Source organism: Entelurus aequoreus, linkage group LG07 (assembly GCF_033978785.1).
Source record: "Entelurus aequoreus isolate RoL-2023_Sb linkage group LG07, RoL_Eaeq_v1.1, whole genome shotgun sequence".
NCBI lineage: Eukaryota > Metazoa > Chordata > Actinopteri > Syngnathiformes > Syngnathidae > Entelurus > Entelurus aequoreus.
In genome coordinates this window covers 39,841,971-39,905,677 of record NC_084737.1, presented here as the reverse complement: position 1 = coordinate 39,905,677, position 63,707 = coordinate 39,841,971, and the positions used below count along the sequence as shown (strand labels likewise).

The 63,707-nt window shown below is 39.4% G+C and overlaps 3 protein-coding genes across 6 annotated transcripts; 1 reads left to right on the top strand and 2 right to left on the bottom strand.

The window, feature by feature from the left end:
* Positions 1-13,736: 13,736 nt before the first annotated feature.
* Positions 13,737-21,580, bottom strand: LOC133653851 (cytosolic sulfotransferase 3-like). Of its 4 annotated transcripts, none has more exons than XM_062053605.1 (8): positions 21,366-21,562; positions 21,033-21,189; positions 20,826-20,954; positions 18,527-18,627; positions 14,575-14,701; positions 14,405-14,502; positions 14,148-14,322; positions 13,737-14,068 (listed from the first exon to the last, which is right to left on the bottom strand). In XM_062053605.1, exons 2-8 carry the CDS (start codon positions 21,187-21,189, stop codon positions 13,941-13,943), a joined length of 915 nt encoding a protein of 304 aa, XP_061909589.1. In that variant the 5' UTR covers positions 21,366-21,562; the 3' UTR covers positions 13,737-13,940. The 4 variants fall into 4 exon arrangements, with proteins under 4 accessions (XP_061909589.1, XP_061909590.1, XP_061909588.1 ...); XM_062053606.1 differs by having other exon boundaries at positions 21,051-21,189; positions 21,366-21,524; XM_062053604.1 differs by having other exon boundaries at positions 14,405-14,701; positions 21,051-21,208; positions 21,366-21,580.
* A 14,123-nt stretch (positions 21,581-35,703) lies between these two features.
* wdr46 (WD repeat domain 46) lies at positions 35,704-58,724 on the top strand. Its single transcript, XM_062053596.1, has 14 exons — positions 35,704-35,856; positions 36,098-36,247; positions 42,531-42,614; positions 42,690-42,802; positions 42,880-42,967; positions 43,119-43,180; positions 47,045-47,149; positions 47,239-47,389; positions 52,846-53,081; positions 54,471-54,624; positions 54,902-55,052; positions 56,166-56,356; positions 56,435-56,548; positions 56,647-58,724. The coding sequence occupies exons 1-14, from the start codon at positions 35,800-35,802 to the stop codon at positions 56,764-56,766; spliced, it is 1,776 nt and encodes a 591-aa protein (XP_061909580.1). The 5' UTR covers positions 35,704-35,799; the 3' UTR covers positions 56,767-58,724.
* On the bottom strand, positions 54,818-61,207 carry b3galt4 (UDP-Gal:betaGlcNAc beta 1,3-galactosyltransferase, polypeptide 4). The gene is made up of 2 exons (XM_062053597.1): positions 59,663-61,207; positions 54,818-59,605 (listed from the first exon to the last, which is right to left on the bottom strand). The coding sequence occupies exon 1, from the start codon at positions 61,069-61,071 to the stop codon at positions 59,965-59,967; it is 1,107 nt and encodes a 368-aa protein (XP_061909581.1). The 5' UTR covers positions 61,072-61,207; the 3' UTR covers positions 54,818-59,605; positions 59,663-59,964.
* Between the last annotated feature and the right edge of the window lie 2,500 nt (positions 61,208-63,707).

Genomic DNA, 63,707 nt, shown 5'->3' with positions numbered 1-63,707 from the left:
TCAACACACACAATCACTCAGCCCAAAAGACCGTTCACCTAACCCAAGGTTCATAAAGCTTATATATTTTTAAAAAGTTACGTACGTGACGCGCACATACGGTCAAGCTATCAAATGTTTAGCAGCCAAGGCTGCATACTCACGGTACCTGATATTCAGCTGGGAATGACTAAAACAGTAAATAAACTCAAGACATATATTTACTCTATTAGCCACAACACAACCAGGCTCATATTTAATATGACACAAATTAATCCTGCATAAAAACACATACGTCTTTGTTATGCTAACTCCTAGCTCCTATGCTAGCTCCTAGCTCCATAGAACATGCCAATACAATTCAAACACCTGATCAACACACACAATCACTCAGCCCAAAAGACCGTTCACCTAACCCAAGGTTCATAAAGCTTATATATTTTAAAAAAGTTACGTACATACGCAAAAAAAAGTTGCGCACATACGGTCAAGCGATCAAATGTTTAGAAGCCAAAGCTGCATACTCACAGTAGCACGTCTGCGTCTTTGTCATCCAAATCAAAGTAATCCTGGTAAGAGTCTGTGTTGTCCCAGTTCTCTACAGGCGTCTGTGTATCGAAGTCAAAAGTCCTCCTGGTTAGAGTCTCTGTTATCCGAGTTCTTCCATCTTGACTGCATCTTTCGGGAATGTAAACAAAGAAGCGCCGGCTGTGTACTGTTGTTGCTGACTACGTTCGAAAAATACGTCCATTTCGCACCGACAACTTTCTTCTTTGCTTGCTCAGCTTCCTTCTCCATAATGCAATGAACATGATTGCAACAGATTCACGAACACAGATGTCCAGAATACTGTGGAATTATGAAATGAAAACAGAGCTTTTTTGTATTGGCTTCAATGTGGAAGGCATACCCGTGTTCCCCGGGCTACGTCACGCGCATACGTCATCCTCAGAGGCGTTTCGAACCGGAAGTTTAGCGGCAAATTTAAAATGTCACTTTATAAGTTAACCCGGCCGTATTGGCATGTGTTATAATGTTAAGATTTCATCATTGATATATAAACTATCAGACTGCGTGGTCGGTAGTAGTGGGTTTCAGTAGGCCTTTAATTCACAGTTTATCATATTTTATCTTTTCAGACCCCTGGTGTTACTCAACTTTAATTTTTAAATCCACCCAGTCCATCCATCCATTGTCTACCGCTTTTACTTTTCGGGGTCACGGGGGTGCTGGAGCCTATCTCCGCTGCGTTTGGGCGGAAGGCGGGGTACACCCTGGACAAGATGCCACCTCATTGCAGGGCCAACAGATAGACAGATAACATTCACACTAACATTCACACACTAGGGACAATCAACCTATCCCCAGGTGCATGTCTTTGGATGTCCACCCAGTCCATTCAGCTTAAAAAAGTCACACACTTGAAAAATTCTGACATTGTATAAACACACACCAAAGATGTCCTGATTCATAACTCTCATGAATCCAGAAATTGCTCATTGCAGTCCTGACAACGCCTTGTACAGGGAAAACGATACTTCCTTACAAAGTCATAGAATATGTAATAGAGAATGTATTGCTGTCTGTGTCATTGTAAAACATGTGCTATCTTACTACAAACTGTAGAATATGCTTGTGTTTTGGGGCTTTTTTTTAATAAATGTCCCTGCCTATGTTGAAGACAGTTACAATTATTTCACATTTGTAAAATGTATTTTAAAATGATAAAGGCACTTAAAACTAATTAAGTACTGTAGTACAAAATGTAAACTAGGGATGGGGCTGATCCAATCCAGCAGAGATTTCAAATCTAACGTGCCAACATTTCCAAAATATACATAAATATACAAATAAAAATAAAAAATAAAAACATTTTGGCTCAACCAGCCAGTATACTTCATTTGTATTGAACAGATAAAGCAACCCTTTGTATTTCATTTGGAAAGAGTTAGTGTTATAGAAGTGTCAAGTAAAGAGAAGAAATCTGCTTTGAAATGAGTAAATATTGACATTTTGACAGCCTATTTGAAACCCTTATAGTGGAATATTGTTAAAATTAGATTTTTTTTCTGTTAACATACTTTAAGGTGCCTTTGGGGACATACATGTATAATACATCTGTACATAATACTCCCTGTAATGGTTAATAATATTAAAGCAAACTGAGCTCTGGTATTGAAATATTATCAGTATTGGTCAAATCCAAAATCAGGTAATCAGATCAGAAGTGAACAAATGTGAATCAGTGCATATAAAGTATACTTTTTTGTGGGGTTTTTTTAATCTGTGACATACATTTTGACTACCGGTATATGAATAGATAATGTAGTTTAGTACATATTTGTAATGTCTATATTTCCTGTGTTGTGTATCTTTTTCATCCTTGTAGAGAAAGAAGTTGGTGAACGTCTTCATGCTTGGACCCTCACTGAGGAAGAGCAGGCATTTATTCGGACCCTGATTCCTGGACACATCCTTGCCTTTACAACAGGAAGCCGCAAAGTTCCTGCGATCGGATTTCTTCCTAGTCCTAAACACATTCCAATTGCTCACACATGCTCCAATGAGCTCCAGATTTTTGTAAACCGTAAGAATCTGGCAGATGATGAATTTGACTACGATTGTCTGGTAGCTCTCATGAACGGGGCCATTTTCAGTGCATTATGGCCAGTGTAGCCTGAAGGTATTAACAGAACAGCATTTGTTAAATGTACAACACTACTGTTTGACATTACAATTTTCTTGTCCACTGCCTTTATTAGCATGAGTTCAAGAGTTACAGACACGTCTGAATATTTTAATGCATCCAGGACATTTCATGCATCCAGATTGTGTTTAAGGATGTTTCGTCTCTCATCCGAGCAGACTTCTGCAGTTCATGCTCAAGACTAGATAGGACAGCTTTCTCAGCCTACCTAGTCTTGAGCACAAACTGCCTACGCCTGCTCTTATGAGAGACAAAACGTCTTTAAACACAATCTGAACAATACAGTTGAGATTCATTAAACAGACTGAAGTTATGGTAAGACATTTACAATTCATTCATCACAGGGGCTAGCTCTGCTGGTAAAGCCTTGGCCACGAGGGCCTCACGGTATAAGAAACAGTGCGTAACAATCACATCTGGATTTTTTTACCTCACTCTGCTTACAAAGTCTTTGGTGCGCCCGACCATGGCTGCAGCTCCATCAGTGCAGACACTCGTGCAGTTTTCCCACTTAAGTCCTCCTTGTTCAAGATATTCCGATGTGACCCGAAAAATGTCCTCTCCTGTTGTCTTTTCTGGCAATGCCTTGGCAAAATAGGAAGATTTATCTGATAGTGTCTCCATCCGAGAGGGTTTACAGTAATAACCATTTCTTGCAACTCCTGTTGGTTAAGTGGGCAAAATAAGTAAGGCACATGATATGTTGAGAGTGAGTGCACTGTTCTTTCCTGAGTTGCAGCCTCAGGATAGTTTAATAACAGAAGATGTCTGTCTAGTGTGACAATTTGAAGTTTCCTTCAGAAGAGATTGCATGTTAAAGGCAGCTCTAAACTGGCCTAATGTGTGATTGATCCTGGGAATGTACACAAAATGAAGACAAAATAAATTTGATTCATTGTCAACATCCAAGATTCCAATTGACTCCAACTCATAGAAAATAGGTGCAAACACATCACGACAGTTTCTGTTCAAGTCCCTTTTGATTTGTTCGGTTTGCTGATTATGTACAGAACTTCCTGTCAACACAGAAGTTTCACCTCTGCACGTTCTTATGTCCTCCCAAATCTGTACATTTTCCCCTCCATGATCAGTTCTGATATGAATTGGCCAGCCAAGCTCAATCATTGCTGTACTAAAGAGATCCCATATATAGTTAAGACAAGGCACGGTGTATACTCGTCAATGTATTGTCATACTCCTGGTTGCGGCACCATCAACCTTTTTCATAGTCTATGGGACGACGCCTTTGCACCAACATGTGTCTGGCACGCAAATGTCCATTAAGCATGAACCTTCACTTCATGGGGATGGTCTGCTTTTATCGCTTGTATGGTTGCATCTTATCAGAAATGGTGCAGAATTCTGTGCGTCTTAAGTTGTATTCCCGCGTCAGCTTATATAATGTGGGTCTGGATAATCGCAGGACTGAAGTCACTTCAGAAAGCGTTGTTCCCAGCAGCAACAAATCTTCAATGTCCTCTTTGAATAATAGACGTTGGACTCCTTTTCACCAATCACATGCAGTCACTGGTGACGTTGGACTCCTTTTCACCAATCACATGCAGTCACTGGTGACGTTGGACTCCTTTTCACCAATCACATGCAGTCACTGGTGACGTTGGACTCCTTTTCACCAATCACATGCAGTCACTGGTGACGTTAGACTCCTTTTCACCAATCACATGCAGTCACTGGTGACGTTTGACTCTTTCATCCAATCAAACAGAGCCAGGCGGTTACATGACCGTCACACGTGGACCCCGACAAGTTGAAAAACTTATTGGGGTGTTACCATTCAGTGGTCAATTGTACGGAATATGTACTGTATTGTGCAATCTACTAATAAAAGTTTCAATCAATCAATCAAAAGTGTGAAGGAAAAAAGACACTTTTTTTATTTCAACTGTACTTCCCGTCAAAAGCCTAAAGACTGACCGCACAGTTCCTGTCTTCACAGTAAAAGTGCTGCTCCATCGCGCTACAAAATACGAGTCTCCGAAAGCCAGCGCAAACAAGCTAGCAAGCTACGGAGTTTGCCGCCAAAGTATTTCTTGTAAAGTGTATAAAAAGGAATATGGAAGCTGGACAAATAAGATCCCAAAAATCAACCACTTTCATGTGGTATTAGACAGAAAGGAGGAACTTTTTTTCTCCTCCATTTGAAAACGTGGACGTTATCAGCACTACTATCTGATTTCAATCAATGCAAGTCATCAAAATCAGGTAATACACCAACTTACATTCTTGTCTTCATGAAAGAAAGGAATCTATATGCTAAACATGCATGTGTATTCATTAAAACACCTTTAACATGTGAACAAAAACGGCAAAATAAATAAACATAAATTATATACTGTATATATAAATGTATGTATATATATGTATAGATAGGCTCCAGAGCCCCCTGCGACCCCGAAGGGAATAAGCGGTAGAAAATGGATGGATATATATATATATATATATATATATATATATATATATATATATATATATATATATATATATATATGATATGTGTGTGTGTGTATGTATATGTATACATGAGGTAGATCACCTCGACTTGGTCATTTATTAAGTAATTGATTAACGTTGAAAAACTTATTGGGGTGTTACTATTTAGTGGTCAATTGTACGGAATATGTACTGTTCTGTGCAATCTACTAATAAAAGTTTCAATCAATCAATCAATCAAATAATGCCTACTGAGCCTATGATGCTGTTAAGTTATTGTGGCTAAATTAGCCTTAATTTTTTTATGTTAATGTATTATTATTTAATGTATATTACTGTTTTAGTTGCTTAAGAGATATTCCTGGCTCTGAATTTGCTCATTGCTATTTGTATGTTTTTGTGCATTATTTGTTGCCGTCATCATTAAACGAACAGGTTACTCATCAGTTACTCAGTACTTGAGTAGTTTTTTCACAACATACTTTTTACTTTTACTCAAGTAAATATTTGGCTGACTACTCCTTACTTTTACTTGAGTAATACATCTCTAAAGTAACATTACTCTTACTTGAGTGCAATTTCTGGCTACTCTACCCACCTCTGGCCGTACTACAAAATAGGGAGAAAAAAAAAAAAAAAGACATCCTGAATAAACTAAACCAATTGACCTGATCTTATTTTCCAATTCACGTCCTATGTTGACCACTGTGAAAGCCTCTGATGTCACTTTATACAGCTAGGTAGTAAATAATTACAGTACATGTAATTGGGATTTTATAATCGGATAACCAAAAATTAAGGACCTATAATCAGTTAAGATTGTATTAAAATAATTGCAATTAGTTCATAGTAATGGATTACTGGTTACATAGTAAAGTGAAGTGAATTATATTTAAATAGCGCTTTTCTCTAGTGACTCAAAGCGCTTTACATTGTGAAACCCAATATCTAAGTAAACCAGTGTGGGTGGCACTGGGAGCAGGTGGGTAAAGTGTCTTGCCCAAGGACACAACGGCAGTGACTAGGATGGCAGAAGCGGGGGTCGAACCTGGAACCCTCAAGTTGCTGGCACGGCCACTCTACCAACCGAGCTACATTATATAGGTAATTCTTAAATAGTGGAATATTTTTACAAGTTACATTTGAATAGTTGTTTCTGAGGCAATGTAAAAGTTGGGCCAATAAGTTACATTACTTTATTAGTGTGTAACAATTAGTAATTGCATTGGAAAACATTAACCTTTCCAACACTGAATATTAATTCATTTTTAATGTATTAAAAGCACTTTATAAAGTGTGATTTGATTGGAATAAACAGACATCGAACTAACATGGGACACACTGAGAGTGACAAGGGAGATCTTATATGCAATTGTAAATGAGTCACTCAACCAACTGATTAAAATCAGCTCAGTGGCCTTGTGGTTAGAGTGTCCGTCCTGAGACTGGGAGGTTGTGAGTCATACCAAAGACTTCAAAAAATGGGACCCATTGCCTCCCTGCTCGGCACTCAGCATCATGGGTTGGAATTAGGGGTTAAATCACCAAATGATTCCCGAGCGCGGCGCACGCTGCTGCTCACTGCTCCCTCACCTCCCAGGGGGTGAACATGGGGATGCAGAGGACAAATTTCACCACACCCAGTGTGGAACTTTAACTTTAACTTTAACTTTAAGGACATGTCAAAATGGACTGCAGCAAACATTAACTAGGTATAAAATATAACTTATGAATAGGCTCCCCCGCCAGCAGTGGCAGCAGTCGCACCCCCCAGTCTTCTTCAGGCCATCCGCACACCGCCGCCGTGGCCTCAAAAATTTCTATATAGGCCTGGAGGTCCTCTGTCTCCCCCATACGCTGAACGGAGACGGCCGCTGATGTTGGCGATGCCGCTCCGACCCGGTCCGCCATCGACTCTAGAATCTGGCTCTGCTGGGCCACCTGGTGTTGGACCGCCTCCAGCTGCTGATGACTGGCCGTCGTCAATTCCGCGAGCATCCGCGCCAATGCTGTCAGGGGGTCGGATGCCTCCATCATTGGCACTTCAGGTACGTTGGGTACCAGTTGTGAACGTCTCTGCACGTGGTGGGTTCTCCTGACTCCGACAGATCTTCTGGAGCCCGTTAGACAGGTTGAATCAAGTCTTTTATTGACATAAACAGGTCAGAATTGCTTTCCAGCAGTCTCTGTCTCATACGTGTGTGTCGCTCTCTCTCTGGCTCCAACTCCAACTCTCGTGTCTGGGCCCGGCTGCTGCTAATAAAGGCGACAGGGGATTAGATAACCAGCCCCAGCTGGGCAATCCACTCACCTGTCGCTGGCTTCGAGGCCGGCCATACACAACCCATTCCTGCAGGAGGCACGCCGACCACGCCCTCCTCCACACGGACTATTCGATAGAGTTCTGCGCACTTGTTTCCTAGTGTGACTGGAACGCCACAAGCTTGATTCAAGCTGAGAAACATTTATAAATGAGTGAAAGTTACAGCAGTGTTGCCATGAGGAGTTTTCTTCTGTGCCTGGCTGGCTACCTCGTTTCTATTGGGCACACACAAACATTCGTCCCCAAAAAAAGTTTTTGAAGATGTCGTAGATTACTGTGGTGGATCCCAAAAAGCGCAGTGGACAAGAGCGGTGAGTGTGACAAGTCTTTTATTATCCACAGTGTGAATGATTCAAAAAATAAAAACTACATTTCCAATAGAACATAAAGGCACCAGGAGAAAAGGCTCAGGCACAAAATCACAAAACACGATGAGCAGGCAAACAGGCGGGCTGCCGGGATGGGCAGGAAGGCGCAGGTTGGGATTGGTCAATACCAAGCCGGGGACGTGAAACGTGCATGCAGCATCAAACAATAACCAGCAATAAAACAAACAACTGAGCGGAATAAATAGGAAGGGTTGATTAGAATCAGCTGTGGATGTCTCGCAGCTCTGCCTCCAGCTTGGGCAGAAATACTACAAAAACATAAGCGGTCACTACATTAGGGACAAAAGGAAAAAAACTCAAAACAATGAAACTGACCCAACCTGTGTCACAGCGGGTGTGACAAAAATATGTCTCTCTCTGACAAAATAAATTAAACTGATGTGTACGCAGCGGGATAAAAAAAATGTAATGAACTCAAGTTAACTTAAAGGCCTACTGAAACCCACTACTACCGACCACGCAGTCTGATAGTTTATATATCAATGATGAAATCTTAACATTGAAACACATGCCAATACGGCCGGGTTAACTTATAAAGTGCAATTTTAAAATTCCCGCCACACTTCCGGTTGAAAAACTCCTTTGGATATGATTTATGCGCGTGACGTCACAAAATCCACGGAAGTGGTTGTACCCCATCGGACCCGATACAAAAACCTCTTGTTTTCTTCGACAAAATTCCACAGTATTCTGGACATCTGTGTTGGTGAATCTTTTGCAATTTGTTTAATGAACAATGGAGGCTGCAAAGAAGAACGTTGTAGGTGGGATCGATCGGTGTATTAGCGGCTAAGTACAATACTTACAGCAACACAACAAGGACTACTTACTTAGCAGACGCCTAGCCGATGCTTGCCGCCAAACCCACGGATGAAGTCCTTCATCGCGCCGTCGATCGCTGGAACGCAGGTGAGCACGGCTGTTGATGGGAAGATGAGGGCTGGCTGGCGTAGGTGGAGCGCTAATGTTTTTATCATAGTTCTGTGAGGTCCGGTTGCTAAGTTGCTAAATTAGCCTTAGCGTCGTTAGCAACAGCATTGTTAAGCCTTACCAGGCTGAGAATTTTTAACCGTGTAGTTACATGTACATGGTTTAATAGTATTGTTGATCTTCTGTCTATCCTTCCAGTCAGGGGTTTATTTCTTTTGTTTCTATCTTCATTTGAGAACGATGCTATCACGTTAGCTCAGTAGCTAAGTGTGTCACAGATGTATTGTCGTGGAGATAAAAGTCACTTTAAATGTCCATTTCGCGTGCTCGACTCTCATTTTCAAGAGGATATAGTATCCGAGGTGGTTTAAAATACAAATCCGTTATCCACAATAGAAAAAGGAGAGAGTGTGGAATCCAATGAGCCAGCTTGTACCTAAGTTACGGTCAGAGCGAAAAAAGATACGTCCATCACTGCCTCTCTAGTCCTTCGCTGTAACGTTCCTCATCTACGTATCTTTCATCCTCGCTCAAATTAATGGGGTAATCGTCGCTTTGTCGCTCCGAATCTCTCTCGCTCCATTGTAAACAAAGGAAAATTGTGAGGAATAATACCTCCTGTGACGTCACGCTACTTCCGGTACAGGCAAGGCTTTTTTTATCAGCGAGCAAAAGTTGCGAACTTTATCGTCGATTTTCTCTACTAAATCCTTTCAGCAAAAATATGGCATTATCGCGAAATGATCAAGTATGACACATAGAATGGATCTGCTATTCCCGTTTAAATAAAAAAAATTCATTTCAGTAGGCCTCTAATGTATTCTGCAGTCACGAAGCGTCCATCGGCAATAACAGTCCCCAACAACCCGGACCAATTATAGGGTCACACCGTTATTTATATTTCTGTTTGATTTCAATTTTTGTTTTTGTTTCCATGACTATAGGTTAACAACAACAATCAATTAATCATCAATCAAAGTTTACTTATAATAGCCCTTAATCACAAATGTCTCAAAGGGCTGCACAGGCCACAACGACATCCTTAGCTCAAATCCCACATCAGGGCAAGGAAAAACTCAACCCAATGGGAACAAAGAGAAACCTTGGAAGGGACCGCAGATGTGCAATGGATGCCAAGTGGATGCAGTTAATAATGTGAGACTGCAGTTCATAGTGGGCCCAGCAGGGGATCCTCTTGTATGTAGACAAGTCAGCAGCGCAGAGACGTCTCCAACTGATGTATTGAGCAGTGGTCCATCCGGGATCCCGACTTGGAACAGTTAGCGCTTCTTCCTTTGGAAACTGATCTGTGGCCACCTGATAACCTCTTCATGCAGGAGAGGGGGGCACAGCAGAAAAGGGAGACGACAGATCAACTGGTCTAAAAAGAGGCCTGTTTAAAGGCTAGTGTGTATAAATTAGTTTTAAGATGGGACTTAAGTGCTTCTACTGAGGTAGCATCTCTAACTGTTACCGGGAGGGCATTCCAGAGTACTGGAGCCCGAATAGAAAACGCTCTATAGCCCGCAGACTTTTTGGGGGCTCTGGGAATCACTAATAAGCTGGATTTCCTTAAACTGGGATTTCTGGTCGGGACATATGGTATAATACAATCAGCAAGATAGGATGGAGCTAGCCGCTTTAATATTTTATACGTAAGTATTAAAACCTTAAAGTCACATCTTTAGTGCACAGGAAGCCAGTGCAGGTGAGCCAGTATAGGCGTAATAAGATCAAACTTTCTTGTCCTTGTCAAAAGTCTAGCAGCCACATTTTGTACCAACTGTAATCTTTTAATGCTAGACATAGGGAGACCCGGAAATAATACGTTACAGTAATCGAGAGGGGACGTAACGAATGCATGAATAATGATCTCAGCGTCGGTGGTGGACAAAATGGGACGAATTTTAGCGATATTACGCAGATGAAAGAAGGCTATTTTAGTAACACTCTTAATGTGTGATTCAAACAATAGAGTTGGGTCGAAGATAATACACAGATTCTTTACCGAGTTGCTTTGTGTAATTGTTTGGTTGTCAAATGTTAAGTGTTGCAGGACCCATAATCAGCATTTCCGTTTTCTTAGCGTTAAAGAAGCAAAAAGTTGCTGGACATCCATTGTTGGATTTCATGTAGACACGCCTCCAGATGACTACAATCTGGCGTGTTGGTCAGCTTTAGGGGCATGTAGAGTTGGGTGTCATCAGCATAACAGTGAAATCTAACGCCATATTTGCGGATAATGTCACCTTGCGGCAGCATATAGATGCTGAAGAGTTCAGGGCCAAGAACCGAACCCTGTAGAACTCGGCACGTTACCTTAACATATTCCGAGGTCACGTTGTTATGGAAGACGCACTGCATCCTGTCAGTAAGATAGGACAACAACAGCATGGTGTCATTTCCACTTCTTCTTCCAGTAACAGCAGCACAGTGGATTACACTCCGGGAGCAGTCGCCTTTTTACGTTGTATCATCTACAAATGCCATGGTGTTCATGTCATCATGAAAGACATGAACATTGAGTGCAAAAACAAAAGAGACTGCTACTCGGCTATTATCCACCGACCGCCGTGCTGCTGAAAAGGAAAAGGAAAAGGCAAAGGCGGAAATGACGCCCACTGCGAAAATGATGTTCTCCATGCTTCCAGTCGTCGGCTAAACACAACAGTGACACCAAGTGGAATAAAAATATATTCTGCATTGCCAAACATGTATTTACCTATTTTCTTATTCATTCTTAATTAGTTTATATATGTTTGTATCTTATTTTGTGTTTTTTTAAACAAAGCTTTTCTTGTGGAAGACCTGATACGGCCCAGCCTCACCCAGATTCTGCTTCCCAAGGCCCACAGGTAAATTGATTTTGAGACCCCTGCTTTAGAGCAAGTGTCTTTTTGCAGGACCTTCATATACTGGTGCAGCGCTCTGATTTTCTCTCTAAAATTCTTCTTATCAAGATGTCATTCTGGGGTTGACATTGATTTAGCTTTGGTGGATAGCGACACTTATAACTTGTTTATTTCAACAAATCCGTACTTTATGCGAGACAGAGCTCAAGTTAGAGGTGTCAATGGTATAGTTCGTTGTATTATTTGATGTGTGGATCGATACTGAAATATCAATACCACTGATACCAGTTCTTTATGCTCTGATATCGATTCTCAAATCAAAATATAAATACTTTTGATACTTTAGTTCAGGAGTTTCCAAAGTGCGACTCGGGGACCATTTGTGGCCAGCAGCTGGAACTCTAAAAGCCCACATCATGTTGTCGGGTGGAAAAAAACAACAGTAAAAATGTAAGAAAAAAGAGAGCAAAAAGATGTAATGTAATGTAAAAATGGCTGAACATTTTATACAAAATGTTTACAAAATTAATACTAAAAGTATGCAAGTGACATTTTCATTAATTTTTTGTTTTGTAAAAATATAAAATGCTACGAACAGACATTATATATCAAAACTTAGTGTCAGCATTGTGTTATAAGTGACAAATTGTATTAATATTAGTTGTTTAAATCAAAATGTCAGCCTTTTCTCTACATTGGGTCTTTTCGCTTGTTTTTTACATGTTTGCTGTTGATTTTTTTTGTTAGTTTTTTGTTGTGGGCCAACAAAACTCGAGCTTTGGTTCGCAAATGACCCCTTGGCCGGACTTTGGACACCCCTGTAATAACTGATGATAGTACACTTTGTCACCTATAAGACAAAGCTGACACTAAGTTTTGTCTTAATTATATGTAATCTGGTTATTGGTAATAAATGTCTGTTTTCAGAATTAAATTTTCTTTTTTTTTTACAAATCATCATAATGGCCCCCATATACGTTGATAACACATTCAGTGCAGAATAAAGCCATCATTTGTTTCGATTTTATTTTGTTTGAAGATGATCCCTCATGAGCAGCAACACTTGAGATACTTTTTCAAAATGTTACCGGACATATTAGGTATATTTGTACAAAGTATTGGATTGGTATCGCCGATACCAGTCCAAATATTACTCGTATCGAAAATAAAAATACAAATCAGTGGTATTGCACATCACTAGTTTTGGGATTTTTTGGGGCTCTTGGTAACAGTGGTTGCACAACAGCCACACAAACAACAACATAATATGAGAATACATGAAGTTGTATTTAACAAGAAGAAAGAAGAGACCAGGAAGGTGCTTGTTGCAACCAGAAAACATGCCCACCAACAGGGGATGGGGTGACAGTAACTTGTGGAGTTTGATAGGGGTTTCATGTCTGGGCAGATATGCCAGTTGAAGACAAAGTTCTCAAATGGCATAAACGTTTCAGAACAAGGCAGATTTTAAACATTAATAAAGACTCTAGACCAGCGGTCTCAAACTTTTATCCATCTTAAAGTTACTTTGACAAACAGAAAATAGAGGTGAACTATTTGGGTTGTATTTACATGACTGGCAACATTTCAATTGTACTTTATTGACAAAACAGATCTCCACTCAAACTGTATGGTTATTGTCTTCATGCCTATTTGCACTAATGTATCATTAAATAAAGATATAATGTAGTAATCGAACAGCAATTAGGTTGCACATATGATTGGCAACACTAAATTGGCCCTAGTGTGTGAATGGGAGTGTGAATGTTGTTTGTCTATCTGTGTTGGCCCTGTGATGAGGTGGCGACTTGTCCAGGGTGTACCCCGCCTTCCGCCCGAATGCAGCTGAGATAGGCTGCAGCACCCACCGCGACCCCAAAAAAAAGGACAAGCAGTAGAAAATGGATGGATGGATGGATATCAGCTGCTGCAGGTGTGTGCTTTTCATAATTAAATCATTTTCAAAAATAAAAGTCCGAAGTCGTATACTTACTAAATTATTTTTATTTTCTCGACATTACACACACAACATGAACAGTTGTCACAAGTAAACTGATATTTTCTTTTAGGCAGAATACATAATCATGACGAAACAGACATGCTGTTTTGTAAAACTGCATTATTATTTTATTTGTAATCGTTGAATGATTATACCAGCGGCAATTAATGCTTTATACATATAGATGCACTTGTTTTACATACATTAATTTGTATGTGATTTAGTAATCTATTAAAAATTAATAATAATTAATACTGTTGACAAGAAAGGTTATTCAGTAACTTTTTTCTCATGGTAATACTAAATCAGTCTAAATAGCAGAAATATCCATTTCAGTGCGAAACTCCAGTGTGAGATCTGTCATTTTTTTCTTGTAATCTTCGTCAAAGTGTTCATTCTGATTCACAGTGAAATGGTTCTTCCAGTCACCAACTTTTCCTGCATGCAGTCACAAAAGAATCAGCAAATTGGATTTATTTCAATTTCTAACTGCAAATGTATTTTTTGATACGATTACCTTTTCGCATGAAGTGTGAAATTTTGAAATCCATAATTGAAATCGTGGAGTGGTTGGCCATTTTGTTCTTTTTCATATTATCAAATTGCACCGTGCCAATGATGCTTTTCTTGTGCTCGTCTGAAGGAGACAAACCAACAAAGCTGCAGAGTTTGTCTAGTTCACGTCCAGTGTCCTGCAAAAACATTGGTCAAAAAATAAATCAGCTGTTGCTGTGGAAACACAAGCAATGGCAGTTGCAAAAACAACTGCAGTACCTCGATCAGATCTTCATAGAACATGTAATGGAGCTTTGAGTAAGTCTGCTTCTTCTTCCACCAGCCGTTTACATGATCATACCAGGATCCAAACACCACTGACCACAAGCAAACAAATGCATTATAAGACTGTGGAAGAGATGTATAATTGTATTTCATAATGTACCTACTCTTTCCTTGCATAAATCTCTGGAGGAAGCTGCTCCATTCTCCGGGTTCTGGTTCCGCCATGTTCATGCGGTCAAAGTGGAAATATGACACGACACTGTCTTTGGCATTGCGAGCCAAATAAACAATCTACATCAGAAAAAGAAATATTTGTATCCATATATACTTTTTTATACATAGATGTTACAATGTGTATGCATGCGTAGCATTTCTCTGGGAAATGTGCATTTTTTATATAGAGCCCTATTCTCCAATGTGCTCACATGAAAAAAGCTGCGCAATTGCACATATTGCGGCTGTGCGGCATTCTCCCCCTTAACTTAAGTCTGTCAATGCACGCTTTCATCCAAAATGTCATTGACAGGCGTTCCCTGTCAAATCCGGCCTTCCGCGTATTCTCCCATCGACCTATGTACTTTTGTTCTTACGAATAAGTCCAGCGCCCATGGATACTGAACCATTATATTGCACTTGGATGCAGTGCACACCGCACATAATACAAATTATAAGACTTTCAGAGGTATTAAATCTATTCAGATCGCCCTAATTGAGACACCTGAAAACATTCATTGAGATTAGATTAGAAGTACCATATTGCCACTTTGAACTAACAATCAAAAATCTATATGCACATCTTTCTTTCAGGAGTGCGACCACACGCTTATATCAGCCGTGTATGGACATCCTGGTATTAACGGACGTTCAATGCATACAACTTTATCTGGACTGTGATCATTGAAGTATGTGAATATTTAATAGAAAATACATATATAATGTAGCATCTATCAGTTGATTCCATTTATTTTTTTTGCCAGTTAATCATGTCAAACTGTCAGCTGCCACTCTTGACACACAAAAACACACGAGGAGACACAGACACAGTTGTCCATGCATGCCCCTTTGACGGGACACATCTTCACTGACATTTGTACTAAACAGAACTCTCAACATACCATACCATACCAACTTCAAGACAAATAACATTGCGGTGGTTACAATAAGTTAATAACGTTCCATCTACAGCAGGGGTGTCAAACTCATTGTAGCTCAGGAGCCGCATGGAGGAAAATCTATTCCCAAGTGGGCCGTAATGGTAAAATCATGGCATGATAACTTTAAAATAAAGACAACTCCAGGTTGTTTTCTTTGTTTTACTTTGGCCAAAAATAGAACAAGCACATTCTGAAAACGTACAAATCACAAATAATCCTCTGGACAAAACTCTTCAAGTTTTTTGAAAATTCTGAGGAAATTGGTGCAGCTTCAAAAACACAATGAGTTTAGACTTCGTCTCAGTGTATCTACAAAGCCAGGATTAAACTTTAAGTCAGTCTTTCCGGGAATGAACAAAAAACACAACATGTAAACTCTCTGAGGTATCAAATACCTCATTTGTCATGTCCACGTAACAATCAGTGCTAACTCAACAAACCATAAGAAACGGAGGTAAAAAGTATTCAAAAGGGTTAAGTTCACTTTTCTCGTGTTTGACAGGGACATTTTGGGGGAAATAGGGTGCCAAATAACGATGTATTTAAAAAAGAAGGAAAAAAAACGGCAGGTTTTAAGTTTGATGTGGGTCGAGGAGGATGAGCCACAGTCACCCTTTACTGTGTACTTCCTGCTTGGCCCCAGTATAAACTGTTTGCTTGCCTAACAGAATTGCTATTGTGACATCCAGTGGACACATTTAGAACAGGAGTTTATTTTCGTTAAAAAAAAAAAAACAGCTAATTTTTATACTTGGCAAACTCATCACGCGGGCCGGATAAACCTGTTCGCGGGCCTGATCCAGCCAGCGGGCCTTACGTTTGACACCCCTGATCTATGGCATTATATTGAGCCTAGAAGAAGACCCTATTGCAGTGTGCATGCATGCACTGCATACACACACTACATCACCATGATGACTCACAAACACACGACAAGAACCGCCTGTATTGATACAGCCTTTTTAAATTATAAAGTGTTATCTTTTTCACAAATTTCGAGGACATTCACAAATGTTAGTGTAACTCCATGTTGCATGCGTTTCACACAGCCAAGGGAAAAAGGAATCATGGCATAGTCCGCCTCAATATTAATGAGCCCACATTAATTTAAGACTTAAGCACTCAGGTCTAACTTACTTGAGTAAGTCCTTAAGCTAGATGGGAGAAGACAAATAAGACAAACGTGCATACCGTATATTACCAAATAGTAGCCCGGGCGTTTATTTTACAAAATGGGGTCAGACCCCGGGCGGCTATTAGGACATGGGCGGTTATTTGCACAAGGCTTTTATTTATTTTTGCACCAGCCTGCACCAGGCCATTATTTGGTTACAATGGTTACTGTCCAGTATTTTTTTTTCGTACAAACAATTTTAAATGTAAAAGCTATTGTAAACATACAAACAAAAAAACAAGACTATCAAAAGACAAGAGATCAACAAGGCCTCAACAGGGCAGTACTGCAACAATTGTCAAATAGACTACCAATACTAAAAATAAATACACTTTTTAAATAAAGCAGCCTACCGGGAAAAATAAAATTATGGTACCAAGTACTCAAGTATTAAAAAACACACCATCAAAACAGAACAATAATACTGTCACTTAAATAAAATAAAGGCTACAGTACTCCAAGTTTTAAATAAAGCAGCATACAGGAAAAATACAATTATGGTACCAAGTACTCTATAAAACCATCAAAACAATAATACTGCAGCAAACGCAACCCCAAATGTAACTCAACCCCACTCATCATCCTCCTCCTCCTCCTCTCCCTCACCCCCCTCATCATCATCCTCCTTTTCAATTACAAGTTCATTGAGGAACTGCTGTTCCTCATCACTCTCCTCCTCTTCCTGAACCACAGCAGCAGCCTGCTGTCTAGCCCTCAACAGCATCTCTCTGCCTGCCTGACATGGCTGTCCCTTCTTGAAGCAGTAAATGAGCTGGTCCTCACTCCCATCAGCCCACACACCTTGTAGGATACCAGAAAGCAACATTCAGCTATGGCTACTGTTTGCAACACGGACACACACACACACACACACACGCACACGCACACACACACACACACACACACACACACACACACGATTAAGCCAGCCACTTGTTGCACCAAACACCACCCCGGTGTCTCTCGTGTCACTCGCGGTGACATACAACTCCTTTGCCTTAATGCGGATCATTTTGCGGGACACACGGTGGTTCAGTCCACGAACGTGATGTATCCACTGACACAAATTAGCATCAAGCTCGTCGCTCACTTTCTTCCTACCTCCATCCGGGGGGGGGGGGGGGGGGGGGGGGCGTTTTCCATCGATTGCCGACTGAGATAGTAGTTCTCCCTTTTTTTGTTTCCATTCTCGTACACGTTTTGGGCCAACGTTAAACTGCCTGGCCGCTGCCAAACCAGAATTCTGCTCCGCATACTTCACAATCGCTAGCTTGAACTTTAAGTCAAACTTTCTCTTCTTCCCCCTTAAAGTATTCCCGTCCATCAGTTGTGGTGTAGCGGTATCCTGTTCATTCAACTCACTGCTACTGTTGCTTGCCATGTTGAAACTTTTCCTCGTGGGTTTGTTGTGTGTTACGCTATATGCGGTGACCCATTGCAATATGTTGATTACCCAGAATCCCCACGTGACGTCTGCTGTTACCGTAATGACCAGAATTATTGCACCCTTGCTTTTCCTTTTAGCTTATAAATTGGGTTTAATGAAAATGAAATCAATATGATTTTAATCTAAATTATGCAAATAACAGCCCATGGGCGGCTATTTGGACATAGGCGTTTATTAGGAAGAGGCTGTTAATTCACAAAATGGGCTCAGACCCCGGGCGACTATTAGGACAAGGGCGTCTATTTGCACAAGGGCGTCTATTTGGTAATATACGGTAACTTAAAACGCGTAAAAAAAACACGGGAGAATATTGCTCAAAGTAAACAACAGGTATACGCTACCCTGCAGTTTTGCTCCCAAAAAGACTTCGGCACAAACTGGACTGGAAAATGAGTTTTGATGAGTCGAGGAGAAGTGACAAGCTTGTCTACCAGCTCTGTACCTGTGTGAGGATGCGTAGGAGAAGGTAAATCATGTAAACCTTCAAAATGGGATAACACAAAAAAGACAAATTAAGTAGTCAAAGATCACTGTAGACAAAAAGATCATGTGATAATAATACCCTTATTTTCTGTACCACTTATAATTTAGGTAACACATCGAGCTGGATTCCATCCCAGGGGACTTCAAGCAAGACGAAGGGTACACTTTGGACTGGTCATTAGTTAATCACAGGGCACACATTAGACAAACATTCACACACACATTCACACAGAATGTGTGGACAATTATGTTCAGGTTTTTAGACTGTAGGAAAAGGCTGACATACCCAGAGAAAACAAACTCAACTACACAAGGCCAAGTACCTAAAGATTTCAAGATAGCAAGAGTAACTCCCCTCTTTAAAAAAGGAAGCAAATTAGAACTTGGCAACTACCGACCTGTTTCTATTCTCAGTTCCATTTCGAAAGTAATGGAAAAAATAGTTTATGAACAGGTCGATAGTTACCTTGCCACTAATAAACTCATGTACAAATTCCAATCCGGCTTCAGAACTAACCACTCCACTGACAAATGCTTTCTCTATCTGACCGACCACATCAAACATGAGGTGAACGCGGGCAAATACTGCGGCATGGTCATGCTGGACCTTCAGAAGGCCTTTGACACCGTTAACCACGCTATACTGTTGGATAAGTTTAGAGCAATCGGATTTGATAAAACCTCAGCGAGCTGGATGCAATCTTACTTGGAGAGGAGGAAACAAGTGGTAGAGGTGAACCACCGTGTGTCCCCCACCCCACTCTCAGTAAGTTGTGAGTCCCCCAAGGCAGTATATTAGGGCCTTTACTGTTCCTAATATACATAAACGACATGTCATCGGCATGCGACTGTGAATTGTTCTTGTTTGCGGATGACTCGGCCCTGCTGGTATCCAGCAAGGACAAGTCAGGGACTTCACTATAAAAGTGGGTGACATTGTTATCACCAGGAAAGAGGAGGTCACCTACCTAGGTTCCATTCTAGAGGCTAATCTTTCTTTTGTGATAAAATGGCCTCCAAGGTAATCAAAAAGGTCAACCAACGAACGAGATTTCTCTATAGAATCTCCTCTCTGGTCAACAAAAGCACCATGAAGATTCTAGCGGGAACTCTCATTCAACCCTTTTTCGATTATGCATGCACCTCCTGGTACCCTAGCACCTCCAAAAACCTAAAATCTAGACTCCAAACATCCCAGAACCAGCTAGTCAGATTACTTCTAGACCTCCACCCCAGATCACACCTCACTCCTACCCACTTCTCCAAAGTGGGCTGGCTCAGGGTGGAGGACAGAGTAAAACAACTTGCACTGAGCCCAGTCTATAAAATATGCTACACCTCGCTGATACCGACGTACATGTCCAACTACTTCCTTAACGTAAATGACCGCCATAACCACAACACCAGGGGGAGCTCCACTAACCACGTTAAACACAGATTCCGATCTAACAGAGGTCTTAACTCATTTTCTTTCTATGCCACATCAATATGGAATGCACTCCCAACAGGTATAAAAGAAAGGGCATCTCTATAATCCTTCAAAACCGCACTAAAAGAACACCTCCAGGCACTTTCAACACTAAACTAACACCCTCCCTTCCACATCCTACCTCCACGGATTGTAAATAATCAAATGTAATTAATCAAATGTATATACTTATTCTTATGCTTTCTGATCTCTCTCTCTATGTCCACTACTTGCTGTACAGATCCTACCAAGTCAGTCCTACACTGTTCCAATGTCCATTTCTCTGATGATGCAATTGTTGATGACTGAAGTGTTGATATCAACCAAACCAAACCTAACCCCCCCCCCCCACGCCCCCCCCCCCTCCACATCCCACACCCCGGATTGTAAATACCGTATTGTAAATAATTCAATGTACATACTCTGATGATTATCTTGTGTGATGACTGTATTATGATGATAGTATACAGTATACTGTATCTGTATCATGAATTAATTTAAGTGGACCCCGACTTAAACAAGTTGAAAAACTTATTCAGGTGTTACCATTTAGTGGTCAATTGTACGGAATATGTACTACACTGTGCAATCTACTAATACAAGCTTCAATCAATCAATCAATCATATGTGGAGAACATGCAAACTCCACACAGAGATACTGCATAAAAATAGGATTTTACTGGTTCAACCTTTTGGCACAGACGGGACCGACATCTCCAAGAAAGGCACTCTGTCATAGATTGAGATGGATGTCTGGCGCTCTGAAGAAGTTTGACCAAAATGAAGGAGATCAAGGATGCAAGACACCCATGTAGTTCCTAGAGGATACACAGACAGAAAACAGCTCATCTCAAAGACTTTGTATGGTATGTAAACATGTTTAGGATCATACAGACTTGTGTTTGTGAGTTGACCTGCTTTGGGATATGTTGCAATGAGTATGTCATCCGGCCTGGCCTGAAAGTTTTGAACATTGTCCCAGTTGTCTGTGAAATAATGGGTCATTGAGACTCCGTGGAAATCAAACAGTGCTGGTCGGAAAGACGAATCCATCTTTGAAAAAAATAAATATCTTGCATTTGGAATGGAAAAAGCAAGCAGAAAATAAACAATATCAATTCTTTGACAGTTCACATTGCAACATTGTATACATTAAATTACCCTTTAAGGACAGACATAAATATTCTGTAAAACACACACTCGTGAATGAGGCCTCAGGCCATACATACCTTAATTGCTGCAGAAGTTTTTGATATATTTCAAATTGTTATCTCCACTCCAACCGAAACCTCCCCAGTTGAGTCAACTATTTTCCTCCTTTCGTTTCTGCTTACATAAAAGGGCGGACCCTAAAAAGGGAAGTTATTGTCCAACCCCTTCCAGCTGCATAGATTTCACAAAAAATTAAAAACACATGTAATGTTTTTCTTCTTAGAGTGCCAAAGGAGAGCTTCGGTAGTAACGTAGCATGCGTAATTGCAGATTATCTAAGATGTGCAGTTAGGTTGAGGAAAATGCAAATAAAACGGAGTAAGAGAGGTGCACATTCCTCTGCATTTTAATGAGTCTTGGAGCATTTCCAAAAACACTTCCTGTGGCTGTTCAGTGGAAGCTAAGAGGGAGGAAGACCACACAAAAACACAAACTGGACAGCATTTTGTGTTCAGCCTAACATGTTGCAAACGTTTAAACCATCGTAATTGTTTGTTCTCACTTTTAAACTGTTTGTCCAAATTATACCACATGAAGAAAAAAGAGGCTGTCAAGTGATTATTTTTTTTTAATAAAATTACACACACTCTAAAACCGTGATTAACCATGATTAATCACGGGTTAATATTAGCTTGCATAAATAAAATTTGCTTAAGAAAATACCCCAATATTTGGATACAAATGCAATTTGGTTTACTAGTTGGAAAGTCATACAGGAATGTTTTTTTAAATGTTCTACTGAACTGCAAGTCATTGGTTTGCTCAAAACTTGGTGACAAAAAGTATTGCAATAATTAAGTGCACATTTTGAAAGTGTTTGCAATAATATTGCAAACATGGTACAGTTACTAATTGATAATGTACTAAATGTACTCATGTACTCATGTCTTGAAAACACAACTGAACATTTGACTGTACAATAGTTTGTCATCAAGCCAATTTGGCTGTTGATGTATTCACAATTTTAGCGGCTTTACTTCATTCATCAAAATAGGAGTTTTGTTAAGGAAATGTTTAACAGACTTGTATTAAGTCCCACATGACACAAGTGTCGTTACAACATTTTTGCTGATATTATGCTCAGTTTAATGTTTTTCACTGCTCTGTTTTGTCTTGTTTGCCGTGTATTATCCTAGATGCTTCTAAATGTCATATATGACACAACATCAATGTTATGGATGGTAAGTGTGTTTGTATAATGATGTCCTTTAAATGTTTTTCAACATAAAGTTCTGTTGTTGTTGGACTGATCTTGTATTCAGTGTTTGTTCTCTCGTAAATACTCTAATTTCTGCAATTACATTGTTCCATTGTCCTAAAGGTACACTGTAAGAGCTAAACAAAATACCAATCCCATTACTAAAACAATGATGCAAAATAGTTATATATCCGCCCTGGTAGCTGTTTGCAATTTGCATTCTCTGTGAGTTTGCATCCCAGCGATAGGCACTCAACAAGTGTTGGTTATACATTCCTGATGGATGTGATCGTTGAAATACATTGAACTACTTTGACCGAACAACATTAAATGGCGCTTTTTTGGAAGTTGTTGTACGCTAAAATCATATTCCTCAACTTTTTATCGTGCAGGTAATTGTCCGTGATCGGATTTGTCATCAATACTGACGCACTGATGCTGACAATTCCAGGACTGCTCCAAGTTCATCACAATGTGCTCACCTACAGGTTCATCCAGAATCCCTTGGAGCTCCTATTTATTTCAATCAGAGCGTCAGGTAGGGTTGATAATGTTATAACTATAATACATTCTGCAAACATTCAGCATGGTTAGAAAAATAGTGACAGAGAATAGAACAAGGATGGACAATTCAACCCTTAACTCAACAATGAGTAGATGAGTGTTATGTGTGTGTATATGTGTAAATAAATGAACACTGAAATTCAAGTATTTATTTTATTTATATATATATATATATATATATATATATATATATATATATATATATATATATATATATATATATATATATATATATATATATATATATATATATATATATATATATATGTATATATATATGTATATATATATATATATATATATATATATATATATATATATATATATATATAATAAAATAAATATATATATATATATATAATAAAATAAATATATATATATATATAGCTAGAATTCACTGAAAGTCAAGTATTTCTTCTAGCCTGTGCATCGGTTGGGGACATCTCCACGCTGCTGACCCGTCTCCGCTCGGGATGGTTCCTGCTGGCCCCACTATGGACTGGACTTTCGCTGATGTGTTGGATCCGCTGTGGACTGGACTTTCACAATATTATGTCAGACCCACTCGACATCCATTGCTTTCGGTCTTCCCTAGAGGGGGGGGGGGGGGGGGGTTACCCACATATGCGGTCCTCTCCAAGGTTTCTCATAGTCATTCACATTGACGTCCCACTGGGGTGAGTTTTCCTTTCCCGTATGTGGGCTCTGTACCGAGGATGTCGTTGTGGCTTGTACAGCCCTTTGAGACACTTGTGATTTAGGGCTATATAAATAAACATTGATTGATTGATTGATTGATATATATATATATATATATATATATATATATATATATATATATATATATATATATATATATATATATATATATATATATATATATATATATATATATATATATATATATATATATATATATATATATGAAATATGCCCCCGCCCCTAACCACGCCCCCCGTCCCACCCCCCGAAATCGGAGGTCTCAAAGTTGGCAAGTATGACAATGGTTCACAAGTCCTTTTATTTTACAAGACGCTTGTTCGATTCTTGGCAACGTCAGTTCTCAAATGTGTTCATCACTGTAAACATTACATTTGTTAAAGTATTTATTCTTTTTATCCAGCTACCAGAAATCAATAGCTGCATTATGGAGAGGTTTAGTCAAAAAAAAAAAAAAGAATCGCCTAAAACAAAAAATAAAAATGCACTAAATCTCCTCTGTTCTGTACATCATTATCCAAGTTACAATACATATATATGTCATCTTCCTCTTTATACCATTTCCTCAAGGTGACATAAAAACATTATACAACCTGCCCTATCATATGAGTCTACCATGTTGGCAATATATATATATATATATATATATATATATATATATATATATATATATATATTAGGGCTGTGAATCTTTGGGTGTCCCACTATTCGATTCAATACCGATTCTTGGGGTCACGATTTGATTCAAAATCGATTTTTTTTTTCAATTCAACACGATTCTCGATTCAAAAATGTTTTTTTTCCGATTCAAAACGATTCTCTATTCAGTCAATACACAGGATTTCAGCAGGAACTACCCCAGTCTGCTGACATGCAAGCAGAGTAGTAGATTTTTGTAAAAAGCTTTTATAATTGTAAAGGACAATGTTTTATCAACTGATTGCAATAATGTAAATTTGTTTTAACTATTAAATGAATCAAAAATATGACTTATTTTATCTTTGTGAAAATATTGGACACAGTGTGTTGTCAAGCTTATGAGATGCGATGCAAGTGTAAGCCACTGTGACACTATTGTTCTTTTTTTTTTTATAAATGTCTAATGATAATGTCAATGAGGGATTTTTAATCACAGCTATGTTGAAATTGTAACTAATATTGATACTGTTGTTGATAATATTAATTTTTGTTTCACTACTTTTGGTTTGTTCTGTGTCGTGCTTGTGTCTCCCCTCAATTGCTCTGTTTATTGCAGTTGTGAGTGTTGCTGGGTCGGGTTTGGTTTTGGAATAGGATTGCATTGTTATGGTATTGCTGTGTATTTTTTTGTTGGATTGATTAATTAAAAAAATAATTAATAATAATAATAATAATTTTTAAATAAATAAAAAAAACAAAAAACAATGATTTTTTAAAAATGAGAATCGATTCTGAATCGCACAACGTGAGAATCGCGATTCGAATTTGAATCGATTTTTTCCCACACCCCTAGTACATATATACATATGTATATATATATTCGTTAGGTCAGGAAAAAACACGAAGGCTATTTCATCCCTTCAGGAGATTTTTCCACAGAAATCCCCTGAAGACCAGGGAAACCTGGGAAAAATCCCCTGGAGAGCAGGGAAACCTGCAAAACAGGCTTGTCGGGATGAAATAGCCTCCATGTATTTTCCTGACCTAACGAATATTCCGCTCTACCCCGGTATTGAGCACTTTCTAACGGATAAACCACAGTAACCTCGGCTTGGTTGGGGCCTGCTTGGTCTAGTCCCTGCATCTGTTGTGGTAGCTTGGTGCTGCAAGGTATTCCGAGGTGCTGCGAGTCGGCCAGCTGCTGGGGTAGTGACCTTGTGTCTGTGATCTTCTTTTAATTTTTTTATTTTATTTATTATTATTATTTTTAATATATATAATATTGTTATTATTATTATTATTATTATTATTTATTTATTTTTGAATATATTTTTGAATATATTTTATTAATATTATTTTTTATTTTTCCCCTCCCTCAGGGGGGGAACTCGACAGGGTGGTTGCTGGTTGTTCCATCTCCATCGTTGGGGTCCCTGCGGGTGGGGTGGGTGGTTCCCGTGGCCCCGTGCTGGGCGGTCCTGCGGCGGTCGGCTTGGGTGGGGTGGTCGGGGGCTTGCCGCGCCTTGCTCTCCGGGGGTGGTGGGTGGGCTTGTGGGGGCCCGGTTGCTGGGGGGTTGGGGGCGGTCTTTCTGTCCGGTTGCGGGGAGTTTCTGGGCCTCCTGGGCGGGGCGTCCCGCCTTTCTGCCCGTGTGGGGTGTGGTCTCTCGCTGGCTTGAGGTCTGGCTGTCCCATGCTTCTCTCGTGCCTTGTACTCTGCCGAGTGCGTCTGTCTGCGGCCTGCTGCTGGCTCTTACGGGCGGCAGGGTGGGCCTGACTCTGGGCTTCCTGTCGCTGGCCGACCTGGCTGCGTGGGGCCGGTGTTCCCTGGTTCCCTGGGCACCACACCTGCTGTTTGTGGGTTGGGCTCTCTGGGTTGCTGGGGCCGTACTCTGGCTCCCACACACACTGGGAGTCAAATATAGTGTACATACAAATATACATATACTCACATACATACCGTTATTCCTACATACATACATACATAGGTACCTACGCTCCCACTTACATACACAAATACAATACATACCTACATACTCAAAGTTCGTACATCCACACGCACATTCACTGTACAAACATACATATACACATACTGTACTTATACATTCACTGTACAAACATACATATACACATACTGTACATATACATTCACTGTACAAACATACATTTCCACATTATGTACAAACCCGTTTCCATATAAGTTGGGAAATTGTGTTAGATGTAAATATAAATGGAATACAATGATTTGCAAATCATTTTCAACCCATATTCAGTTGAATATGCTACAAAGACAACATATATGATGTTCAAACTGATAAAACATTTTTTTTTTTTTTCAAATAATCATTAACTTTAGAATTTGATGCCAGCAACACGTGACAAAGAAGTTGGGAAAGGTGGCAATAAACACTGATAAAGTTGAGGAATGCTCCTCAAACACTTATTTGGAACATCCCACAGGTGAACAGGCAAATTGGGAACAGGTGGGTGCCATGATTGGGTATAAAAGTAGATTCCATGAAATGCTCAGTCATTCACAAACAAGGATGGGGCGAGGGTCACCACTTTGTCAACAAATGCGTGAGCAAATTGTTGAACAGTTTGAGAAAAATCTTTCTCAACCAGCTATTGCAAGGAATTTAGGGATTTCACCATCTACGGTCCGTAATATCATCAAAGGGTTCAGAGAATCTGGAGAAATCAATGCACGTAAGCAGCTAAGCCCGTGACCTTCGATCCCTCAGGATGTACTGCATCAACAAGCGACATCAGTGTGTAAAGGATATCACCACATGGGCTCAGGAACACTTCAGAAACCCACTGTCAGTAACTACAGTTGGTCGCTACATCTGTAAGTACAAGTTAAAACTCTCCTATGCAAGGCGAAAACCGTTTATCAACAACACCCAGAAACGCCGTCGGCTTCGCTGGGCCTGAGCTCATCTAAGATGGACTGATACAAAGTGGAAAAGTGTTCTGTGGTCTGACGAGTCCACATTTTAATTTTTTTTTGGAAACTGTGGACGTTGTGTCCTCCGGACCAAAGACGAAAAGAACCATCCGGATTGTTATAGGCGCAAAGTTGAAAAGCCAGCATCTGTGATGGTATGGGGGTGTATTAGTGCCCAAGACATGGGTAACTTACACATCTGTGAAGGCACCATTAATGCTGAAAGGTATATACACGTTTTGGAGCAACATACTGTATGTTGCTATCCAAGCAACGTTACCATGGACGCCCCTGCTTATTTCAGCAAGACTTTGCCAAGCCACGTGTTACATCAACGTGGCTTCATAGTAAAAGAGTGCGGGTACTAGACTGGCCTGCCTGTAGTCCAGACCTGTCTCCCATTGAAAATGTGTGGCGCATTATGAAGCCTAAAATACCACAACGGAGCCCCCCGGACTGTTGAACAACTTAAGCTGTACATCAAGCAAGAATGGGAAAGAAGTCTACCTGAGAAGCTTAAAAAATGTGTCTCCTCAGTTCCCAAACGTTTACTAATTGTTGTTAAAAGGAAAGGCCATGTAACACAGTGGTGAACATGCCCTTTCCCAACTACTTTGGCACGTGTTGCAGCCATGAAATTCTAAGTTAATTATTATTTGCAAAAAAAAATAAAGTTTATGAGTTTGAACATCAAATATCTTGTCTTTGTAGTGCATTCAATTGAATATGGGTTGAAAAGGATTTGCAAATCATTGTATGTACCCCGCCTTCCGCCCGATTGTAGCTGAGATAGGCTCCAGCGCCCCCCGCGACCCCCGCGACCCCAAAGGGAATAAGCGGTAGAAAATGGATGGATGGATGTATTCTGTTTATATTTACATCCAACACAATTTCCCAACTCATATTGAAACGGGGTTTGTACATATACTGTACAAGTACATATGTTTACATACACTCATGCACATAATCATGCACATGACGTCACAGGTTCAAGATGGCGGCGCCCTGAGATTAGCAGCCTCTCGGCTGCTCTATTTGTTAGTAAAACTACCCTTTTAACCACTCTTTAAACTGAAAAAACAGGATGGAGAAGAACATTAGAGAAATAAACAAAACGCTGGAGAGTTTGGCGAGAGAAGTCCGCGAAATATCGACCAAACAAAACCAACTCGTGGACCTCTTAACCGAGGTGCAGGGGCTCAGGAAAAAGATTGAAGAGAGCTCCCTAACGATAAAAACACTACAAACAAAGGTGGACAGTCTGGAGAAGCTCGAAAAGATAGTCCATGAACAGGAGAAAAGAGTCCAGGACCTGGAGCTTTTTACAAGGAAGGAAGATGTGATAATCAGCGGAATTGATGTGAAACCGAGGTCTTATGCTGCAGCTGCCGCGGCGGGGAACAATGGGGAACCCAGCGAGGAAGAACAGCTATCGCTGGAATCCCAGGTTGCTAACTTCCTGAACAGCATGAACATTAATTTCGACAAGAACAACATCTCAGCTTGTCACCTTCTTCCGAGAAAGGACCGAACGCTCAAACCCGCCATCATCATGAGGTTCGTGAATCGCAAACATAAAACGAACCTGCTAAGGCAGGGAAAGTTGCTCAAAGGAACCAACGTGTACATCAATGAACATCTCACATCAAAGAACGCCGAAATAGCCAAAGAGGCACGCATACTGCGAAAGGACGACAAGATTAAAGCTACGTGGACCAGAGATTGTAAGGTGCTCATTAAGTTGAATGGTGAAGCAGAGAAGGTGATCATGATACGCGAGTTAAAAGACCTCGACCCTTATAAATGACTATGTCTCCGTCTGTCTGGTTTGCCTGGGCTCAGTGGTGTGACTGTGAGCAGAAGAGGGGATTAGCACTGCTACTTTCAATCTCTCCCTTTTTACCATCTCCCAATATTTTGGTGTTTCTAGCATGGATCCTCTCTGAACAAGACGGTAGGCTAACTTTATTTTTTACAAAGCCCCATGGACACGAGCTGCACGAATGCTTTCACACTGGTTCCTCTGTGTCAATAACTTTTTTGAACGTTTTTTTAGTAGGCCTATGCGTTTTTTGCCAAGCTGAGTCACAGATTTTTGTGAACTGTTTTTGGGACACATTTCTCTCCACACCTCACTGGTGCGTGATCTGTCGGCCGTTTAACATACTGAGTCATGCAGGTCCGATGCTCTTTTCTGGACTGGAACATATTTTGTACTGGACGCTGGAACTGTTTTGGACTTGTTATTTTTACTCATTTATGCTGCTATTTTTGCGTTTGCGTGTCTGGAGTGAGTGTGTATATACCGGTATGAATGTGGCTGTGCTGTGTGAGTATGCGTGTGTAATGTGCACCGTGGAGTTATGCTCCTCGTATGGAAATATGAACACTAACGTCAATCTACACAGGAGATGTCATTCGGTGGTCGTGAGGGTGTGGAAGAATCCGATAGGGTATACCGTGGACGGTGCGGGATTGGGGACTTATGGGCATGGACATGGACACTGGATCCAAGTAATCAGGCTAAGGGGGGACCGCAGCCTGGGAAGGTATGAGTGGCACAACTACAGTACATCCATGTTAACCACCATGATGCCATCCTACAACCACAAATACTATGCCTATACTATATCAATCATTATATTTATATACTATACTATGACGTCATGCTATTTCTATATGACAACTATGATCATGTTTAGCTTTGGGAATATAACATCAGCATATTTATTATGTCATGAGTTTAGCATTGGGAATATAACATCAGCATATTTATTATGTCATGAGTATATTTATTATATTATGAGCATATCAATTATTCTATTACTGTGCACTGGCAATATAACATCAACCCATAATGGCTGAGACAACTGAAAATCATCCGTCAGGATCTGAATATATAGATTAAAAATTGCATGACTTTGAATGTCAAGTTGACCCAGATAAACATCTGTTCAACTCAATTAATTCCTTGTGTGATTACTATACAGAGGAACAGCTTAATGATAGTGTTAGTCTAGACAATAACTTTTCTCTAATACACTTCAACTGTAGAAGCGCATATGCAAATTTTAATAAAATCAAAGAGTATCTGAGTAACTTGAAAAGTAAATTCAAAATAATAGCTCTGACAGAAACATGGATAGATGAGGAGAGAGGTATCGACTTCTCCATCGATAATTATGAGCTGCATCACAGTAATAGAATAAATAAAAGGGGAGGGGGCGTGGCCCTGCTTGTCCACCGTGACTTGAAATGCAAAGCAGTAGAACGTATGACGATGGTTATTGATGATTTGCTTGAATGTATAACTGTGGAGATTGAGATGGAAAGGAAGAGAAATGTCATCGTTACGTGTGTATATAGGGCACCGAGGTCCAGAGTAGATGAATTTAATGATAAACTTGAAGAAATACTGTGCCATCTAAATGAAAAGAAAACATATGTCATGTGTGGGGATCTAAATATTGATTTGCTGAGCGCTCCTAGAAATACATCAACAAGCGAATATCTAGAGATACTGTATAGTAAAGGATTATATCCGTTGATCACCAAACCAAGTCGAATAACAACAACGTGCGCCACACTGATTGATCATATCTTTATAAATGTTGTAGAAAAAAACAAAATCAAGAGTGGATTGGTAGTTAATGATATCAGCGACCATCTACCTGTATTTTTTACTTATGAGTGCCAAATCAATGAGGGGGACTGTCAAGTCAACAGGGAGAGAGAAGAAACAGCCCACAAATATGTAAGGAAAAGATTAAGAACCGAAGCGACAATTGACATGTTTAGAAGCGACCTTCTTGAAAGGGATTGGATGGAGGTATATGTAGGAGAGGTAAATGATGCATATGAAGCTTTTTTAAATATATATTTATCACTGTATGAAAAACATTGCCCAAATATGCTATATAAACAAAAGGACAATTACAGTGAAACTCCTTGGATCACAAGGGGACTACAGAATGCATGTAAAAAGAAAAATAGACTTTACAAGGTATTTTTAAAATCTAGGACAAATGCAGCAGAAATTAAATATAAGGTTTATAAAAACAGGTTGACAACAATAATGAGACAAGCCAAAAAAGACTATTATAGTAACTTGTTAGAAAAAAATAAAGCCAATATCAAAGGAACATGGAACATATTGAAAAAGGTGATGGGAAGCACACCGGGACCTATCAGCCCGCCAAACCACTTTGTAAAAGAAGAAAAGATAATAAAAAATATGGACGAAGTGGCAAATGAGTTTAACTCATTTTTTGTAAACGTAGGTCCAAAACTAGCAGAAAATATAGAAAAACATGATGATGGGTCATTTCAGAATGGGTTGGGAGGTGGAGGCAGAGTACTTAAGTCAATGTTTTTGGGAGAAGTCAGTGAAAATGAAATTATAACAATTGTAAATAAATTAAAGAACAAAACATCAACAGACGATGATGGGTTAGATATGATAATTGTAAAAAAGACAATTGACTGCATCATTGAGCCTCTCTGCTATATCTTCAATCTCTCTTTCAATACAGGGACCTTCCCAGATAGAATGAAGGTAGCAAAGGTTATTCCACTCTTTAAAGATGGGGATAAGCACATGTTTACTAATTACAGACCGGTATCACTTCTGTCCCAATTCTCTAAGGTGCTTGAAAAAATATTTGTACAAGGGTCTGTTCTGGGACCGAAACTATTTATTTTATACATAAATGATATCTGTGATGTGTCAAAATTACTCAATTTTGTATTATTTGCTGACGATACCAACTTTTACAGCTCTGGACATGACTTAAATGAATTACTAAAGAGTATGGAACAGGAAATGGTCAAACTCAAAAAATTGGTTTGACGTTAACAAATTATCATTGAATTTGAAAAAAACTAAGTTCATGATTTTTAGTAAGAGAAAAAAGCCTGAAAATATTGTACTGTCAATAGCTGGAACAAGCATTGAAAAAGTCTCTGAGATTAGATTTTTGGGAGTGATTTTAGATGATAATATTAGTTGGAAATCGCATATCTCACATGTTAGAAAAAAGATGGCTAAAAGTATATTTATATTAAATAAGGTAAAAGATGTATTAGATTATAAAGCAATGCGTACACTGTATTGTGCACTTGTACTGCCTTATATCAATTATTGTGTGGAAATATGGGGTAGTACATATAAGAGTAACACAAAGCCACTGTACCTCCTTCAGAAGAGAGCGATCAGAATCATACACAAAACAGGTTATAGAGAGCACACAAATGGATTATTTATTAGCTCAGGACTTTACAAATTTTATGAACTAGTTGAGCAGCAGACATTATTGGTTATGTTCAGGGCTAGTAGTCAAGAGCTACCAACAAATCTACAAAAAAATTTCACTTTAATAGAAAAAGAAGGAAGAAGGAAAGGGCACTTTAAGCATCAGCTTGCACGAACAACATCAAAACAAATGTGTACATCAGTGGTGGGAGTAAAACTCTGGAACTCTCTCCATAATGAAATAAAGCAATGTAAAAACACATTTCAATTAAAAAAAGTCTTTAAAAACAGAACTATGATGTTATATGAGCACTGACAAAAGGGACGCAAAGGGAAAAATAAGGGGAAAAAAATAAAAAATAAAAATAATAATAAACACACAAAAAAAACAACGCTTACATTATCCTACATGACTGTAGGTATTGTATAGTCTAGCTTTCCTTTCATTTTTTTTTTTTTCTTTATCAACATGCACTATGGATCCTTGGTTGAATGATCACATTGTTCTTAGCTTTGTTTGGTTTGAATGATACCTTGTTATGATAGCCTTGTTCTATTCAGTTTTGTTTGGTTTGAATGATTACCTTATTCTTTTTCAGTTTGTTTGGTTTGGATGATTGCCTTGTTCTTTTTCAGTTTGTTTGGTTTGAGTGATTGCCTTATTTTTTCAGTTTTTGTTTTGTTTGTTTATTTTTTGTTCAACTTATCTTGCTTGTTTATTCTTTTCATTGATTGTTTGTTCTATTAATTTCTATGAGTGTGTGCACTGGGTAGGGGTACAAACTTGTAGTTTTTAGGCAACAATAACTTTTCTTGTCAACTGGGTCATACATGTCCTGTAGCCTTTTTTACTACTCTAGAGTCTACGCCCCTGGTGGGTGGGTGCGTGTGGGTGTGGGTGCCTGTGTGTGCATATGTGATATATTGTTTTGTATTGATTTGTTGCATTGGATGTTCTAATGCACTACCGGCAAAGAGATACCAAGAAAATGTTTCTTTTGTGCGAAGGGGCAGGAAATATAAGATTTTCTTCATCCTGTTCCTTTTCGACATGGCTGTGTATTGAATGCAGTAAGGTATGTGAGATTGTTGAAATGTTGTTGAAATGTACACATCCAAGTACGAAATAAATAAATAATTGAATTGAATTGAATTGAATCACGTTTCATCAAACATATATTAACGTTGTTGCCCTCGGGGAAACCGGGTAACACATGGCACACTGACAAAGCTTAACCTATTGTTACTATAACAATCTACAAGGTTAATATAGGTTGCTTCTCTTTCTTCCCCTTAATTTGTCTGCATTATTTTGTATCTCTAGTTATCATTACGTATATGTATTGTTGCATTTGAACAACTGTATTGTTGATAATGGAGGTAAATTATTGGTATTGTTCATTATCAATAGCGCTATTATGACACTGCATGTCACAACGGCACTGAAGGCGGATGAAGGCTGCAACAGAGGGTGGTCTCCAGTCGTCATGGATCCATGCCACTGGATCAAGGCCCCTCTCTGCCAAGGACCGTGTGGTGACTGCAGGCGCATCAGTCTCCCCACGCTAAATGACGTCACGCGCAGGCGTCCTCCCGAATGGGAACCCATCCATTCTGAGGACAGTCATACTCGACTACGAGTGACTGCCGATGATGATGATGATGATTTCTTTGGTATTTGTATTGCTCAATTTGTAGTGTAATAATGCTCATTGTCATTTCTGTATTATTGTTTATTTCGCTAATTGCTTCTTTGCTATCACTTTTACCATCATATTTGTACATATCGTATTTGCTGATGTTGCTCTATTGTTGTTGTTGTTGTTGTTATTATTGTGTTTGCTGTTGTTGTTTTGGTCTCTCTGTCTAATTCCCCTCTTGTCCCCACAATTCCCCCCTCTGTCTTCCTTTTTTTCTTTTCCCTCCTGTTCCGGCCCGGCTGCAACAAATGATAATATAAATACATTTAATAAAATAAAATACAAATAAGGCAACAAGAGAAGTATCCTACACTTCTCTTTTGTAAAGTAAATCTGAACAGCCGATATGGGCATCTACATCAACTATATGATTTGCCTGAGAAGCTGGACAGGGGGAAAAAATTAAAGAAATAAAAATAATTAATAAATAAAATTAAATAAAATAAAAAAATAAGATATATATATGTACAGTATATACTGTATGTATATACCTCGCACACTAATTGACTGAAAGAGCGTGCACTTTCCGGGCATTCACCCGCCACTGCGGCGCAAGCGCAATGTCACGTTATCGATGGGAAAATGCATTTTTAGACAATATGAATTGCCTGGCTGGCTAGGAGACCCAGAGAGTAACAAACGGTAGAAAATGGATTATAAAGGACTGATTAAAAAAAAGGATATATTTTTATGTTTTTTATTTTATTTTTTTAAACTTGGGACTTCCTACGGGCCGGATTTTGGAACCTGGCAGGCAGAATCCGAGCTGCGGGCAGAATCCGGGCTGCGGGCCGTAGTTTGGGCACCCCCTGACCTAGAACGTTCGTGAGCAAAGTCTGAGGTAACATGGTGGCCGAAAATCTTGCTGTCACGTGACCTAGTTCCGTTCTCGGTTACTTATGATGTCAATGGTAGTAACAGACAACCTTGGTCTAAACTGTCATACTGGTTAAGACCAAAAACTAAACTCAGGGTAATGTTGCTCATTGGACACAGAAAGGCGTTGGGGGCAAAAACAAAACGGTTTTCTGTTTACTGATTTTGCACTATTGGCATTCTTTTTGTTCAAATAATTGTATGTAATACATTGGAAAAAAGAGGAAAAATAATTATGTTGTTGATAATGTAAATATTGTTCAATTGTTCACAAAATTGTTAAAACATTTAATATAAATATACAAATATTTATTTGCCTTGAAATATTTTTACTCAGTTTTATTCTGTTTACAATCATGAACAACAAGTTAATGGCAAAATTACAAAACCTTTCAACAATCTTGAAAATATTTAAGTAACAAGTGTATAAGACTTGCGTACGTATTTATCTGGTATCGAATCCCTACCCAAATTGGCAGTATCACTCAATCCTACAGTAAAATACCGGAACCGGAAGTTACCTCCCCGCAACAACAAAAAAACGTACACAGCAAAGATGGCGGCGGCCAGCGAAGAGACGGCAAAAAAAACACACGTGGAGAAAAACAAAAAGGTAGTTATGTTTAAAATAACATACCACTATAATAACTGTTCAAGACCTTTGTAGTTGCCAATCAAGATATAAATAGTTTTGAAGTAAGAGACAGTGTCACAAGAAACTTTAACGCGTGCTAACAGGGCCGCGGTTGTCAGACTCTTACCATACAATACCAAACGCGCCATCCTTTAAAGTCCAGGTTTTTTATTTAAAACCTCTACTGCTAATCTTACTTTGGATTGCTTCTTCTTGACAGCCTCCAGTCCGTTACTGGCGACAGCAGAAAAATGACGACAAAGGTGGAAGAAAGGCTGTCGACAAACAGCAGCAGAATTGTAAAACAATGTCCGCGACGAAGAGGAAGAAAGAAGATCCCAAAGAATGGAGGAAAAAAAAGAAATCCGAAGTAAGGCTGTTACAATGTATATAAATGCTGTGGAAATGTTTACCGGTTGCTCTTAATACGAAAATAACAAATTGCCATACTACATTTTTAAACGCCAAAGCGTCATGTACATATGAAATATCTACATCAGGGGTGTCAAACTTAAATACAGAGTGGGCCAAAATTTAAAACTGAACAAAACTGCGGGCCAGGGTTGAACAAATTAATCTTTTAATAGGGACCCAAACAAGTTTTGCATTGAATATTGAACAAGCAAGGCTTATATAACTTTATAGTGACATGCAAAGTCGAGTTTCAAATAATAATAATAATAAAAATATCAATGGCATATCAAATACAATTACAATTTTATATTTGCAGCCTTCTGAGGTAAATATTAACATAAACTTTTTCCACAGGCTAATACATTTGAAAATAAAATAACAATGAATAAACCAACCATTCAGGACTTTAAACTGCTCAGTTTGCAACACACTGATCTAATCTGATGTGCCCAAGCCAGATACCTGGCATCTTTTCTTGGATGCTAGTTAATTAATGTCGGGGCTCAGGCTTTGAGCTGAGGCAACCTTCATTATCGAACAAAGGTGTTCATCAGTCATTATATCTCGTAGTCCACCCAGACCACAGTCTTGGGGGCGCGCCTTAAAGGCACTGCCTTTAACGTCCTCTACGAGCTGTCGTCACGTCCGCTTTTCATCCATTCTAACAACGTGCCGGCGCAGTCACAAGATATGTGCAGCTTCTGTAAGCACACACACGTGAATGCAACGCATACTTGATCAACAGCGATACAGGTTACACTGAGGGTGACCGTTTAAACAACTTTAACAATGTTAGAAATATACGCCACACTGTGAATCCACACCAAACACATTTCGGGAGAACATCCGCAACGTAACACAATATAAACACAACAGAACAAATACCCAGAACCCTTTGCAGCACTAACTCTTCCGGGACGCTACAAAATACACCCCCCGCTACCACCAACCCCCTTTCCCCCACACACACCATGTAGCGTCCTGGAAGATTTAGTGCTGCAAAGGGTTCTGGGTATTTGTTCTGTTGTGTTTATGTTGTGTTACGGTGCGGATGTTCTCCCAAAATGTGTTTGTCATTCTTGTTTGGTGTGGGTTCACAGTGTGGCGTATATTTCTAACAGTGTTAAAGTTGTTTATACGTCTGCCCTCAGTGTAACCTGTATCGCTGTTGATCAAGTATGCATTGCATTCACTTGTGTGTGCGTGCAGAAGCCGCACATACTATGTGACTGGGCCAGCACTCGTTGGACTGGATGAAAAGCGGACGTGCCGGTTTTCGGGAGGGGCACTGAAATTTGGGAGTCTCCCGGAAGGGTTGGCAAGTATGAGAATTAGCGGGGAATGCGATCTTACCGCGGCACCGCCGCTGTATATAATCAGTGGGCCAACTCTAGTGTTAATTTGATATCGCCTCAAGGACCAAGTTAAATTACACGGCGGGCCAATTTTGGCCCGCGGGCCAGAGTTTGACACCCATGATCTACATGATGTTTGTATATCAATCCATTTTCTACCGCTTGTGCCGTTCGGTGTCGCGGGGGTGCTGCAGCCTATCGCAGCTGCATTCGGGCGGAAGGCGGGGTACACCCTGGACAAGTCGCCACCTCATTGCATGGCCAACACAGATAGACAGACAACATTCACTCTCACAATCATACACTAGGGCCCATTTAGTGTTGCCAATCAGCCTATCCCCAGGTGTTTGTATATAGTTCCTTTAAATTTGGTGAATCAATCTATCTGTATTGTATGTTCTAATGACTATTGAAAATATAATTTAATTCCAGTTTCACAGTTACTATGCACCAGATCAGCCATCAGTCAGAGCCAAACTCAGAAAAATAAATAATGCAGAGTCAATATTTAAAATTTAAAAAAGGAGAAGTAGCGTATTGCCCGCACAGCTGATTTGGGCTTTGTTGTGTCGATATGGGCTTGTAGATCGTTGACCCTTTTAATTGCACACAGTGCATTCTGCGTCCCATGTGTCACAGCCATGATGAAAACACGGATACTTTTTCTGCAAATCATCCGTGAAGTTGCATTTACGTTTCGACATCTCTCTTCTGTGTCCTGTCTGTCTCTCGACTCCCTCGCTCTCTCTGTCTCTGCCCCTCCCTCACAAATACTGCTGCAAGCACTCGCCTCCACAATTTGTTTTGTTTTTAACCCGTTCTTAACCCTGAACGTACATTGAAAATACATGCAACCCTAACTCAAAATGCCGGACATTTGAGGCATTTAAGAAATCCCGCCGGGACAGCCACGCAAAAGAGGACATTTCCGGGTAAAAGAGAACATATGGTTAGTCTAAGATATGCATATAAAATGTTAAGAAAATCATTTAGTTAAATTAAACCAGTATTATAGACAGGTCTTGTTAAGAGAAGTTCAGTGATATAAGTGTCTTTTTCCTATGATAAATATTAACAAAGTTATGATTGTTTTAACCAATTTTTGGTCAACCTCTACAATACAAAGTCAGCAGGGCTCAAGATTTTAGGTGTGACCTTTTTGTTAAAAATGCCATAACTTTCTTAATATTTACCCAGTTTTAAAAGGGTTTATATTGTTGTGTTAAACAAAGAAACATAAAAATAGGTTTCATGGTTAACGTGTATTTTGAATCGATCAAATTCATGAAATAAGCATAGGAGGTGACGAAAATCTAAATTTCAAGATTCGATAATTTTGGTGTTGTGGATAAACAAGGATATGTGTTCTACGTCATGAGTATTGGTGTATAGTGGTGACGAAAACAATGCAAACGCAGTTGAACTCTGAAAACAGTGGTCCTGTCTAAGGCTGCAGCTAACGATTATTTTTCTATCGATTAATCTATAGATTATTTTTCCGATTAATCGGTTAATCTATAGATTTTTTTCCGATTAATCTATAGATTATTTTTCCTTTTACCGATTATTTTTTTATTTAAATTGAAGATGAAAAAATAAATGTAGGCCCGTTTTTTCGAAAGGCATGGCTTTTATTTACAAAAAAAAAGAAGTATGGCCACTCAGTCAACATTGACAACAACATGACAAAATATTCTGTAACAATGTAAACATTTAAAACTTTTAACATTTAACAAAATTAAAAGTAGCTTATTTGCTTTAAAATGTGCAAATATAAAAGTAAACATCCAGTGCAAATCTTAATATTCTGCAATAGTATAAGCATTTCAAAAGTAAAATAATTGCTTATTTTGCTTTAAAATGTGCAAAAATAAAGATAAACATCCAATACAAAAAAGTGCAAAACGAAATATTCTGTAACAACAGTGTAAACATTTCAACAAAAGTGAAAGTATTGCTTATTTGCTAAAATGTGCAAAAATAAAGATAAACATCCAATACAAAAAAGTGCCAATCTAAATATTCTGGAGCACTGTAAACATTAAGTATTGCTTTTAAAATGTGCAAAATAAACATCCAGTCCAACACAGTACACAATAACCAATTCTACTCATTCCAGTGAGTGACTAACAGTTGTAATGAAGAAAGGTTAGCATGTCTACATGCTCTGGTTCTTTTCTTGTTTACAATATTCCCAGCAGCTGAAAATAGGCGCTCAGAAGGGGTCCATGTGGCTGGAACTGAGAGCTAATTAGCCTTCACCTCAAGCTAGGACTGCGAGTGAGCTGAGCTGCAGTTTAAGTTTCTATAAGGTCAACGGGCTCATAGTGATGTTACTAGTAGTTGACTGGGAGGTGTTTATTATCTTTTGGGGAGAGTCCGCTGCCTGATGCTCACCTGCTAAACACCTATCTATCTGCTCGACGCTGAAGCGCTGACTACATGCGCTCTGAATACGCACTGCTGATTGGCTGGTAACGTTTTGAATACGCACTGCTGATTGGCTGATAATGCTTTGTGTGTACCAATCAGATGGTTGTGTGGGTGGGACAATGCTGCGTGCTGAGACAGAGGCAGAAGGAGCAAAGCAGCTTGTTAAGACTTTAGCTTTAGCTTAGAAACTCGTTCGGTACACCCCCGTACCGAACCGAAAGCCCCGTACCGAAACGGTTCAATACAAAACACGTACCGTTACACCCCTCGCAGATACAAATGACACATTCATGTTTTTGTGTAATGATGACAACGTATGCTCACGCGGGCGATTGACTAGTTGGTTTTCTTTTCAAATGTTCGTTCATAGCCGTTGTGCTGCTATGATAGGCCATTTCCGCTCGACACAGCGTGCATACAACAACATTATTAGGCCGTGTATTGAAATACTCCCACACTTTTGACGACTTTTGGCGTGATTTTTTCCCCCTCGCTCGCACCGTCTGCTTTGCGGTCCGCCATGACGGTAGTGTGACGTAAATATGCGACGCTTCGACGCACAAAAACGGCGTCGACGTATTTACGTAACCGATGACGTCGACTACGTCGACGCGTCGTTTCAGCCTTAGTCCTGTCGCTACTCACAATGGAGCATTCAAGCCTGAAACGCTCTGAGTGGCCGCTGCGGAGAGCCAGCCAGTGGCGAGTACACACATACTTACACCCTGTTCCTGATTCTAAACCAGATTAAACCCTTTGCTGTGATTGACATATATTCCATTATTATTTTAAATCAGTGACAAAGCTGGTGAGAAGCATCCATGTATGCAAATGCTTATTGGATACACATTATGTTCAAGTACTACTATGCTTTTTTATACTTCCATGCACACACTTCAGTCTTGCTTTTGAATGTTTAGATTTTTGAGGACGCTATAACGTACCTACAAAACGGTACTAAAGTAGGCTACCTGGGCTGCCCGGTCAGAATTACTCTCGCACAACCTAGTGTGCTGTGCGTGCCATAACCTTTTTTGTTTAAAAAAAATCATATTATGTTTATAAACTCAGGAGATATGTCCCTTGGACAGATGAGGACTTAATTTATGACCAATGTATGATCCTGTATCGGATTGATACCCAAATTCGTGGTATCATCCAAAACTAAAGTAAAGTATCAAACAACAGAAGAATAAGTGATTATTACATTTTAACACAAGTGTAGATGGAACATGTTAAAACAGAAAATAACCAGATATTAACAGTAAATGAACAAGTAGATTAATAATACATTTAATACCGCTTGTCCTTAATAATTTTGACAAAATAATAGAATGGTAAACGACACAATATGTTACTGCATATGTCAGCACCCAAATTAGAAACCTTTGTTTGCTTACTCACTTATAAAAAACAAGTTGTCTTGTATGTTCACTATTTTATTTAAGGACAAAATTGTTCTTGGATTGCAATAAGAAATATATGTTTAATGTACCGTAAGATTTTTTGTTAAAATAAGGCCAATAATGCAATTTTTTGTGGTCCCCTTTATTTAGGAAAGTATTGAAATACATTTTGGCACCGGTACCAAAATATTGGTATCAGGACAACCCTAATTCATAGCAGTAATACTATAAAACAAAACATAATTTTCTTATATTATTTCTATTATTTATTTCAAAAATGTTAGGGCAGCTTCTCATGCCAAACCTTTTTTTCAAGTGTGTACAGCAACTGACATTAAAAGCTATAAAAGTTGTCTTCTTAGTGTTTACACTCAGTTCATGGTTGGGTGAGCAAAGCAAGAGAGATTTGCAACTGTCATCTTGTCGTGCTTGAATGAAAACTAGACCTTGTTTATGAACAATTTGTTTTCAAAAAAGTCACAAAAACAGGTAAAAATGTATTCATACATACCAGATACAAAGTAAAAAGGGGCGCTGCCGCCAACATACACTCAGTACAGAGTGAGAAGTGCCGCAAAGATACAAAAAAATTATGAGGAAAAACATAAGATTACAATGCCTAAGGTCCCGTTGTGGGAATACTTAAGCTTCAAATCGGCTGGGCGAACAAGCGAAAATGCCGTCCTGATCACGTGATAGCAATAAAGAAAAAGACAACGTCTGACCTCATTCTTCCAACTAGGAAAAATGCACTTTAAGATGTTAAACATCTATTTAGGTTAAATATTTGCTTACAGAAACGAGTCAATTTTATTTTTGTTTGTTTATTTCCTTCACTTGTTATTTACGCAGTTTTATACATTTTAATGTATAACCTATAAAAATCACAAATCTATTTGCAATTGCAATTTTGGAGAGAAAAAACGCAGTTAGGTTTTTTCTCAAAATCGTGCAGCCCTACCGAGGGCTAAGTAAAATAGTAAGGGGGACAACTGGGATTCAGCCCACGTGTTTGTCTTATCCAGTTGTTCACGCTCTGTCTCAGAAATGGGATCCTTTCCCAGGACGCGCTCCTTTTCCGGAGGCCTCAATGAAGAAGTTTGCAAGGCAAGAGAAATCAACAGAGAAGGTGAGCAATCTGTTAATATTTATTTTGAATATGCTGGTTTAGATGTTGTCTGTTGTCACTTTGTTTTTTCTGTAGATCTCAAGGAGTTTTTTTAAGCTGAAAGCTGCGATTGATCACTCGGATAAAACTTCACAACTGGCCCAAAAACAAGCAGCTCGGTTTGATCTTCTTCTCCCAGAGGAAGCAGGGTAAAAAACATTGAAAGCTGCAGTATTTCATGTCTCACTGTTGCAGACTTTTGTCTTAAAATTGTCTACAATATCAGGTTTTTAGAAGGTGACAAAGACGAGGACACGTGTACAATCTCACAGCAAGATATTGCAGAGGCTGTGGATATAACGTCTGGGGCCAAGGTGGGGATTGTCCTTTTTGTCGTGCCAGACAGTGCTTTTGTGACCCTTACATTTTATAAACAATCTTTGTTTTTGTGCTAAGTACCATTTATTATTCACCATGGTAGTGATTCTGAATTTTGTCAATTGTTTTCCTCTACTCTGTTTCCAGTATTTCAACCTGAACCTATCTCAGTTTGGACCATACAGACTAGATTACAGCAAGACCGGACGGTCAGTTCTCACTTTTTATTGGCATTGTTCTGGCTTGAATATCCTTGGTTGTATCAATATTGTGGTTATTATTATTAATATTATTATTATTATCAGATTTTAGAGGATCCATTATGCTCATATTCATCCTTTTTTGGATTTAATATTTGGACTCCTATGGCACAGCTATGCATGATTACCAGCACAAAAAGCTTTGTAGATCTGCATAACTTTTTTGTATTTTCTGCATCCCGCGAAAACGGTCAGTGTATCGAACTACGCCATCGCTGAGTCGACTTCGCTCTGATTGGTCACATTCCTGAGGATTTCAGAAGTGCTGGCCACCACTGCGTAGCCCCACCTCCCCGTTTTCCCAATGCAGGAGTAAAGTCTTTCTACTTCTGCTTAGTGCTTTGCCTCTTTAGGAACACTATACAATGTTAACGTTCCCTCACACCTGGGGGCTAAAATCGCAATAATTGTAGACTGCAGAGCAGCTCACAGCAATATAACTTCCAAAGCAGAGTGGTGATCAGGGAAGGGGCAACCCTACACAATGCATGCACATGTAAGTCCAGCAAGCATTGACTTCAATGTGACTCCACTTTAAAAAAAAAAAGAAGAAAACTAAAACATGGCCTACAGAGCAGTCCAAAACTGTTGGCAGGGCTCAATTTCAAATGCATGAACCTTATCGTTTAACACGTTTGCATCATTGATCACAAGTATCCGACATTGTAACATTAATAGGTCAAAAAAGAGTAAACAATTAGCAGGTCCCTTTTAAACGAACAGCACAAGGCAAAGGGACATAACTGGTAGTATACACGGCTGACTTTTGTGCCGATAGCATTCATGCTTGGTGACTGTATGTGCCTAATGATTCACCGATCAATAGGGATGATGTTTGATAAGAAATTATCTAGGGCTGCAACAACTAATCGATTAAATCGATTAAAATCGATTATTAAAATAGTTGCCGATTAATTTAGTCATCGATTCGTTGGATCTATGCTATGCGCATGCGCAGAGGTTTTATTTTTATTTTTAATTTTTTTTTATTTTTTTATTTTTTTAAAAATAAACCTTTATTTATAAACAGCAACATGTACAAACAGCTGAGAAACAATAATCAAAATAAGTATGGTGCCAGTATGCTGTTTTTTTTCAATAAAATACTGGCTAGGATAGAAATGTAGTTTGTCTCTTTTATCCGATCATTAATCGATTAATCGAAGTAATAATCGACAGATTAATCGATTATCAAATTAATCGTTAGTTGCAGCCCTAAAATTATCGAGTTCGAGCCCATTATCGAATCCTCTTCTCGAACCGATTCCTTATCTATTCTCTTATCGAATCCAGATAGGTTGTTGTATATGGGAAAAAAAACACAATATTTGGTATAACAAAAGCTCACTTTTATTTTATAAGAAAAAAATAAAATAAATAAATATTGACTGTTGTTAGCCCCCTAAAAATTTTTTTACAAATAAATAAATATTGACTGTTGTTACCCAAAGTATATTAATTGGGATTTTTCAGAAAAACAAATATATACAGTAACACAAAAACTACCTGTCTCTGTGATCACTATAGGTGTATAAATAATACTATAGTGTTAAATAAAATCAGTCCCTTGGGCACAAAACTGAAAATAATACAGCTCTCCAAAAAGTGCACTTCTGCTGCTATTGGAACATCCTTCTGGGGTCCATCAGTGTGGCCTCCTCCAGGAATGACTGCACATCCTTGTGCTGGAGGGAAAATGAGGGACAGACACAGCATAGAATTAGGAGGGAAATTAGCTGAATGTGAAGACTAGGGTGTCTGTTATTAAGTCTAAGCATTCGTATGTGGAATTGAATGATGGAATGGATTAAGTAATGAAGTTAAACATTGTACTGATATGATCCACTTTAAGAGGTTGTTCAAATTAATAGTGCTTACAAAGTACAAAGAAGAATTATGAGAAATACTTTCAACCTTATTGAAAATAAGATATTCTTCATCTCAGTATATTAATAATGACTGAATTAATTAATTACATATTACAAAACTGTTGTATATACTAATTCACGGATGTTATTTTAGTATAAAAAGGTCAGTAAATGATGTATATATTTGTAAACACTCTGAAGTGGGAAAGGGATAGGATTAAATAAACTTTACTTCTTCCTACTCCTTTTCAGACATGATGTAAAGTGAAATGATATGAAACTGTGATGTGTTATGCAGTAAGTGTCTTCATGCACGAAATAAACTAAAGAAACAAAGAAAACACTAGTTTATTAGACAGACCTGCAAACTCTGGAGTGGTGTAGGCTACAAGATAACGTTAACGTTATCAGACACATACAAAAAGGCTAACGTTACCGTTAGCCACTGACTATGCTTAGGTAACGTTAGTCTAGCTAACATTACTGCAGTCCTGGTTGACATAAGAGGTAACATTATTTTAGCCTAAAGGCTACGAGTGAGCAGATATGGAAATTAACCGGCAACAGTTAACTTTAGTTACTCACCAGCACTCTCACTGGAAGTGGCGCTGCAGCTTGAAGCAGAGGAAGAGGGGTTTGCTTCGTCATCTCTGTCGCTGCTTCTCCACAACACCTTTCTCGAACGTTCAGGTTATGTACGGCCTGAACATGTTTCATCATGCTTGTTGTGCTTCCCCCCTTACATGAGAGCGAAGCCTGGCAATAATTGCAGATAGCCGTTTCCTCTCCGTATTTTTTTGTAAAATTAAGCCATGCCTTGAGGCGTTTTTCCGGCTGCATCTTTTTAAAAAAAAATTTACATTTTTTTTTATATAAACCTTTATTTATACATTTCAATTACAAACAGACGAGAAACAAAAACAGTACAGAACAGTACAAAACAGCGCCGGGGGGGTTGTAAATTCAAAGTAACTAAAATAGAATACAAAAAAGTATATATATAATAAACCTTGTTGTTGCTTCTGTATCTGCCGCCTAATGACTGAGCTTTGTCATTTTCTGGGACGTGCCACAGGGCATTTCCTGTGAGACGGCATTCGTTCCCAGGGATTCGAATAAAGAACCAACTCTTTTTCTTTACTATAGTGGCCTTTATAACGGGAACCGGTTCTCAAAAAGGGATTCGAGTCCATGGAATCGTTTCTTTTCTTATCGAACAACCGGGAGAACCGGTTTCGAACATAATCCCTACCGATCAATCAAATGTGTAGTCAGCTGCAATAGAGTCAAGCTTTACAGGCACAAAGCAAAAGGTGTGGCTAAGTATTTATAAGCCTAGCAATAGTATGAAACATATACTGTTTTGTTAGATCAACATACATACAGTGAAGGCTAACATTATTCACACTTTTAAAATTTTGTGTGAAGGGAACATTTTTAATTTAATAATTGTGTGGCTTTCAGCTGGAAATCACACAGGAATGTATAAAAATACCATAAAACGGTGCGTCAAGAGAGACAAAATAAATATTGTAACATGCTAATGTTTTGTCCTCATTCTTGGGTTTCCATTGGGGCCTGATGTCTGTTGGCGGTGTGGTGCGGCGCAGATGGTAGAGCCGTTGTGCCAGCAACGTTGCTTCTTTCTACTCCCTTTTGGACATGTTGAACTGCAAACCGTTTTGACGTAATTTTGTAAGCATGTTCGAATAAACTACAAACTACTTCAACTACAGCTAATTTATGAAAGATACTGAACATGTAAAAACAATTGTTTATCTCGCTAAGACTTTTGCTGCATTATTGTGTAATTTCCAGTCACAAGAACACATTCACCAAATAAAAATGTACTTTGGCTAGGTTCCAAAACATTTTAAGCTTAAATGTACAGAAGAATATTTTTGTCTGTTGTTGGTTCATTTGTGCGCATTAATGTTTTGATCAGTCACCTGCTTCTCGGTGGGAGGAGAGGCCATGTCGCATGTGTCGACTGGCAATCCAAACAGCTAATGTGTGAGATAAATGTGATGGAGTCCATCAACGATGTTAAGTAAGGCTTCCTCAGATTTATATTAAACACATATTACATGAAATTCCTATATTTAATAACAGTAATTGCTACAAATGTGCTCATTTCAGATGGCTTCACGCTGAGAACATGTTTGCAGTGGCTCAGAAAAAGTGGCTGTACATCTATGACTCAAATGGTATAGAGCTTCACTGCATCCGCAAATTCAACGACGTCCTTCGCATGCAGTTTCTGCCCTACCACTTCCTACTTGCTACAGCTGTAAGTTCATGATGTCGTACAAATTACCATGACTACTTGAATGTATATTATAAAGACACAAGTAGTCAGAGGCAACTCTCGATTAATTCATAGTTTTATTTAGACTTTGGTTAAACCCATTAGTTTCCCCTGAACCTAGGGCTGCATGATTATGGCCCAATTTTTTTTAATCAATTTTGAAATCATGATTACTAATCACGGTTATGTATTATGGTATGTAAAACATATTTTTATTGCCCTTTCTATTTTAAACAGACATTCTGTAAACTGGGCTTTATTTTCTAAATGAACCTTAACAAATAATAATTAATCAGTTATGAAATACAATTTACAAAAGACAAAGACCTAATTAAAAATAAATATGCCATTGCAGAGTGCGATCATAAAATGCAAACAAGTGAAAAAATTAAAAGTTTGCACAAAAGGCACATACTCCAAGGAACACACTGTACTGCTCACAGTATATATATATATATATATAGGACATGTGTCTGTCAAATAAAACATTATTACAACCATTATTTATGCGTGTCTGTGAGAGGTAGTCATAACGTCGGAGCTTTGCGCCGGTGGTGGGCTCTGTGAGCAACGTACATAAATCTATTTGGATTATTAACTTCATGTCCCGGGCAAACGATGGCGGTTGAGGAAAGAATGGAAGTGTTTTTAATGTTAAATCTCTTGCCGCAATTCAATAATTTGTTTAAATGTGCACACCAACGCAGCTTTACGGTGCAGCTCGTGTGGCGTTTGCTGGTTTATACGCGTGGGAGCATTTCCGGGTTTGCGGGAACGAGTGGGAGGATGCCTAGAGAACGCTGAACCATGCCGGTGTGTTCCGGGGTTAAAATGTGAGTCACTCTACGGGAGAGAAGGGCACCAATGTAATAATGCATTTATTTTTCCGAATATTTTTGGGAGCTACAGGCAACCGGCTGATCAACTGTCAGTCACTGTCTTACTTACTCTTACTCACTCTCACATGAGTCCACTGTCTTTCGGTAGCCCCTGGTAGTTGACTGAATGTTAGTTGTGTTTGACAGTCACAAACTTACCATTTTGTAGAAAGTCTTCTTGAAAGAGTGAATGCAATTATAGCCGCAATAAGGGCACTAATGCCATATTTTTTTTCACTTTAACATTCTGTAGGGCTGGAAGGTTATGGCAAAAATAATGATCACAATAATTTTGATTTATATTGACAACACAATTATTCATTCATTTGAAACCATGAGTATTTATTGTACCACCACCATAACTCAACTTTAAATATAATTTAAAAGAACAACAGATATGTAAAATAACAATAGTAACAACAATAAATTAAAGTAATATAATAAAACAATAAAATTAAGTTTTCTGTTTTAATTTTTTTAATTCTGTTTTGTTACCTTTTACACTTATTTTACCACTGTAGAGTGTGTACTTTTTGTGTCATAAATAAAATATATTAGTGCAATACATCTTTGTACAATTTTGACCAGTATTTTAAGTCGTAGCATAATATATTTTTTAAATGTATCACTAAGTGTCCAAAGTACAAAATGCTTGTGTATGGTACTTTTTTGAAACCTATCTTTTGTTAGCACAGTCAGACTGGATTGTGCACACAGCGTTGTTGTTGTTCTGTGCTTGACTAGTAAGTAGATGAATTTGAGGCTGTTAAAAAACAGAGCGAGCCTCTCAAGTTGCAAGTGCTGTCCTGTACATTGATCTTACATCAATGATGTTGTTCACAACAACACAAACAGATGAGATGCGTTGTGGGTGTATGGATTGTTCTTGCTAATTTTAGCTTTGTAGTTCAGTCTGTGTTTCAAGTGGCCATCTCGACATTGTTTAGTTTTGGACATGTTGCGGGGATGAATGAGCGGTACCGGACACATTTTTTTCCCAAACAAATGTTACTTCTCTTCTAAATGACAGCATTTCACTCACATTTGTGTCAATTTCCATGATATTCTGCATTTAACAACGGATTCAGTATTATTGACCAATTCTCTGACTCCATCCGTGGTTACGTTAACGTGGAAATGCCGTACTTTTTTTGTTGAGCTTAGTGACTATTAATTAGGCATACTAGCGCGCTGTGACAAATCAAAAGTAGCAACCATGGTGAAATCCCAAACTAGTAGTAGAAGTAGAAGTAGTCTTGTTTTTGTGTGTGCGCTCAGTCATCCGTTTCACTGTTACAAGATCAAGAAATTGCACGCACATTATGCGGCCCATTAATCGCTTTTTATATCATGATGTATAGTATAGGGATGTAACAATAAAGGGTGTAATGATAAACCGCTGTAAAATTCCAGATGGTTAGTTATACCGTTTAAATTTGTAATTACCGCATTTTAGGCAACACTGCTAACTTCCTGAAAACTGAAGCGCCGCAGCGCCTGCGCTTGTGCACTAGAGCTGTCAGGCTTGAGAAAACGTGGCGGCGACTACACGGACTTTGCTTTAAAAATGTTCCCTCCGAGTTAACGGAGCCGATCGCTTCGTTTCACTTCATTTCAATCACTTCTACTTCTGTGGAGTCTCGGTGTGCGTTTAAGAGCACATCACTGTTGGACGGGAAACATATTTGATAGAGATGTCCGATAATGGCTTTTTTGCCGATATCCGATATTGTCCAACTCTTAATTACCGATTCCGATATCAACCGATACCGATATATACCGTCGTGGAATTAACACATTATTATGCCTAATTTTGTTGTGATGCCCTGCTGGATGCATTAAACAATGTAACAAGGTTTTCCAAAATAAGAGAACAACTTCAACTCAAGTTATGGAATAAAGTGCCAACATGGCACTGCCATATTTATTATTGAAGTCACAAAATGCATTATTTTTTTTAACATGCCTCAAAACAGCAGCTTGGAATTTGGGACATTCTCTCCCTGAGACAATCCTGATACCCACTACAACTATGGGAAATACAATACTTTGACTTTCACAAAGTGCTTTTTTAAAAAAATTTTTTTTTAATAAACATGCCTCAGCTACAAAAACAATGAAGGCACACAGCTTCTGTCAAGAGTATACTAGAGTAATAAAGTAAACAATAACATAGTCCTCCTTTAGTGCAAGGCTGCCTGGTATACTGTAAAACAGGAAATTATAAACTGGGCTCAATGTGCCCTGCTCTAACGTATTTGTATGAGTAACACAAATGTGAGTGCTTGAAGTGGCCTACCAGTCAGCCAGAGCTTCTGAAATGCTGCGTTGAGACAGGGCACCTCCGTTCAGTGCAAGCTGCAAAGTGTGCGCCATGCAGGGCAGACTAGCCATACCAAACTCCACTGTAGCTTTTGCCATACTGCGTGCGTTGTCCCTGACCACAACGTGGGCTTTCGCCCTGGGGTGGTTTTTGTTGTATTTTTGTTTTTTCTCGGCGGAGTCTTTAAGCGACAACTGTGTTGTACTACTTTTTTTCGGTGTTTGCTTTTCATCCATCTTCCGCTTGTATTCATCGTGTAACTCCTTATGATTCTTGAAGAGGTGGGAGATGTAATTGCTCGTATTAAAGGAAGACGTCTTGGTTCTTCCTCGCATAAACAACTTTTTGCTGTCATGGCAAATTGCCAGTTTTTTATCCGTCAGACACACTTTAAAATAATCCTAAACCATAGACATGGTGTCGTTAGTCAGTCACTGAGCTCGCTGCCTTGTTAGCCACGGCTACAGCACCGCCAACAACACACTCTTGTTGTTGTTATGCTGCGCTCGCGGCGGTTTGATGAGGTCATCAAGCGTCGCCAGTAAACCTCTCATGCTGCAGTCGTCAACTCCTGTGTTGTGTGTGGGAGAGAGGAGAGGGGAGGGGCTGCTGACTGGGATATGTACCGCTCCGTACAGCGGCGTTTTAAAAAGTCATTAATTTTACTTTTTAAAACCAATACCTATAATTTCCGATATTACATTTGAAAGCATTTAGAGATGTTCGATAATATCGGCAGGCCGATATTATCGGACATTTGATGTTGCGGGTTTTTTTTTGAACGTGCAACTAGTGTCCTTACGTCAGCTGCTGGGCCTGAGAATTACCATGCAGCAGGCGATGTGTCGATAATGTTGCCACAACTTGTTTATAAAGTCTTTAGTTTGTAGACTGAGATGCTCACTCGTCCTTTAATTTAACTGCTAACTTTGTCAGTGTTTCAATAACATCAATACTAGCTATAACGTTTGTCATTTCATCGAATATGAAGCAGGTTGAGTTGTCAGTGAGGCACAAAGATTGTGTGTTAGATGTGGGAGGTATCACTCCCGTTTATTTTTGTTGGCCAAACTGTTGCACTAAAGTACATGGTTGTTGGAGAAAAACAAAGCGTGTTTATTTTAATTTATCTTCATCAGCCAAACTGCTTTGTGTTTCATATAGATATCAAAAACATGTTTTTGACATTACTTGTGTTTTTTCATTCCACAAAGTAATTACTTTAATAACCATTCATGTGACATAGCATTTTGTTAATGTTATATGGTGTATAAATAATACATATATGACAGATTTCTCCTCCAACTCTCAATGGATCTGTCCCTATACAGCATGTACGTGTACACACATTACTACATGTAAATGTATGTACATAATTTAAAAAATACCACTCTCTGTGAAATTTTTTAAATAGAAATACAAAAAAAAAGCTGATACTATTAATGAACAAAAACACAAATATGCGTCTTTAAATATCTAGATAACGTTTATCTAAAGCATTTTTATTATATATTACAAATTACATGATGGCGTTGCGTTCACATTTCAACACTGTTTTACCAAACATAATGAATAATCCTGAATAATAATCGTGATTTCAATATTGATAAAAAATCATCATAATTATTATTTTGCCCATAATCGTGCAGTCCTATGTGTAAGACTAGACCTCATATATGAACACTATTTATATACAGTATATGGACTAAATGTGCAGTTACGTTTTATGTCCATAAGGTGCCATCTTGTGAAATTTTCACATTTATTTTTATTTATTTATAGTATTATTTTGTTTCTGCCATATTACTTTGTTTATTTTGCTTGTGTTGCTTTCATATGCACATTCAACCTTCTACTTGAGGTACATATATACATTTTGAATGTGTTGTTTGTGTTTTTTTAAATAAAACCTGGTTAAAAGATTTCAGTTTAAGTAATTTTTGAAAATTTTGAGCACATTTAAAATTACCTCGATAATTATAACTGTGATAATGTAGGTCACAATAACCGTGATAAGACTTTTTCGTACCGTGACATCCATCCATCCATTTTCTACCGCTTGTCCCTTTCGGGGTTGCGGGGAGTGCTGTAGCATCCCTAGTATAATATGTTTTTATGATCGTAACAAGCCAAAATTTGATTGTCCAGCCCTTGGTGTCCGACTTCCTTTGTTCTAGTGTGTGTATTATGAAACTTTCTGCTGTGATGTGTTGTGGTTAATTTGTTGGTGTGTTCAGAGTGCCACAAGTTTCCTGCAATACCTTGACGTGTCAGTGGGTAAAGAGGTGGCATCCATTGGCACCAAGACGGGCCGCCTTGATGTGATGTGCCAGAACCCCCATAATGCCATTATCCACCTTGGCCACCCCAACGGCACAGTCACCCTATGGTCGCCCAATCAAAAAGAAGCCATTGTCAAAATGCTCTGTCACCAGGGAGGAGTGCGCTCTGTCGCCGTGGACAAGACAGGAACGTAAGTCACAAACATGGATGTTTTCTTTTTCATCAGTATGATAATCAATTACACCAAGGATTTTTAATGTGTGAGGAGGCCCTCAGAGGTGCAGCTTGAGAAAAATAGCAAAAAACATTCCTCAAACCTGTTTAGCTAACTTCCATTATGTTATATACTAAATTAATTGTCTTGCAAGTTTTGGCATTGCCCAGAGATCAATACTGCGACCAAAGTTGTTCAATCTCTATACCAGGGGTCGCAAACCTGTTGATTGCGAGCTACCAGTCGATCTTCGGGACCCTATCAGTTGATAGTGAAAATATTAGAAAATATAATTATTAATATGACATAAGTATGTGACAGCGCCACCCGGGAAGTGACCAACTGACCCGCAATCAGGCAAGCATTTTAACACCTGTACATGCACGCCTGCCTCTGTCATCCCGCTTTGTCTTTAAAAAAAAAAAATATATATATATATATATATATATATATATATATACATATATATATATATATATATGTATATATATATATATATATATATATATATATATATATATATATATATCATAATTGACGCAAGGGTAGATCTTGCTTTGGTTTTTGGCTGAGAACAGGGATCTTGGGCTCGAAAAGGTTGGTGACCACTGCTCTATATTAACATTTGTAAAGTTACAAAGGACTTCAAGTTAATACTATTTGCAGACGACAGGCCGGCCATTCGTTCAGGAGAGAACACACTTCTTAGAAGCTAATACGAATAATAACAGAAGACATTAATGAATTAAAGAGATGGTCTGACTAATTGAATCCTATTAAAATAAAATAATGCTATTTAATAACAGTCAAGGACATTGGGTCAGGGTAGGCAGATGAGGCAGAGCCTCATTTGTCCATATGGGGAAAAAACAAATAATAAAATCATAAAAAACAATATTTGTCCATAAAACTGTTACATATATAGTTTCTGTATGTTTAAAAGCACCTAACATTTACTTGAGTAAAAATCACAAAATTTGCACGCTAACAGATCATGAGGCTTTTGCGTGTAGAAGCTGAAGGCCCAGGTCCTCCAGTGCCTAAGTAGTATCCTGACTTGGCACACTGGGAATAGTTGGGGCAATAGAGGTAGCAGATGCATGTCTCTACAATGTTTAACCAGCAGAAGCGACGTTAGCCAACAATTTAATGTATAACAAACATGGCATTTGTAATACAGAAAGCCAGGATTCATGTTTGTTTTTTTTTGTCAGATGCAATAACTTGCTTTGAGTTAAATGAATAAATCTGTCCACCAATATAGAGGATTATATCCAACGAGTATTTTGTGTGTATTTTGCCATGATGTGCTGTTTCCTTCATGTCCACCAGAGGACACCATTGTCATGTGATCTGTTTTGGCAGATATATGGTGACATCAGGCATGGACAAAAAGCTAAAAGTATTCGACATCAGAAAATTCCAACCAGTCAAATCCTACTTCCTGCCTGCCGGAGCTTCTTCTTTGTCAATGAGCCAGCGGGGGCTGTTAGCTGCAGCCACGGGCGACGTCGTCCAGGTCTGTCACACCATATTAAATGAGCAATCATCTGGTGTTCATGAAGTAATGTTTGTCACATTTGGGAATAGGATTTGTCTTGGATAAACAATGCTTTTTATTATCACAAGCATTCACTAATAAACCCAGTTCATGTATTTTAATACTAACAGTACGGTATTTGAGAAGTATATGTCATCCAGCGCCCCCCGCGACCCCGAAGGGAATAAGCGGTAGAAAATGGATGGATGTCAACATTATATTACTAAATCCTAAAACATGTACTCCGCCCCCCCAGGTATACAGGGACGTGTGGAGCTCTGAGACGGTGACTAAACCCTACATGGCTCACAGAGTACGGACAGCCGCATGGGGGATGCACTTTTGTCCCTTTGAGGATGTGCTGGGAGTCGGACATGGACAAGGCTTCACAAGCATGCTTGTACCAGGTCTGACTTTGTCTTTTTTAAACTAAAAATTAAGCCCAAAATGTTATTATTTTTCAGTGAAAGCACACTATTACCAGATAAATATATTAGAAACAAATGATTCAAAATAGTGGCAACATTTCCAATATTGGTCATACTCTGTCATTACATTCCTATCCAAATATTTGTAGTAGAATGATTTAGATTAATTTAAAACGGCATATACACTGAATATAATATTTTAAATATAAAACAAACCAAACAGAAGTGCCATTTTCCCCATAAAGGGGCACTATTACACAATACCAACTTGTCTTACCTATTGCTACCTGCTGTTTTGTCTGGGATCTGCAAAGGTCTTGCAGAGATATTTGTAAAATAATCTTGCGTTCCTTCCTACTTCCCTTAAATGAGCCATTTGGATTTTGCACAATTTATAACGTCACCGGTTTGGGAAAATGTCACCGGATTATCTCTTATCTATATGGCATAAATGTAACCAGACGGCCTTGTGCGTGTCCACAATGCTAGTCCGCACTGTAGTCAATAAGCATCTTCTTTTTCGCTATCCCCCTGTTGTGGGGCAGACTTGGTCGTGCATGGACATGCATCCTCCGCTGTTGCCATTTCTAATACAAATACATAGTTCGAACTTATGTCAGTAGACTCGCTACGGAAGCGCTAAAAATTACATCAAAGATGGTGGGGAGACGACGCAGTCGAAGTGAAGGCGAGTAAATAAGACCCGCCCACTAAACGGCGCATTCTCAAGAGGCGGCCAGAAAGCAGCTTGAAAACGGTCTGTTAAACATGATCTATGCAAAAATGTTACCAAAAAAGCACCAGTACATGTTATGTAGACAACAAGGAAGTGTTTTAAATTTTGTGAATAAAATAATAATATGAACTCTTTATAATCTTGGAACCAAACTTTTCATATGCCGATTTTGTATGAAATGAAAAGTTCTGTATATAAAAAAATATATTTACTGCAAAATTTGGCAGGGGTGTGAGTAATTTTTTACTTAAATTTGGGCTGTATACATTTAGAATGTGACTGACACAAAACAAATATTAGCTGTAACTATAAGGTATCCGAACATAACATTACATTCATTCCTTGTTCATTTCCAGGAGCGGGCGAGCCAAACTTTGACGGCCTAGATTCCAATCCATACCGCAGTGCTAAACAGATGCAGGAATGGGAGGTTAAGGCCCTTCTAGAAAAGATCCAGCCTGATCTAATCAGTCTAGACCCCAGAGATTTGGGGAAGGTTGACTTTGCCACCTTCCAGCAGCGGCACCAAGACCGAGTGGAAGCCCTGGTCAGTCTTAAGTGGCTCAAAGATTTAAGTTACTGTACATTGCTCTGTGACGCTAACTGTTGTTGGTTGCTTCCCCAGGGCTATGATCCTCTTGCTAAACAAAGATTTGTCCCAAAGTATAAGAAAAAAGGTCGCAGCTCAACTGGCAATGTGGAAAAGCGGAAGCAGCAGGTGGCTGACGGCGATAAGAGGGTGAATAAGCACATTAAATCCAGTGGGCAATTACATTTTGTGTCTTTGTGCTTGTATCCACTGAAACTTAACATTGTCAAATGATTCACAACTTTCAGACTCTGATAGCCCAAAGTATGGAAGACAAAATGAAGATGCAGAAGGAAAGAAAAGCAAAGGAAAAAAGGAAGTCAGAATTATTCAGCCAAAAATCAGCTTTGGACAGATTCAGGAAATAGAAGAGGACGCACCCTGATGCCAAAACTCTTCACATCCTGTGCGAGGGACCGTTTCACAACACAACCCCCTGTGTGAGAACAAAACAAGTCATGCTGCCACAACATATAAAGATAATTAATTATGTAAGTGATGTTCATCTGTAATCAATTTTGAGTGCTATGTTGGGGCAACTTTTGCCTAAAGCACTTCCTGTCAGCACAGGCAGCTGTCAACTAGCACATGCTTTTAACCATGACTGTTTTTATAGGCAAACTGACTATATGGGTCAGATAAGACCAAATAAACACACTGTCAAACCTCTTGAGTAGAGGGGAAAAATAAATAAGTTCGGCTTGCAAAGTTGTATGCAGGTTGCTGCTTGTCAGTGAGTGTAACAGTACAGACGTGTTTAACAATAGCTAATAATTTAACATCTAATAGAGAGTTTGACAGTTAAAGTTATACAGTAAAACCAATTACTTGAAATTACCATTATTTGTTATGTCAGATCATTGCCTATTAAACTCTATTTTTATGAACCCACAATGGAATTCAAATAAAATTCTGCCAGTTCAAAGTTGCAATACTTAAAAGTTTCATGCATCTGTCAAGGTGATTGATATTGTAGTTGCAGTTATTTCTAACAAGTTTAGAAGCACTTGTTATACATTATTGAAGTATATATACCCATCCATCCATCCATTTTCTACTGCTTATTCCCTTCGGGGTTACGGGGGGCGCTGGAGCCTATCTCAGCTACAATCGGGCGGAAGGCGGGGTACACCCTGGACAAGTCGCCATCTCATCGCAGGGCCAACACAGATAGACAGACAACATTCACACTCACATTCACACACTAGGGCCAATTTAGTATTGCCAATCAACCTATCCCCAGGTGCATGTCTTTGGAAGTGGGAGGAAGCGGGAGTACCCGGATGGAACCCACGCAGTCACGGGGAGGACATGCAAACTCCACACAGAAAGAACCCAGGACCTTCGTATTGTGAGGCAGACGCACCTGCCCGAAGTATATACCAAGCATGCAAAAATATATGTGTTGTGAAGGGCAGGTAATAGTACAAATAAGGAAGTCAAAGTCGAGCCACACCTTTTATCTTATGAGGACTTTGTCAGGCCTGTTCCCTGACATTCGTTGGTTGTCGTTAATTATTACACGGTCTACTTTGAGAACTTGAGTCATTAAAAGGTGTGCATGTTGAAGCAAAGCAGGGAAACAAGAAAAGATAAAACTATTGACTGACGCCATTCCATCTGTCCTGAGTCTAAACACACTGCTCTTTGTTATGTGGCAAAGCAGCTGAGGTTAAATTACATTTGTTAATCCTGTGTCAACCCAATGCTGAGCTTCAGCTTACTCTTGCCATAAAACATATCATGAACACAATAGGGTAAAGTGTTTATGCATACCTTTTAAGGTTATATTACTGCCTCTGAAGTGACAGACTTGCTTTGAACTTTCCATTTGATGAAAAGTACAATATTTGCATGTAATCAATACAACTTGCACTCAAAACATTTAATCACAGTAGATGCATGTACTGTATATACACATGTTGCTTGTCCAAGAAACATTGTTATTGAAAAACTCATTGACTACAAGTGCTTTAAAAGTCTACTATTATAGTACATGCGTTACAAATGTGAAGGCATGCAGCCTACAGGGGTGTAAATGTAGTAATAATTATGCTGCGCAGCATACAAAGCCAAATATCTTAATATTGTGTGCTTTTGATTTTTGCTGGTATAACTTGTGTGACATGTCAATAGTATTTTCCTACCAGTTATTATTTGTACATGTCATATGTCGAAAGTTGCACAAATGTTCCCTCTAGTTCAGTGGTCACCAAACATATGTATGCATGTATTAGGACTTGTCAAAATTAACATTTCAACTTGTGATTATGCAGAAGAAATTATTGCATTAATCATGTATATTCGCAGATAAATAAAGCAATTTCTTTTGATTTTACTTGCTCCTTTACCTTAACTGCGGATGGTCATACAGTCAGGGATTAGGTCAATGCATAAGTCAGTGCAAAGACTGTACTTCAAAATACACCCAGATGGGACTATAAATAAAACTATTTCCACGTTTTGAGTAAATAAATTACATGCATTCAAGTAAAACATTAAAAAAAAAATATTGTATGACATTCTGACAATAAAAACAGGCCCTTTTTTAAAATTAAATTTATCATGTGCCTCTCCACATGTCTGCTACATTTTGTATCCACAATAGGTCATCAAGTATGTGCTCAGGGTTGGCAAGGCGTGCTGGCGTGTTCCGGGGTTAAAATGCATGCCTGCTGGTAGGTCTGTTGGTCACTCTCCTGGAGGGGAGGGCACTGATGTCATAATGCATTTATTTTTCCTAATATTTTCAGGATCTACCAGTAAAGTCCCAAAGATTTACAGGTCGGTGACCCCTGCACTAGTTAGAATGTCAAGGTACTACAAGGTAATCATTGCTATCATCATCATCGGCAGTCACTCGTAGTCGAGTATGACTGTCCTCAGAATGGATGGGTTCCCATTCGGGAGGACGCCTGCGCGTGACGTCTTTTAGCGTGGGGAGACTGATGCGCCTGCAGCCACCACACGGTCCTTGGCAGAGAGGGGCCTTGATCCAGTGGCATGGATCCATGACGACTGGAGACCACCCTCTGTTGCAGCCTTCATCCGCCTTCAGTGCCGTTGTGACATGCAGTGTCATCCTCCGCCACTTCCACCGTTGAGGTCTTTGAAATTCTATTTAACCCATAGCTGGGACCCTGACAGGTACTACCACCCCGGGTCAGAGTGGACCTGGGAGCAATGATGACTGAGGGGTAACTCCACCTTCCCCAAAACTCCAGAACTCCCCTGGGAGCAATGATGACTGAGGGGTAACTCCACCTTCCCCAAAACTCCAGAACTCCTGAACTGAAGCCTCATCACCGGATGCAGTTTTGAGTCATACCCAGGACATATGACTATACAGTCATAAGTATTCACATTTCAATGGCTGCTTGGATTAAAACATGCAGAAATATTGTGCAATGGTGAAGGATGCTGGAATTACATTCCCAAGCTTCCAGTAGTGGGTCCCTTTTCTACAAAGTGGCGTGTGTGCCTAAAAGTTTTTTTCTTAAAAAAATAGACATCCTTTTCACCTTCTGAATAGTGTGTGCTGTTAGTACTCTGGTAGTGAGTCTTACTCACGCCAGACCGAGAGCCGAGCCCAGCAGGGCCCTGACTTTGCACAGGCTCAGTGACGCTCGCATGCTCAGCCAAGGGCAGTGAGGCGAAGAGTGGCTGTCAGCCCAGAAGTGCAGCATATCTCTGGGTGGGACGTGGTGCACAGACACCATAGCCTGATAACAGCAACGTCCATAGGGCACACTGGGACCACCAGAGAACAGTGGGCAGTGCGTGGGCAGTATCCCGGCTGCACGGGCACACAGACCCACAAACGCATCTTCAGGGGGAAGAGGTGTCGATAGAGGTGACGCGGTGGCAGCCAATGATATTTTGAGCAATGCAGAGCGGGAGAGGACATAGGCTGTCCCGCTGCAATAGTCTGGAAAAACCGAGTGTGGGTATGCCCCTTTAGGGAGGTAATGCTTGCTGTCCGGGTTGTGGTCCGGAGCCACGTGGAGGTGCACCCTACCAAGGTACAAGTCCACTTGTTCGTAGGGGCTGTGGCTTTTGTTCAGGAGGCGCAGCAGCGCGCTGGGATTGAACAGGACGTCGTCGTCCACTTTGGCCAGAAAATGAGCTTGGGCGCAAAAGCGGCGGACCCAGCTCAGCATGGATACGGTCTTCAGGGTCAGATTGGAGTAGGTGTCCAGGAAACGCCCCTGAACCAGGTCTCCTCGCTCCCTGGCCTCCTCTATTAGCAGCTTGGCCAGTCCCGGGTCAGATGTTACACCCAGCGTGAAGAGGGTCATGACTCTCAGGCCCCTCACATTGGTCTCCCCACCCCATGTGTCCCTAATGGCTTGGCGCGCCCTCTGGTTAGCAGGGGCGGAGGTTACCATGGTGATGAGGTAAGGCTTGGCGCGCTGGCACACCAGAGGACTGGGCATGAGCAGGAACTCCTCTGCTCTCGTGGGAGGGGCGCTCTGCAGGGGTGAGATGCCGGCATGCGGCTCCAGCATTGTGTTCATACCCATGGACGTGATCCAAGACTCAAGGACGTCTATGATGATAAAAGCGAAGAAAGCGGCGCTCATGGTCGCGGCACAAAAGACCGACAAAAAACCAGAGCGGCTCCCTCGTTTCCCAAACCGGGGCATACATACCCAGAGCCCCCTGGCGACCATCGTTGCTCGGTGTCGTGTCTCGACGCCTATGGCGGCTCTCCTCAGTCTCCCCCGGAAACAACGCTGAGGTTGTCATCGGATACCCCTCCTCGCTAAAGTGGGCTACCCGGCTGTGCGCATGGCGGATGTGACGAGTGGTGCCGTTGCAATGAGCGTGTGTCGCGGAATGGAGGGGGCATTTCCGCAAAGCGCGTTACAAGGCACGCTTCATGCAGGGGAGGAGCCTTGCTTTTTTTGATTGATTGAAACTTTTATTAGTAGATTGCACAGTTCAGTACATATCCTGTACAATTGACCACTAAATGGTAACACCCGAATACGTTTTTCGACTTGTTTAAGTCGGGGTCCACGTAATCAATTCATGTAGTTCATATGTCGCTGACAGAACCATACCACGTGACAGCTTTGAGACGCGGTTTCAAATATTTTAAATTCGACAACACAATCTTTGCATCTGGAAAGTATTCACAGTGCTTCACTTGTTCCATATTTTGTTATGTTACAGCCTTATTCCAAAATGGAACAAAGCCATTTTTGTCCTTAAAATTCTACGCATTGCAATGTCGTCTTATGTGAGTTGCAAACAGTTTGTAATCTGGATTGATAATACAAATACTTTTCAAAATACCAATAGAACCGAAGAATAAGGGCGCATGATATCAACCTTGATGGCAAACCTAATCTAATCTGTAAATCGTAAAATAGCTGACTTTATCAATCGGCCACCACATTCCTTTATGGCAGTGGTTCTCAGCCTTTTTTCAGTGATGTACCCCCTGTGAACATTTTTTTAATTCAAGTACCCCCTAATCAGAGCAAAGCATTTTTGGTTGAAAAAAAGAGATAAAGAAGTAAAATACAGCACTGTCATCAGTTTCCGCGACCCCGAACGGGACAAGCGGTAGTAAATGGATGGATGGACGTTTCTGATTTATTAAATTGTATAACAGTGCAAAATATTGCTCATTTGTTGTGGTCTTTCTTGAACTATTTGGTAAAAAAGATATAAAAATAACTAAAAACTTGTTGAAAAATAAACAAGTGATTCAATTATAAATAAAGATTTCTACACATAGAAATAATCATCAACTTAAAGTGCCCTCTTTGGGGATTGTAATAGAGATCCATCTGGATTCATGAACTTAATTCTAAACATTTCTTCACAAAAAAATAAATCTTTAACATCAATATTTAGGGAACATGTCCACAAAAAATCTAGCTGTCAACACTGAATATTGCATTGTTGCATTTATTGTCACAGTTCTTTTTGACAGACATTTAAAAAAAAATCTCACGTATCCCTTGGCATACCTTCAAGTACCCCCATGGGTACGCGTACCCCCAATTGAGAACCACTGCTTTATGGTATTGGAGTTTGCCTTGGACGTTTATGCCACATGACATGGAATCTATTATGGGGAACATCAGTTCCAGACTGCGCTTATCACTGCACATATTACGTTTAATAAAGTAACATACGCTGTATTTATTCTCATTTAAGCAGCCATCAGAAAGTATTAGCCGGATGATGGAGAAGTTATGTGGGGGGGAAAAATCACACACAGTTTGAGAATTACTGGTTTATGGTTAAGATGCACCTTTTTGTAATTATACATTTCTCGAAATTCTCGAACCGTGGTTCAGGTAAAAAAAAATGGATGGATGGATCCATTTTTGGAACGCCTCACGAGGTAACCATCACTGCGACAAGTGTTCCTCTTGTTGCGGGAGCGTGCAGGCAAACAGAGGGGTAGAGCTACTTCTGTGTTTAAATAACAGCATAATAACACATAGTGTAGATTTATAGTTACCATGACCTGATTATGTCAGAGATGTTTGATCATATAATCTGTAATATTTTATATTTGCGTTCGTGTGTACTAACTTGTGTGTCTGTATATCAATCCGAGTGTGTGTATTCAGAGCCACGTACGTGTGTTTTAAGTTGTCTGTGTGTCCCTAATCAGAAAGAAGTCAATCAATGATCAATCAATCAATGTTTACTTATATAGCCCTAAATCACGAGTGTCTCAAAGGGCTGCACAAGCCACAACGACATCCTCGGCTCAGATCCCACATCAGGGCAACAAAAAACTCAACCCAATGGGATGACAATGAGAAACCTTGGAGGGGACCGCAGATGTGGACACCCCGACACTTCTTGCCGTCTAAGATTTGAGCGAGCGCAGCCATATTCGTGAGTGTGTAATACAACCTGTGCGCGCGTATTCAGAAGTGCATGGGTGCGTATATATGATATGTGAGAAGCAGGAACTCTTTATTGGCTGTTTTTTTTTACACTTGACTTTTGCAACACTTCTGCCATCTCAGATTTGAGAGCGCGCATCTGGATTTGTGAGCGTGTAATACAACCTGTGCACGTGCATTCAGAAGTGCATGCGTGTAATATAATCTGCATGTGCGTATCTATGATCTGTGAGAAGCAGGAAGCTGTAAAACAACCAAATAAATGAAAAGTTTTGTCTGAGGAGACAAAAAAAGAAAAACAGAGTTTACCCGGATAAAAAGACAGTCAGGATCAACATTGCCCTAGCTTTCATTCGCTGGCGTGTGCTCAAAGACGAGGGATTTCAGACAAATGCTGCCTTGGCTCTGTTCCTGCTATTTTAGTAAGT

What these genes read in the sequence shown, in the direction of transcription:
- wdr46 (XM_062053596.1), top strand. Translation starts at nt 35,800, where the DNA reads ATGGCGGCGGCCAGCGAAGAGACGGCAAAAAAAACACACGTGGAGAAA. An exon ending in CTTCTCCCAGAGGAAGCAGG is followed by an intron (nt 42,803 to 42,879) that starts GTAAAAAACATT and finishes CTACAATATCAG; the next exon opens with GTTTTTAGAAGGTGACAAAG. An exon ending in AAGACCGAGTGGAAGCCCTG is followed by an intron (nt 56,357 to 56,434) that starts GTCAGTCTTAAG and finishes TTGCTTCCCCAG; the next exon opens with GGCTATGATCCTCTTGCTAA.
- b3galt4 (XM_062053597.1), bottom strand. Translation starts at nt 61,071, where the DNA reads ATGGTCGCCAGGGGGCTCTGGGTATGTATGCCCCGGTTTGGGAAACGA.
- LOC133653851 (XM_062053604.1), bottom strand. Translation starts at nt 21,189, where the DNA reads ATGGATTCGTCTTTCCGACCAGCACTGTTTGATTTCCACGGAGTCTCA. An exon ending in GGTCCCGTCTGTGCCAAAAG is followed by an intron (nt 18,628 to 20,825) that starts GTTGAACCAGTA and finishes ATCCTCACACAG; the next exon opens with GTACAGAGCTGGTAGACAAG. An exon ending in TCTATGAAGATCTGATCGAG is followed by an intron (nt 14,323 to 14,404) that starts GTACTGCAGTTG and finishes ATGTTTTTGCAG; the next exon opens with GACACTGGACGTGAACTAGA.